Genomic DNA, 61,584 nt, shown 5'->3' on the forward strand with positions numbered 1-61,584 from the left:
TCATCCAAACTCCCATAGGACGACTCCAGTACGTCCCATAACCTGCTCTAATGATCAATCTGCATTTAACCCCTTCATCCGAATCATATGTAGCCATGACTCCCAGTGTTCACCATGTATGGCTGGCTGCACATACGTACATGCTTAGCTGCAGAGTTGAACAAGGGGAGTCAAGGTTCTGTGTATTTTACGTAAAGTATCAGAACCATATATCCTAATGCAGAGACAAATGCAAATACAAATACTTTATTGTCACTAAACAATTGATACTAGAGCGTACAATCATCACAGTGATATTTGTTTCTGCGCTTCGCACTTCCTGAAGTACAAATCGAAGTAAATATAATAAAAATTTAAATTATAAAACATAATTAGAAAATAGAAAAGGGAAAGTAAGGTAGTGCAAATCAGGTCCAGATATTTGGAAGGTACGGCCCAGATCCGGGTCAGGATCTGTTCAGCAGTCTTATCACAGTTCGAAAGAAGCTGTTCCCAAATCTGGCCGTACGTATCTTCATGGTCTGAACCTTCTCCTGGAGGGAAGAGGGACAAAAATTGTGTTGGCTGGGTGGGTCTTATCCTTGATTATCCTGGCAGCACTGCTCCGACAGCGTGTGGTGTAAAGTGAGTCCAAGAATGGAAGATTGGTTTGTGCAATGTGCTGGGCTATGTTCACGATCTTCTGCAGCTTCTTCCAGTCTTGGCCAGGACAACTTCCATACCAGGTTGTGATGCACCCTAGAAGAATGCTTTCTATGGTGCATCTATAAAAATTAGTGAGGGTTTTAGGGGACAGGCCAAATTTCTTCAGCTTTCTCAGGAAGTAAAGGCGCTGGTGGGCCTTCTTGGCAGTGGACTCTGCTTGGTTAGACCAAGTCAGGTCATTTGTGATATTCACCCCGAGGAACTTAAAGCTTTTGACCTGTTCCACCTGCGCACCACCGATGTAGATGGGGTCGTGCGGTCCGCTACTCCTTCTGAAGTCAACAACCAATTCCTTCGTCTTGCTGACAGTGAGGGATAGGTTATTGTCTTCGCACTGTTACGTATCCCGTAACTGGATCACTTACCAGCAAAAATAGAGAGGTCCGCTGAAGTCTGATGGTACCATTTTTAAACGATTTTATTTATAAAGGGGCACAAAAGTAAGGTTAATACAAACATTCAGATAACATACGTCGTCAATACTCAATCTAAAGCGCAGGTATAGTAATAACCAATAAGAAATAAACTCTATCGTTGTCTAGGGGTAATGTATATATTGTCCGCTGTATATCTAAAAGTCTCTTGCGGTCACTGCAGTTCCACCAGCTGCCGTCTTTTGGGGTGTCGCGGTGGTGCACTTTGTTGGAGAGAGAGAGATAGAGATTGAACGGAACAGTTACCCGGCGGGTTTTTCCAACCTTTATGAGTTCGATCCGTCGGTCTCATTGGGGAATGGCCGCTCACTTGTGGCCTCTCCTGTAGCTAAGCCGTTTTTCCGTGGTGAGGTCGCCAATCCCAGGCAAGGAAAAGACGCACACGAACCCCACCACCGGCTGTCGCTATTAAACGCTGTCACAGGATTTCTAGCGTGTCTTCTGGTGCGTCTGGGGGGCCGTCTTTACAACCCCTCTTTTATCTGAACTCACGGGGTCTCAGATGTCAATCAGGTTGGGATGATGCAATCTCTCTCCGTCTCTCCACCCACGTTGCCCTAAGGGTATACACGTAGTACAGTTCCCAATTCACAAAGGTGTCTCCACGAGACAATGACCACAGTCGCCAGCTTTTGCCTCGCCGTGAAACGAGGGACACCGCACGTATCTCTCTCTTCTCTTGGGTCATTGACCCCCCCTTCACTAGGGCTCTTGCGATTCTCACAAAGGAGGGGGCTGGGGTCATAACAGCACCATGCCATCAGGTTCTTAATTTCCTCTCTGTACTCTGACTCATCATTACCCAAGATACAGCCTACAATAGAGACAATAGAAACCACCCAGATAAAAAGATGAAAATTTTCTGAATTGTACCAACCATGAAAATATATTTTCCAATATCATACAATCTTGAAGAAACCAACTTAATGGCCAGCTAAATACAGACAGACCAACGCTGCACAGCTGATTAGACACTAATTGTGTGAACAACTTAATAATTAGAGCAGCAAACGTCAATGAGGTAGAGCGGTTGGACTCTGGGCTCCAACGAATACAGCAGCTGTAGTAGGAATCACTGTCAAACAGAGAAGTGCACAGTGATCGCCACAGTAAATCCCCATCAAATCTATGGATTAATGGACCAGGGTTCTCAGTGAAATATTACAAGCAAATCAAGATTAGGAGTATCTGCAAATGAGAAGAACAACAGACACTCCTTAATTAATAAATGCACAGCACAATGGGTGCAGTAGCAAAACAATTGATTAATGAAGCGCTGCACATTAATTAAAAATCAGAAGCTGTATTAATGACATAGTGGATTCTCCAATAAACTACTGAATGAAGCAGTGGGCATGAAGTTTTGAAAGCTCACTTCTTATATACAGTACCTCAGCATGATCTATTTTAGAATAGTCTCAGAATGTGAAAATAATCAAGATAAACTCTATCACACAGACTCGACACTCCATGCCCAACACAATTCAAAGCCACTAATGTACATTCTGTTTTACCCTGACCTACAGCACATCAAGCATCACACTAAATGTAACCATCATGTGAAGGGTTAAGAAGTATAATTGGACAAGGTATCGCTGACTTAATGCAGTTCTCTTATGGGAATTAGGGGGATCACGAATGTCACTCTCCGTTTTGGTTGCTAAGTAACCTGACAGTCTTCCATTTATATAGCACCATTCACAAGCTTGGCATTTTCAATGTCACTGGGGTAATTTGAAGTGTGCAATGCAGGAAGGTAGTCAAGAGAATGGGGGAGCGTCAGTTTCACCCAATTACTCTTTGAAAGCACACTGAAGATTGCTGATGCATTTTCTGTCCACAAAATTTTTTTTTAAAAATCCTGAATAAAACAGCTGTTTTGTATAGCAAGACACTAAACAATTAATCGTAAGATGCTAGGGTATCTGATGAACCTTCCAAGTGCTGAAGAAGGGGCTCAGCCAAAAAAAAAGTCTACTGTTCGTTCATTTTCATAGATGCTGCCTGACCTGCTGAGTTCTTCCAGCATGTTGCGTGTTGTTGCTCTGGATTTCCAGCATCTGCAGAATTTCTTGTGTTTATAAATTAAACATTTTCTTTTAACCAATGGAGATTGTTTCCAAGAAGATAACTCTATGAATCTTCCAGACATATTAAAATAATTGTTTCATTAATAACAAGCAGCCAGTATAACATAGTTTAAATTATGTGCAGTTACTGCTATTTATTTACTGCTGGATTGTTAAGAGATAAGAACAACAGTGGCAAGGAAAGCATTTACTATCGTGTCGAACTGCCCAGTAAAGGTGAGGCTGAGCTACTGACTGATCCACTGATGTTGAGATGACAGAATTATTCCCACAATGCTGCTATTTGGGAAATCCAAGAAAATGAACCCACTGCAGCTCAGCCACACACACAAAACACTGGGGGAACTCAGCAGGTCAGGCAGCATCTGTGGAAAAGAGTCAACAGTCGATGTTTCAGGCCGAGACCCTTCAACAGGACTGGAGAAGAAGAAAGTGAGGAGTCAGAGGAAGAATGTGGGGGAGGGAGGGAGAAACACAGGGTGAGAGGTGAAACTGGGAGGGTGAGTGGTGAAGTAACGAGCTGGGAATTTGATTGGTGAAAGAGATACAGGGCTGGAGGAGGGGGGATCTAATAGGAGAGGACAGAAGGCCATGGAAGAAAGAGAAGGGGGAGAAGCACCAGAGGGAGGTGATGGGCAGGCAAGGAGATAAGGAGAGAGAGGGAAATGGGAATGGGGAATGGTGAAGTTGGGTGGGGGGTGGAAGGGGGATCATTACCAGAAGTTCAAGAAATCAATATTCATGCATCAGATTGGAGGCTACCCAGACAAAATACAAGGTCCTGCTCCCCAACCTGAGTGTGGCCTCATCATGACAGTAGAGGCGGCCAGGGACTGACATATCGGAATGGGAATGGGAAGTGGAATTGAAATGGATGGCTACTGGGAGATCCCGCTTTTCCTGGTGCTCGGTGAAGTGCCCTCCGAATCTACGTCGGGTCTCCCCGATGTACAGGAGGCCACACCGGGAGCAATGGACACAGTGTATGACCCCAACAGACTCACACATTAAGTGTCGCCTCACCTGGAAGGAATGTTTGGGGCCCTGAGTGGTAGTGAGGGAGGAGGTGTAGAGGCAGGTGTAGCACTTGTTCTGCTTGAAAGGGTAAGTGCCAAGATGGAGATCAGTGGGAAGGGACGAATGGACAAGGGAGTCACATAGGGAGCAGAGAATAGGGGTGGGGCGGAGAAGGTGCGCTTGGTTGTGGAATCCTGTTGGAGATGGTGGAAGTTACGGTGAATTATGTGCTGGATGTGGAGGCTAGTGGGGAGGTAGGTGAGGACAAGGGGAACCCTATCCCTGGTGGGGTGGCGGGAGGGTCGGGTGAGGGCAGACGTGAGAAAGGGAAGAGAGCAGTTGAGGGCAACGTTGATGGTGGAGGAGGGGAAGCCCCTCACTTTGAAGGCAGACATCTCCCTAGTTCTGGAAGCGGATTTCCAGCAACGGCAGATTTTCCCTTGTTTGTGATTCCACTACAGCTCAGGATAGTTTATGATCAAGAGGGAGCCTAAAGGAATAATGATACTTCCTAAAAGACAATTCCACATATAATGAACCAGCAAATAAAATGAGCGCAGCATTGTAAAACTTCTCTAGTAGAGCTATTCGATTAGCAGTCTTCCCTACAGCTCTGCAATCTTATTTCTTAATTACATTTCCAATTTATTCCTTTTTGAAATTTAGAATTGAACCAGTTTCAATGGCACATTCCATATCATAGATAAGATTTCTTTTGGCTGTAAAGTAAATCACAAATTGTCCAATATATCCAATTGAGCCTGAATTCAGTACGCTCGAAATTCAATTTAAAATGAACCTTCTGAGTCTTTTTGCTGCTTGTCAGACAACAAAGTGTGCTGATATGCACAATCCCCAAATTTACACTTGCAACAAACAGCGCCTCGGATAATGCAGCAGCAGAGATCCCACAAACAGTTCTGTGTCTCCTGTAAACAAGTGCCAATGCGTGCCATTTTTCCACTGTGTTACAACAGGAAGATGAAGCAAACCGTAAATTACTTCCCGTAGACACATTAGATTAACCCAGTAGGGCAGATCCATCTCCTTCAGCACAAAGCGTAACTATTAACCAAGCTGATATATCGTTGTAAGAACACTGTATAAAAAGCATAAACCAGACGATTTACTGATACAGGGGAGGCTCACATCAATCTGGATGAGCAGCCCATAACTGTGCAAATATTTCACTGTCTACAGCGTAAGGTACATTTTAATACAATTCTGCTCAAAACAAAGAACCATTCTCGTTGAAAATCTGCTAAGTTTGGCGTTGTCAAATAATAACAACCTCTGCATATTTTATTTTTATTATTGTAATTTCATGCAAATTTGCTGGAGCTGCTTTGGGCCATGTTTTAATTAGCAGGCAAACGGACCAGGTTACTGGTCCTAAGTCTGCATGCTTGTAACTTATTGTTCGGATGGTAATAGCTGGCAAGTAGCTTGATTAATTAGCGATTTTGAACTTTGCATCTCACCTTATCATATTATCATATCTCAAAGCACTTCACACAATGAATTACTTCTGAAATGCAGTGACTTTTCTCTTGTAAACAAACTAGCAGCTTAACTCATTCACTGCTGGACGACGGCAAGATCGCTTCCACTCGATATGGCATTTTAGAGTCAAATAGTTGGGTGATGCATCTGACACTTGCCAATCGCTGTATGTTCCTTTCTTATACAGCATTAAAGAAACTTAATTATAAAAGCATCAATGAACAAAATATCAGATATCAACTCACATTTCAAGTTGATTCTTCTCTATTACTTCCCATCACTTACAAAATATACCCTGGGAGCAAGCAGAACAGACATGCACATGACAATTGTGTATGGATGGATTCACAACTAAGTGTAAAGGATGAAAGGGCAGTATGTTAGCTAATCGTCTGAACCCAGGGGTTACTCCTGACTGGCGCTATGGTGTAAGACAGAGCCAGTGCCAACTGGACTGTAAAATTAGCTCAGACTCAGTCAGACTAATATCTCATCGGCTGCAGAAAAGTAAAGGCAGTGCAACATCAGCCTCGCGACATGTTTGGAAGGTTGCTGTGTAGCCAGCCCCCAATGAAGCCACTGACTGGAGTGCAGTTTGTTACTGTACCTGAACATTGAGCTGTGATTTCATATACATCCGGCGTGGCAGAAGGCTGGTCTGATGAGCACAACAGACATGCTCAGAGAAACGGGCAACAGCAGTAAAGTGATATGGTCTGTCGAGTCTGCTCTGCCATTTCACCATGGCTGATCCATTTCCCTCTCAGCCCCATCCTCCTGCCTTCTCCCCGTACACCTTCATGTCCTGATCAATCAAGAATCTATCAACCTCTGGCTTAAACATACCCAATGACTTGGCCTCATAGCCACCTGTGGCAACGAATTTCACAGATTCACCACTCTCTGGCTAAAGAAATTCCTCCTTATCTCTGTTCTAAAAGAATACCCCTCTTTTCTGAAGCTGTGTCCTCTGACCCTAGACTCTCCTACCATAGGAAACATCTGCTCCTCAGCCACTCTATTGAAGTCTTTGAACGTTCAGTAGGTTTAATGAGGTCACCCCTCATTCGTCTGAATTCCAGTGAGTACAGGCCCAGATCCATCAAAAGCTCTTTGTATGACAAGCTGTTCAATCCTGGAATCATTTTCATAAACCTCCTTTGAACTCTCTCAAATGCCACCACATCCTTTCTAAAATAAGAGCCCCAAAACTGCTCGCAATACTCCAAGGGCAATCAAAATCATAATAAGGTGATGGAAATAAAGTTTGTCTAGAGAGTTTAAGATGATGATAATGTTTAAGGGCACACATATGCCAAATATCCTGGGTATATCAGAAGTCCAAAGAATTTCTACCTCATTAACTGGCCATTCTTTAGAGAATAATGACAACACATATTCAAATCAACATTCCTATTGAGAGTACAAAAATGCTACTTTATAATTCAGAAAATATTTTCTTCTAATTTACTGGACCAAGGTCCTTATTATGCATGTACACATTAGTAACAAGGCTAGAATTTGTTGCCCAAGTGTGCTATCAATGAACGTGCAGCAATTTAAATATGAGCGCTCCTGGATGGCACATGAAACAAATACACGTTGTACACAAACACTCTCGTTGTTAACATGCTTGCTCCAACCCTGTGAAGACTACAGCTTCATTTGGCTGAAGAAGCACCATGTCATCCCAGCCCAGCCCAATAATAGATCCAGGGACGAATATCCCTTTCACCTCAGCCCAGAGTTTCCTGCTCTCCTTTGTCAAAACTGAACTCTCAGGTCTGTTCACCTGACAGATGCAACTAGACCACTATTCAATAAATCTGCAAAAGAGCAATTTTACTTCAAAGTACATATCTGCATAATAGAAACCTTGGTGCAAACATCTTCCCTAGAACATCATCTTTAATGCATTAAAAACCAGAGACGTCACTGCTCAACTCTAAACTCTCCACTCTAAGTGGAGACTTACCAGCAGAAGAGCCTCCTGGTTAAATCCGGTTAATACATCGCATTGGTGCCTGCCGGGAAGTGTGGTAAGTATCTTCTGGTCAGCGGATTCACATCCAGGTCCCTCTCAGAGAAAGCAGCACGAAGATCCAGGTCGCCACTGCCACAGGCGCTATACTTGGATGAACAAAGATCTCTAGGACGACCATAAAAACCCCAAGCCAGTATTCTGAAGGATTGTCACCCCAGAGACATTACATACTTTTCATTCAATCTGGTCATTACCATATTCCTGTTCGGGGGCTTGGTTTGTGCAGCCAACCTGCTGATTTCCTACTAAAGTAGCTCATTGAAAAATTAGGATGTTTTAAAAAACGTGAGGAGTGTTATATAAACAAGTAAGCTTACTTTTGTAACTAATGTTGATAACAATGAAGTATCAAAGAATATTGCAGGTAAGACCAGGAACAATGTAGATGATTTATTCCCAGACTCAGCAAAGCAGCCTGACCTGCTGAGTTCCCTTAGCGCTTGGTGTGTGGTGCTTTGGATTTTAAGCATCTGCAGATTTCCTCGTGTTTATGAATTGCTGCCTCAACAGATCTGTTGTGAATCTAGTGTCAGGACAGAATGGGCAAGGGAGTGGCGATGGAGAAGAACACTATGATTCTGCATCTTTAACACCAAGATGGTATTAGGACCAGGAAGTTGGCTGAGGAAGGAGGCACAGTACAGTCCAAGAGCAGTGGTGTGCTGTGATCTGGTCTGTACGCATGAGAACAGTTCAAACAGCCCCAACTCAGTTTGTGAATTTCAAGTCTGTACTTCAAAAACGCAACATGCATAAGAATAGCTAAATGAATTTATTTATTTATTAGGACAGTGCAGAGTGGGCTCTTTGGCCTGCTGCACCCAGCAATCCCCCAATTTAATCCTAGCCTAATCAGACGATTTTACAAAGACCAATTGACCTACCAGTCAGTACTCCTTTGGACTGTGGGAGGAAACCAGAGCACCCAGAGGAAATCTACAGGTGAATGTACAGTCTGAGCTCCTTACAGGCAGTGTCGGGAATTGAACCCAGGCGGCCTGTGCTGCAAAACATTGTGCTAACACCATGATTATTGTAAAAAACCTGATCATGAAACCTTTCATCAAATGTTATTTAATGAAAGATAGTGTCCTTAACTAATGTACATCACCAATTCCACACCAGCAATGGTTAACTCTTTTATATACAAGATGAGCTGCATTTGTCACATGTACATTGAAACAGAGTGAAATGCACCATTTGCACCTCTCAATCTTCATCACTGCTGTCACTCGGCAACAGAGGATGTGCAATAAATGCTGCTCTTGCCAGCTACCACCGAACAGTGCTGCAGCTTGCTCTCCCAAGCCTGTTAGAACACGTTGAAAACATAGAAACGGAGCTAGCGGAGTGCTTTTTATATGTGGGGTGATTGGTATTGGTTTATTACAGTGAAAAGCTTATCTTGCATACTATTCACACAGGACAAATCATTACACAGAGCACTGAGGTAGTACAATAATAATTCAGAATAAGTGTAAAGGCTCCAGTGAAAGTGGAATGCTAGTAAATGATAAAATGCTAAATCATAGCGAGGTAGATTGAGAGGTCAAGAGACCGTCTTATCGTAGAAGTTCATTCAAGAGTCTGACCACAGCGAGATAGGTGATGCACGTTTTCCGGTGTTTTTATCCTCTGCCTGATGGGAGAGGGGAGAGGAGATGTTCAGGGTCTCTGATTATGCTGATTGCTTTACTGAGGCAGCGAGTAGTATGGTTAGAGTCAATGGAGGTGAAGGAGCTTTCTGCCATGTGCTGAGTGTGGCCACAACTCTCTGCAGTTGCTTGTGGTGATGTGTTGAGCAGTTGCTACACTAAGCCAATGGGCATCCAGATAGGATGCTTTCTATGGTGCATCGACACAAACTCATAAGGGTCACATGCCAAATTTATTTAGTATTTAGAGGTGGTGGCATATACAAGTTGGAACACAGGTCTTTGTAGAGTTCGTTCTCAAATAGGATAGGGGTTACATAACTGACTGAGCCTTTCCTAAATTAGGGAGATGGAAATCTGCAACATTTTCCCTTCCTGATTATGACACAAATTTGCCATCTAATGAGGTTCAATCAGCATTCTGCAATATAGTGGCCTCCTTATATCCATCATTTCAGCGAACACCAGACAGACAGACATCAGACAGACAGACTTTATTGATTGGGTTTCGTTACAGTCGCACCAACCAAGGATAGTGTAGAAATATAGCAATATAAAACCATAAATAATTAAATAATAATAAGTAAATTATTCCAAGTGGAAATAAGTCCGGGACCAGCCTATTGGCTCAGAGTGTCTGACACTCCGAGGGAGTTTGATGGCCACAGGCAGGAATGACTTCCTATGATGCTCAGTGTTACATCTCGGTGGAATGAGTCTCTGGCTGAACGTACTCCTATGCCTAACCAGTACATTATGGAGTGGATGGGAGTCATTGTCCAAGATGGCATGTAGCTTGGACAGCATCCTCTTTTCAGACACCACCATCAGAGAGTCCAGTTCCACCCCCACAACATCACTGGCCTTACGAATGAGTTTGTTGATTCTGTTGGTGTCTGCTACCCTCAGCCTGCTGCCCCAGCACACAACAGCAAACATGATAGCACTGGCCACCACAGCCTCGCAGAACATCCTCAGCATCGTCCGGCAGATGTTAAAGGACCTCAGTCTCTTCAGGAAATAGAGACGGCTCTGACCCTTCTTGTAGACAGATATTGAGTGAAATACAATGCGCAAATACCCATCCTTCACATTTCTGGTAAAGGAAACAAAACAGCTATTAAGCCATGAAGTTTTACCGCTGCACTTTAAACCATAGACTCAGCTAAATCTGGACCTTTCCAAAGTGTGCATGCGCCCTCTAGTGGCGGTTACTTGCATCTCAAAGATGTTGACTACACAATAAAAAAAACAGAAACCATTGGTAATATTAACAGTTTCTGGTATTTTACAAAAATCGCCCTGCATGGTCTAAAATATAAAAATTATAATGTCAGAATTACAAGGAATTGAGAAGAACAACAGTCAATTGAATTCAGTGTAGCTTTGCACCCAAAGCATATGCCACTCAGCAGAGATTCCAAATACCCATCAATAGACTCCACAATAAACAAAGCTGAAACAATACAAGAGATATCATAGCCTGATGACGTAAATCAGGAAGCTTGCGATCTCCAGGTGAGACCATAAGAGATAGGCCATTCAGCCCGTCTAGTGTGCCCTGTTTCATCATGGCTTTGTCCATCATACGACATAGGAGCAGAATTAGGCCATTCAGCCTGGAGTCTGCGCTGCCATTTTTATCATGGCTGACCCCAGATCCCACTCAACTTCCTTCTTGCCATATCGTTTGATGCCCTGACCAATCAGGAAACTATCAACTTCTGCTTTAAATATGCCCATGGATTTGTCGTTTCTCAATTCTGAGGCTGTGCCCTCTAGTTCAGGATACCCCCACCAAGGGAAACATTCTCTCCACATTCATTTATCTAGCCCTTTCAATATTCGATAGGTTTCAATGAGATCCCCCCACACTCCTCTAAATTCCAGTGAATACAGGCCCAAAATTGCCAAACACTCCTCACCAGTTAACCCCTTCATTCCCAAAATCATCCCTGTGAACCTCCTCTGGACCCTCAACAATGACAACACATCCTTTCCGAGATATGGGGCCCAAAACTGTTGACAATACTCCAAGTGTGGTCTGACTAGTGTCTTCTAAAGCCCCAGCATTATCTCCTTGCTTTTATATTCTATTCCCCTTGAAATAAATACCAACATGACATTTGCCTTCTTTACCACAGACTCAACCTGTAAATTAATCTTCTGGGAGTCTTCCACAAGGACTCCCAAGTCCCTCTGCACCTCTGATGTTTGAATTTTCTCTCCATTTAGATGATAGTCCGTACTATTGTTCCTTTTACCAAAATGCATTATCAGACACTTCCCAACATTGTATTCTATCTGCCAATTTTTTGCCCATTCTTCCAATTTGTCTAAGTCCTTCTGCAATCACATTGCTTCCTCGGCACCACCTATCCCTCCACCTATCTTCATATCATCCAACAAACGTTGCCACAAAGCCATTAATTCCATTATCCAAATCATTGAGAAACAATGTGAAAAGTCACAGTCCCAATACCGACCCCTGAAGAACACCACTAGTCACTGGCAGCCATCCAGAAAAGGCCCCCTTTATTCCCACTCACTGCCTCCTGCCTGTCAGCCATTCCTCTATCCATGCCAGTATCTTTCCTGTAACACCATAGGATTTTATCTTGTTAAGCAGCCTCATGTGTGGCACCTTATCAAATACCTTTTTGAAAATCCAAGTAAATTACATCCACTGCCTCTCCTTTGTCCACCCTGCTTGTTATTTCCTCAAAGAACTCCAACAGATTTGTCAGGCAAGATTTCCCTTTACAAAGTGCTGACTTTGACTTAATTTATCATTGGTCTCCAAGTACACGAAATGTCATCCGTAATAATAGACTCCAATACTTTCCCAACCACTGAGGTTAGGCTAACTGGCCTAAAATTTCCTTTCTTTTGCCTTCCTCCCTTCTTAAAGAGTGGAGTGACATTTGCAATTTTCCAGTCCTCCGGGACATGCCAGAATCAAGTGATATCATGACCAATGTATCCATGATCTCTTCAGCAGCCTCTCTCAGGACTCTGGGATGTAGTCCATCTGGTCCAGGTGACTTATCCACCTGTTTGCCAAGCACTTTAGCAATGGCACTCACAGCCCTCTGGCACACTGCTAGAGTCACAACCACAGACTCCACTGCAGGGTTTACGCACCCATGCAGGTGGGCTGCACAACAGGATCAGCAATTGTGCTCCTGAATATGCACGTCCCAGCTAATTACTGTTTCATTACGGCAGTATTTAACTCCCTTCTTTTCATTGTAGTCTTCTCAAGACTTGACCAAAAGCACAGCGACATTATGCTCACTGTCCAGGAAAGAAGACCACTGTTTCAACTGACTCTGTAAAGGAGCGGTATTCGTTTGGTATTTAGGTATGTCTTCCAGCCGTGGTGCTGGCATTTAACTTTCATTCTGAGTGTTTTCGTTAACAGCCCTGTTGGCCTAGTGCTTATTGTTTTCCTTTTCCTTCAAATTCTGCAACAGTTCTCATTAAAGTCAGTGAGCTATCAGCCCGCTTCAGTGTTTTTCTAGGACCACATCCGAACGTTTGACAGGCTGATCCATTTTCCCTCTCAACCCCGTTCTTCCGCCTTCTCCCAAGAACCTTTCACGCCCTGACTAATCCATCTGCACCTCCACCTTAAATACACCAAATGACCTGGTCTCCATAGCCGTCTGCGACAATGCCCCTCTATTCAGAGGCTGTGCCCTCTGGCCCTAGAGTCCCCCGTTATAGGAAGCACCCTCACTACATCCTATCTATCCAGACCTTTCAATATTCGATAGGTTTTAATGAGATTCCTGGAATTCTTCTAAATTCCAGTGAGTACAGGAGAAAAGCCATCAAACGCTCTTCGTACAATAACCTTTTCATTCATGGAATCATTTTCATGAACCTCCTCTGAGATCTCTCCAATACTAGCACATTCTTTCTTAGATAAGGGGCCCCAGACTGCTCACTATACTCCACATGCGGCCATACCAATGCTTTATAAAGCCATCCTTGTTTTGACATCCTAGTCCTCTGAAATGAATGCTAACATTGCATTTGCCTTCCTCACCACTGACTCAACCTGCAAGTTAGCATTTAGGGAATCCTGCCATTTAGAAAATGGTCTACACTTTCGTTCCTTCTGCCGAAGTTCATGACCATGCACTTCCCAACATCGTATTCCATCTGCCACTTCTTTGTGGGGTGATTGATATGTTCATGGCCTAAGGTAGACAGAGTCAATTTTAGAAAACCTACCACATTTATTTTTCAGCATAGTCCCCTCCCACATTTACACAATTAGTCCAGCGATTGTGGAGTATACGGATCTTGGACCTCCAGAAAGTGTCTACAGATGGGTGATTGATAAGTTTGTGGCCTAAGGTAGAAGGAGATGAGTTATACAGCTCTCGTTACATACACATGCAGGTCAACTCTGAGTGATTATGCAGAAAGTTTGAAGTTAATAACTCATCTCCTTCTACCTTAGGCCATGAACTTATCACTCATTAGTTAATAACTCATCAGGGGTGATTGATAAGCAACACAAGATTCATTTTCTTGCAGGCATACTCAATAAATCCAATAACCACAATAGAATCAATGAAAGGCCACGCTAATAGGGCAGACAATCTCTATGCAAAAGACAACAAACTGCAAACACAAAAGAAAATTAAAATAATAAATAAGCAATAAATATAGAAAATATGGGATGAAGTGTCCTTGAAAGTAAGTCCATAGGTTATGGGAACATTTCAATGCTGGGTCAAGTTAAGTGATATTACCCCTCTGGTTCAAGAGCCTGATGGTTGAGGGGTAATAACCATTCCTGAACTCGATGATTTGAGGCTCGAGGCTCCTGTACCGCCTTCCTGATGGCAGCAGTGACAAGAGAGCCTGACCTGGGTGGTAGAGGTTCCTGATGAAGGATGCTGCTTTCCTGTGACAACACTGTGTAGATGTGCTCAATGGTGGGAAGAGCTTTACCATGATGGACTGGGCCCCATCCACTACTTTTTGTAGGATTTCCTATTCAGGGGTGTTAATGTTTCCATACCAGGCTGTGATGCAGTCTCCACCACACATCTATAGAAGTTTGTTAAAGTTTTATACATTATGCCTAAACTTTTAAGGACGTCTAAGGAAGTAGAGGTGCTGCCATGCATTTCTTCATAATTGCAGTTATGCGCTGGGCCCAGGATTGGTCCCTTCGAGAAATTTGAAGTTGCTGACTTCAACTCTTCACCTCTGATCCTCCGATGAAGACTGGCTCATGGATCCCTGGTTTCCTCCTCCTGGTCAATAATTAGCTCTTCAGTCTTGCTTACATTGAGGAAGAGTTTGTTGTTCTTGTGGTGTCACCAGCAAACTTAAATACAACATTGGAGCACACAAGTGTAAAACAAGTAGAGCTGGGGCTAAACACACAGCCTTGTTGTGCACCAGTGGGCAGTGGAGATGTTGCCAATCCAACCTGACTGGGGTCTACAAGTGAGAAAGTTGAGGATCCAACTGCACAAGGTGGTATTGAGGCTAAGGCTTTGAAGCTTATTGATTAGTTTTGAGGGGATGATAGTATTGAATGCTAAGGTGTAGTCAATAAAGAGCATTCTGATGTTTGCACCTTTGTTGTCCAAATGTTCCAGGGTTGAGTGAAGAGCCTGCCAGTACGCAAACTGAAGCAGATTCAAGTTCCTTCTCAGGCGGGAATAGATGTGATCCATCACCAACCTCTCAAACTCTCACTGTGGATGTAAGTGCAACTGGGTGATAGCCATTGAGGTAGGTCAGCCATCTTCTTGGGCACCTCCAATTTGCCCCCCTCCGCCCCCACCTCAGCGAGTTCTGTGCCCGCCATGATGCTGAACTCTTCTTCTGCCGCCTACGTCTCCAAGCCTACTACTTCAACAAGGATTCTCCCCCCCCCCCCCCCCCCCAGTGATGACCCATTCTCCGGTCTTCTACGCTCCTCCTCCGCCAGGACACACCCATCGGGCCTTCTACCTGCTCTCAACCTTTTCATCTCTAACTGTGTTGTGATGGAAAATAACTGGTTCTTTGAGTCTCTGGACACACAGTTTTAATAATAAGGAATTTATTTACAAGGGGAAGTCGGGTCAACACAAGCAACTACAATATTCTAACAAAAAATGCTTAGGGTTAACATGTGTGGGGAAGGTCGGGTCAGCTGTACAATACACAGAAAGCAGTGTGGGGACAGGGTACAGTTACACATACAAAGAACAAGGGAAAAGCACTATGACAGCCATCCTCCTTGACCTTGGATAGCTGTGGCTCCCTTACCAAGGTAAACGATAAACCTTCCCAAACATAAATCAATGCACTTACCTTCAATGAGGTGGTCTGTAAGAGAGAGCGAGCCAGGCACATGTCTCACCTTTTATATCATGGGGCTGGGCGAGCTAATCCAATTTAGGTGACCAATAATTTGGGTGTGCATTGGTTAGTTGGGAGGGACCAAATGTTGATTGGCGTGTGGTGTGACCTCCGACCAGCCGGGTGGCAGAGCGTCTGTCACGTGGCCGGTATCTCTGGATACAAACTGTCGCCGAGACATCAACCGTCTCAACTTCACCACCCCTCTCTCCTATTCTAACCTAACTCCCTCGGAACGCACTGCCCTCCACTCTCTCCGCACTAATCCTAACCTCACCATCAAACCTGCAGACAAAGGTGGTGCCGTAGTAGTCTGGTGGACGGACCTCTACCTCACTGAGGCCAAACGGCAGCTCTCCGACACCTCCTCGTACTTACCCCTGCCACAGGACCCCACCAAAAAACATCAATCCACTGTCTCCCGCACCATCTCCACCCTCATCAACTCCGGACACCTCCCTCCCTCAGCCAAAAAACTCATAATTCCCACACCCCGCACAGCTCGGTTTTACCTCCTCCCCAAGATCCACAAGCCTGACTGTCCCGGCAGACCCATAGTTTCAGCCTGCTCCTGCCCACCGAACTTGAGTCTGCCTACCTGGACTCCATTTCATCCCCCATAATTCAGACTCTCCCCACCTACATCCAGGATACATCCCATGCCTTTCACCTCTTCAATAACTTCCAGTTCCCCAGCCCCGACCGCTTCATTTTTACCATGGATGTTCAATCCTTATACACCTCCATCCCCCATCAAGAAGGCCTCAAAGCCCTCTGCTACTTTTTGGATAACAGACCCCACCAGTTCCCCAGCACCACCACACTCCTCCGGTTGGCGGAGCTTGTTCTAACTCTCAATAACTTCTCCTTTGGTTCTTCCCACTTTCTCCAGATCAAGGGCGTAGCCATGGGCACTCGCATGGGCCCCAGCTATGCCTGCCACTTTGTGGGTTATGTGGAACAGTCTATGCTCCAAATCTGTACTGGCACCACTCCCCAACTTTTCCTCCGCTACATCGACGACTACATTGGTGCTGCTCCTGCACCCATGCTGAGCTCATCAATTTCATTGACTTTGCCTCTAACTTTCACCCAGCCCTTAAATTCATTTGGTCCGGCTCGGACACTTCTCTCCCCTTTCTTGATCTCTCAGTCCCCATCTCTGGAGACAGACTATCCACTGACATCTTCTACAAACCCACTGACTCCCATAACTATCTTGACTATACCTCTTCCCACCTTGCCCAATGCAAAAATGCCATTCCCTATTCCCAGTTCCTCCGTCTCCGCCTCATCTGCTCCCAGGATGAGGCTTTCCGTTCCAGGACTTCTCAAATGTCCTCTTTCTTTCCGGATCGTGGTTTCCCTTCTGGCATCATCAAAGATGCCCTCACCCGCATTTCAGCCCTTAACCCATCCTCCCGTCACCACAACAGGGACAGGGTTCCCCTTGAACTCACCTACCACCCCACCAGCCTCCGGATCCAGCACATTATCCTCCGCAACTTCCGCCACCTTCAACAGGACTCCACTACCAAGCACATCTTTCCCTCCCTACCCCTCTCAGCTTTTTGCAGGGATCGTTCCCTCCGCGACTACCTGGTGCACACGTCCCTCCCTACAGAACTCCCATCTAGCACTTTTCCCTACAAGTGCAAATGCTACACCTGTCCCCACACTTCCCCCCTTACCACCATTCCGGGCACCAGACAGTCCTTCCAGGTGAGGCAACACTTCACCTGCGAGTCAGCTGGAGTCATCTATTACATCCAGTGCTCCCGGTGCGGCCTCCTCTACATCGGCGAGACCCGACGCAGATTGGGGGACCGCTTCGTCGAGCACCTCCGCTCCGTCCGTCACAATAGACAGGACCTCCTGGTTGCCACCCACTTCAACTCTGCCTCTCATTCCCATCTAGATATGTCCATACATGGCCTCCTCTACTGCCATGATGAGGCCAAACTTAGGTTGGAGGAGCAACACCTCATCTACCGTCTGGGTAGCCTCCAGCCTGGTGGTATGAACATTGAATTCTCCAATTTCCGGTAATTCCCTCCCCCTCCCCTTCCCCTATCCCAGGTCCCTCTCTGCCTCTCTCCCCTTTCAACTTGCTGCTTCTTTATCTCTATAGTTCTTTCATGCTTATCCCCTCCCCTCTTTATCTTTCCTCTGATTGGTTTTTCACCTGGCACCTCTAGGCCTTCCCCCTCCCCGATCTCTATTACTGGACTCCGGCCCTCTCTCCCACCCCCCCCCCCCAATCCCTGATGAAGGGTCTCGGCCCGAAACGTTGGCTACTCTTTTCTCACAGATGCTGCCTTACCTGCTGAGTTCTTCCAGCGTTGTGTACGTATCCTTTGATCCACAGCATCTGCAGTTGTATTTTTGTGTTTTTACCCATGTAGTTTCTTTACTCACAAGCATTCTACACCTTCTGATCCTATGTCACCTCTTTCTAAGGATTTGATAATTTTTTTACTAACTGAACCACATCACCACTTCGTCCTTTCAATACAATGCATACCCATGGATATTAAGCTCCCAACTATGAACTTCTTTCAGTATTGACTCAGCGATGCCCATGTAATAGCTATCAATCTCTGACCGCACTACATGATTATCTACCTTATTCCACATACTGTGTGCATTCAAATTTAACACCTTCAATTCCATATTCATCACCCTTAATAGTTTTGTCCCCATGTTACACTGCAACTCATCCCACTGACTGCAATTTTGCCCTATTATCCATCTGTCCTTCCTGACAGTCTCACTACCAGCTGCAATTATGCACCCAGTTAACCAAGGTCAGTTTAGTCAGCAATTGTAAGCTACATTTAGCTTGGCTGATGCTGGAATGTAGAGGTACCTGTGAACAGTTAGAATGGCGATTTTCTGACTGACAAATGCCAGTTCAGTTTTAGTATACATTCCTCATCCACACTTCTTAAAAACCACCCAGTCCACTACACCAACCTCAAGTGAGAGGATATCACAGTAAAGACTAAGGTATTTCCTCAATATCCAAAGTTCAAAGCAAATTGTAACTACAGGTTACCCTGAGAGTCATTTACTTGTGAGCATTCACAGCGAATACAAAGAAGCACAATAGAATCAATGAAAAACCACCAGCAATCAATGTGCAAGAGACCACAAGCTGGAAATACGAAAAGAAAAAACAAACCGAACAATAATTAAATCAGCAATAAATATCAATGATGAGAGGAAGAATCCTTGAAAGCAAGTCCACAAGGTTGTAGGAACAGTCCAATGTTGGGATGAGTGAATTTATCCCTGCTGGTTCAGGGGTAATAACTGTTCCTGAACCTGGTCGTTTGGGTCCTATACCCTCTTCTAGTTGGCAGCAGTGAGAACAGAGCATGGCCTGGATGGTGGGAGTCCTTGATGATGAATGAGGCTTTTCTGCGACAACACCTCTTGTAGATGTGCTCAATGGTGGGGAGCGATTTACCAGAATGGGCTGTATCCACTGATTTTTGTACGTTTTTCTATTTGAGAGCATTGGTGTTTTTATACTAACTCATTACGCAGTCAGGTTACTCTCCAACACATATCTGAAGCAGCTGGTCAAAGTTATGGATGACATGCCAAATCTTAGCAATTTCTCAGAAAGCAGAGGCCTGCCTAGCCTTCTTTTTAATGGCATTTAAATGCTAGACCCAGTACAGATCCTCTGAAATAATAACACTGAGGAGTTTAAAATTGATGACACTCTCCATCTCTGATCCCTTGATGAGGACTGGTTCATGGATGACTCTACCTCCATTTATTCATTAAAAAATAGAACCAGTCTCTGTGACTCCTCTTCAACCTGTGACCATAGATCATGTTTGTCAGAGAAATATAAATAAATGCACAAAAAGCTTGGGGACAAGAGTATGATGAAGCAGATTTTGCTAATGTGTACACAGGACACAGAAAAATGAATCAGTTCTGAAAAAGAGGTAGCTAAACAGGTATTTTACACAAAATGAAATTTAGTAAATAGATAATGAAGTCACAAGCTGAATTTAGTACAAGAACTAACTTCTTGTATTTTGTGGAATAACTAGTACAACAATTGTATCTGAAACATTTATGAAGTTAAAATATATACACAGAATGGGAACACGTGAAGGAGGGAAAGATCTGTACTTCCATATCGACTGTGGTTGAAATTATTACCAATAATGTACAAACAATTGTAAAATCAAAATGCAAACACGAGGAAATCTGCAGATGCTGGAGATTCAAGCAACACACACAAAATGCTGGTGGAACGCAGAAGGCCAGGCAGCATCTATAGGAAGAAGTACAGTCGATGTTTAGGGCCGAGACCCTTCATCAGTTAGTCCTGACAAAGGGTCTCGGCCTGAAACGTCGACCGTACTTCTTCCTATAGAGGCTGCTTGTCCTACTGCGTTCTACCATCATTTTGTGTGTTGCCTGTAAAAATCACAATGCTGAAGTTGTTGAAATCTGAAAGAAGAAATGAACATATGGAGATACTCAAAGTACATTTATTATCAATGTATACAATATACAATCTTGAGATTCATTTCATTGCAGGCACCCATGGGAAGATAAATACACTAGAATCTATGAAAGACCATACGTAACAAAGGCAGAGTCCCTGAAATTGAGTCTACAGGCTGTGGGGTCAGTTCAGGGCTGAAATGAATGGAACTATCCACACAAGTCAAGGAGCCCAATGGTTGCAGGCAACAACTATTCCTGAACCTGGTGGCACAGGCACAAGACTCTTTCATCTCCTGACAGATGGTAGTAGTGAGAATAGAGGAAGACAGGTCAAACGTAGGCAAACAGGACAGGAACTTGGTAGGCACACTGATGGAGCTGCACACCGCCTTGTTTTCTGCTCTTGGGCCCATGCTTTAATCTGGCTTGAAATCTGCTCTGGTGCCCTCTCCTCCAGCAATGAGGGACTTCCATCCGCTTTAAGGTGCTAAACCTACATTCCCGAGAGTTATGTTCACCAAATCCTTCAGGTCATAAAAATAGCTAGTTCGTTTAGATGGTTCAAATGCACCCACTTTTAAAAGGAAAATTACAGTCCACAGATTGCATCAATTGCTGTTCAGAAGTACATCTAGTAAAATATCTAGCATGTTTATGAGCTGCCCACAAAATGTTAGTGTATATCACCAGTGTCATCTTGGTGGAGCAGCAATCAGAGAGGGAACAGCACAGAACAGGTTCTTTAACCCACCAAGCATGTACCAAACCAACCACTTATTTTTACAACCTTTATCACATCATTTTCTATTACCAGTTCTCCCCGGATTCTACCACTCATTTACAAACCCCATTTACAGAAAAGTTGGGATATTTTCCAAAATGCAATAAAAACAAAAATCTGTGATATGTTAATTCACGTGAACCTTTATTTAACTGACAAAAGTACAAAGAAAAGATTTCCAATAGTTTTACTGACCAACTTAATTGTATTTTGTAAATATACACAAGTTTAGAATTTGATGGCTGCAACACACTCAACAAAAGTTGGGACAGAGTTAAAATAAGATTGAAAAGTGCACAGAATATTCAAGTAACACCGGTTTGGAAGACTCCACATTAAGCAGGCTAATTGGTAGCAGGTGAGGTATCATGACTGGGTATAAAAGTAGCATCCATCAAAGGCTCAGTCTTTGCAAGCAAGGATGGGTTGTGGCTCACCCCTTCGTGCCAAAATTCGTGAGAGAATTGTTAGTCAGTTAAAAAGGAACATTTCCCAATGCAAGATTGCAGAGAATTTAGGTCTTTCAACATCTACAGTACATAATATTGTGAAAAGATTCAGAGAATTCGGAGACATCTCAGTGCGTAAAGGGCAAGGTCGGAAATCACTGTTGAATGCGCGTGATCTTCGAGCCCTCAGGCGGCACTGCCTAAGAAACCGTCATGCTACTGTGACAACTATAGCCACCTGGGCTCGGGAGTACTTCGGAAAACCATTGTCACTTAACACAGTCCGTCACTGCATCCAGAAATGCAACTTGAAACTGTATTACGCAAGGAGGAAGCCATACATCAACTCTATGCAGAAACGCTGGCGAGTTCTCTGGGTCCGAGCTAATCTCAGATGGACCGAAAGACTGTGGAACCGTGTGCTGTGGTCAGATGAGTCCACATTTCAGCTAGTTTTCGGAAAAAACGGGCATCAAGTTCTCCGTGCCAAAGATGAAAACGACCATCCTGATTGTTATCAGCCAAAGGTGCAAAAGCCAGCATTTGTGATCGTATGGGGGTGCATCAGTGCCCACGGCATGGGTGAGTTGCATGTATGTGAAGATACCATTGACTCTGAGGAGTATATTAGGATTTTAGAGAGACATATGTTGCCATCAAGGCGACGTCTCTTCCCGGGACGTCCATGCTTATTTCAGCAGGACAATGCCAGACCACATTCTGCACGGGCTACAACAGCGTGGCTTTGTAGACACAGAGTGCATGTGCTTGACTGGCCTGCTGCCAGTCCAGATCTATCTCCTATTGAAAATGTATGATGCATCATGAAGAGGAGAATCAGATAACGGAGTCCACGGACTGTTGAGCAGCTGAAGTCTTATATCAAGCAAGAATGGACAAAATTTCCAATTCCAAATCTACTACAATTAGTATCCTCAGTTCCAAAACGATTAAAAATTTATTAAAAGGAAAGGTGATGCAACACAATGGTAAACATCCCTCTGTCCCAACTTTTGTTGTGTTGCAGCCATCAAATTCTAAATTTGTGTATATTTACAAAATACAATTAAGTTGGTCAGTAAAACTATTGAAAATCTTTTCTTTGTACTTTTGTCAGTTAAATAAAGGTTCACGTGAATTAACATAGAGATTTTTGTTTTTATTGCATTTTGGAAAATATCCCAACTTTTCTGGAAATGGGGTTTGTACGAGGTAATTTACACTAGCTAATTGACCTACTGAATCACATCTTTGTGTTGTGGTAGAAAACCAGAACATACAGAAGAAACCAATGCTGTCATAAGGAGAGATTGCGAACACCACAAAGATAGCACCAGAAGTCATGATTGAACTCATGTCTTTCATACAGTGAATCAACACTAGCTGTGCCACTGTGCTGCCCAGCACAGGTTTTGAGAATGGCTTATTCTTCTATCCACCTTGCCATTGTGGAAAGAAAAAGAGAGTTCATGTTTCAGATCAGAGACTTTCCTTCAGCACAATGCTTGTTCATCATGTATTTTCCTGTTTGCTCAAAGGCTTCAATATAAAATATTCTATATAATATGCAGCTGCTGGACTACAGAATTAGAGACAAATTTAAATCCCCTTTATATAGCTGGGTATTACAGATTCAAGTAATTAAATATTTAAAAATGCTTTTATCAAAAAATACGATCATGAAACTAATCAAACTGGTCATTAGTATTTTTCAGAGAAGGAAATCAGCTGTTGAAAACAAAGTTTAAAAAAGGGTAAACACGAGGAACTCTGCAGATGCTGGAAATTCAAACAACACACACAAAATGCTGGTGGAACACAGCAGACCAGGCAGCATCTATAGGGAGAAGCGCTGTCGACGTTTCGGGCTGAGACCCTACATCAGGACTAACTGAAAAGAAAGATAGTAAGAGATTTGAAAATAGTGGGGGGGGGGGGGGGAGAGGAAATGCCAAATGATAGGAGAAGACCGGAGGGGGTGGGATGAAGCTAAGAGCTGGAAAGGTGATTGGCGAAAGTGATACAGAGCTGGAGAAGGGAAAGGATCATGGGACGAGAGGCCTCAGGAGAAAGAATGGGGGGGGGGGGGGAGCACCAGAGGGAGATGGCGAACAGGCAAACAACTAAATATGTCAGGGATGGGGTAAGAAGGGGAGGAGGGGCATTAACAGAAGTTAGAGAAGTCAATGTTCATGCTATCAGGTTGGAGGCTACCCAGCCGGTATATAAGGTGTTGTTCCTCCAACCCGAGTTTGGATTCATTTAAAAAAGGGTTACAGCAAGGACAGACTCTTGATTCACCTGTCCTCCAAACTACAGTACTCAGTTTCCAGCATCCACATTCTTGTAAAAACTAATCAAAAATATCTTGGCATTGCTTTTAATTGCAATATTAATGTAAGGCTCACTGTACACAGAAGAGACAAGTATCAAGATACAAAGGAAAAATAAGACATTTAATTCCAAAAGAGAAAAAAAATGGAGAAATTTACAGCAATCACATCTTTGATGATTGAAATAAGATAGCACAAAATGGAAGGTTCGTGCCTCAAATGCACACACAGGAAAGTAGGAAAACATTTCCCCTGATCCAAATATGATATCTCAGAAGTGTCTTATACTTGTGCATTGAGTCAACTGCTAAACTATTTATTTGCCACAGCTGAAAGCTGATCCCGTATCCGACCAAGTCCATCCAACATTGTGTCCAATTTTTCTTTACTTAGTTCAAGAGAGACCGTGGAAATAGTGGACTTATGTTGACAAACAGTGGCATCGTCCTGAATCTGAGAGAAAATGAACATCATTATAAATATGCAAATACAGCTCTTTGTTAATGCAAATTCTATAAAATCATAAGCAATTAAATGTTATTTTCAGCTCCATTTTATCCACACATAGTGCAGAATGAGTAGAGATTAATTAGAATTGAGGGACCTTTCTGCAGTACAGCTGAATCCTTACCAGGCTGTAACTCAAGTTTCAAGAGACTACACACAGATCAACTGATCAATTTGAACACACTGATTTAATTTACACCCAAAATCAGTTATATTAACCAACTTGTAACAAATAAGCACATGGAGGAAATTATACTTAAATTGCAATTTAAACCATTAGAAATTGGGAGTTGTATCAAATTCAGCTCACTGGAAAGATATTGGAAGTAATTTATTTCATTGGGATTCAGCTACAGCTGTTTAGCATTTACTATAACTGACTCAATGACAGGCAGATATTCCTGTCATATATTGCATCCTTAAAAACATAGTTTTGGGAAGCTTATTCTATAACCGTGTTATAACTTTAATCCTGAGGTAACATTAACTGGCGGTTTAAGCTGTCTAGTACGAGTACTGAATTTCATTATACCTAGAAACATTTTGTATGCCTCATGTAGAAACTTGGAAAACATGCTGGGTACAAGATTTCCCAGTAAACAATTACTATTCAATAGGTTGACAGTAGTTGGCTCAAAGTACTTTATTCTGAATAATGCAACGATAAAGAGTCCTTTCTAAAACAGCCAAAATAAAAAGTACACACACCAACAACTGAATTGCCTACTCACTCCTATTTTAAAACGTTCACTGACCTTGAACATTCTAACTCTTTTCATTACAAAGTATATTTTCTCCTCAGAATCTGTTAATCACATCAAACAGGTCAAAACCAGGAATATTTTCATAATGTATTACATATTTTCATAAATGTCAACAACTCCTGCCTTCTCCCAAGAATTTATGTCACTAACAGTTCAAGGACAGCTCTTTTATATTTCTCCGTTCTCTTTATCAAATATTCAATCCATTGGGTCTTTAATAGATTCACTTGCAAGACAAGGCTGAGAGTAACAAGGATAGTGGGCCGTGGGAAATGCAGACCCAGACCTTTTGCAGCATAATGCCAAAACTCTGAGCTTCTCGGGATATCAAGGAGAGAATTTATGACTAATGTGTATTTCCCTGGCCCAAAATAAGATAAGCAATTTTCTAGAAACTCTGTTCAGACCAGGTATTAAACCTATTACAGGTTGAGTACCTCTTATCTGAACTTCCAAAATCCAAACTCTGAAATCCTAAATATTTTTTTAAGTGCTGACATGACATCACAAATGGAAAATTCCGCCAGACACTGTGAAGTTTCCCCAGGTGATGTACAGGTCTCTGCACACCACAGACAGATCTGAGAAGTGACCTCCCATATGTAATGAACAGAAGTTAACGAAAAATAGAAAAACACTGCATAAAGCAAAAAGTAAAGATCATGAATTGCAAGAATAGATCCATCAGAGTGAACATATAGTATGCCACTTAACAGTATACTGATCATGAAACAAAGATCTATCCCAAACAGAAGGAAATTGTGAATACTCAGCTGGCTAGTTGCAGAAATTTAAGAAAAGGCGCGGCATAAATTTTTTAAGATTTGTGGTGATAAAGCAGGGAAATTCATTGAGTTTGCCGTGACGGTCGCTGATAAAAATCTAACACTGAACTGCTGCATCAGTACACATGCACGATGAACAAGTCTAAAACAAAGACTGCTTACTGGCAGCTCGTAAATTCAGAGTCAGAAATAATGGCCATCCCAAGCTATGATATATATCCCAAGCTATATTCCAAAAACCCAAAAAATCTGAAATCCAAAATACTTCTGGCCATAAACATTTCAGATAAGGAAGTAGGGGAAGATCCTGAATGAATACTTTTCTTGAGTATACACCGACCTTAAGAAAGAGGATGTGATGGAACTTTTGAAGAAGGTTAGGACAGATAAGTTTCCGGGGCCGGGTAGTATGTACTTCAGGTTACTTACTATGGGAAGTGAGGGAAGAGAGTGCTGCACCTTTGGCAATGATCTTTGCGTCCTCACTGGATGCAGGAGTAGTATACCAGAAGGTTCAGGGTGGAAAATATTATTCCTTTGTTCAAGAAAGGCAATAGGGATAACCCTGGGACCTACAGACCAGTGAGTCTTGTGTCAGTGGTGGGCAAATTATTAGACAGGATTCTTAGAGACAGGGTTTACAAATCATTTGGAGAAGCATAGTGTGATTAGGGATTGTCAGCGTGACTTTGTGAGGGGCAGGCCACGTCTCAGGAGTCCAACTGAATTCAACAATCAGATAAGGCTCCCCATTGTAGGCTCTTTCAGAAAATCAGGAGGCATGGGATCCAGGGAAACTTGGCTGTGTGGATTTGGAATTGGCTTGCCCACAGAAGGCAGAGAGTGGTTGCAGATCGAACATATTCTGCCTGGAGGTAGGCAAACAGTGCTGTTCTGCAGAAAGATTTGCTCTGGCACATCGTAAACTAAAGGGCCTGCACTGTGCTTTACAGTTTTATGTTCGAGTTGCAGTCCTGCAGCACCCAGGTATAATGGTCCAGTGATACTCCGGGGAGAAAGGCTGTAATTTCCAGTCCCGAAAAGATCACAATTTATTTTTGTACAAATAGGGCCCCAAACAATATGATAGAGGTGAGCAAATTTGGTATGAAATACAGATTATAATACAAAGATTGCAGGTTAAAGTCCATTGTGCTGACAATCCTAAACAGAAGTAACATTTAAGCCATTTCCCATAGGAAGGCCGTTGGCCATTTGGCTCAATTGTGACTTGAAAGTTATATTCCAAAAATATTCAATAAAAGATGCAAATAACTCTGCATTTGCAAAATGCTATCATTCAGTAATACCTTCATTTGGAGTAGGCACGTAGGCACTGCCATTCTGTTGATGTTATCAGAGGAGGTTTTGATATCCACTCTCCAATCCATGTTGATGAGGCGAGGCAAGGAAACTAGGACAGAGAAAGAACAAAGTGTACTACCACACAATGAGGAGCCAGCATTATGAACTAATGTCTTAAGAATCTAACTGCATGCAGTGGATCCACCTCATACAATGACAATATGGATTAAAGCAAACAATTTCCCTTACTTTGATTTGCAAGTGCCTCATTCCTCCAGCTGGCTCTGAAATAGATATCAAGAAATAATTTTCAGTGAATAAGTCCCTTATGCTAGTACATTACCCGTGAGCAGCATTTCAAGTCATTCTGGCACACGAGAAAACAGTCACGGCACTGCATCATCCTTTATGGCTCAATTTCTTTCAGCTGGGCAGTGTGACAGGGAGACCAAACCTTGTGATCCTGCGCACATCAATACTGAATCAACTCTTACTAATGCCCACAATGGGAGGTGTTCAATTAACTTACGGTAGTAAAATATCCCAAAGCTTTTGCAGTCCTGTTAAACAAAATTTGAGACCAAATTTGGAACTATGCATGTTTTCTTTTGTATTCTGTGTTGCCCATTTATTATGTTTCTTATGGTAACTAGTCTCATGAGTGGGAGGTGAGGCAAAGGGGATTAAGTTACATATTTTTGCTCATTTCGTGGCAGCTTGTAGCTTGGGACTGTCGGAGGTTGTATCTTTTGCTGACTTCTGAGATAATGCTTAATATCGCTGAATAGGGCTTAGCTTACACTTGGGTATGCTTAGGTTTCATCACTTCAAGATTGTATGTCTGCTAATTGCTAATAAAGGACCGAATAAAGGACTTGATTTTTGGACTAATCATTGAGCTGAGGGTGTGTCACACAAGTATAACAAATCCGTAGGGTTGCAGGCTAGCGGCAGTTGTTTTGTTTGGTGCTACAAGTGATATTAGGTGACTAAAGAACACAGACTAGTACAGCACAGGAATATGCTTATTGTCCTATGATGCTTGAGCCAAAAACAAGGTCAAATTAAACTAAATCACTTCTGCCCGCACGTCATTCACATTCCACTATTCCCTCCATAATTCTGATTACCTAAAAGCCACTTAAACACCAAAAGAATGTTTCAAAGACAGTCTTAGACAGACAGCAAAGCACAGAGAGTTCTACAGCTTGAAGTCACTAAGTGTGAACAGTGTACATGGGCAAAAAGGTCAGCATGTGCTGGGCCAAAGGGACTTCTTCTGTGCATTATGACGGCAAAACTACAACAGTCGACAGCAAAGGCGAGGGTTCACCCACAGAGTAATCAAGAGATGACCAAGATGTCAGAGGTGTCCAATAATCTCACTACAGAAGTTGAAGGTCTCAGAGAACCAGTACTGCAAGGTCCAGAAAGGATCTGAACTGAGGATGAGAATTTTAAAATCTAGAAAGCACTTAATGTGTTAGGTTGGAATACAAACTCAAGTTTTCAGGAGGCAGAATGGGAGAGTTAAAGGAGTGCAGGAAAAGCAAAATCAAGAAGCAATAAATAGAGTTAATTGTAAGATACGTTATAACAAGAGAAAATTGCATTTATACCAGCTGGATTATTAAGTAGAAACTCACTTGCCAGTTTGAAGTCCCAACATCCCTAAACAATCCTTACTTAAATAGATTAATGACTTCTTCAGTCTTCATTTGCTAACCAATCACGTTAATTTAACAGCTCATTATTCAAGCTGAATCACAAATTTCAAAGACTTTCACAAGGGATCTGACATTCTGTTCAGACAATACAAGGAAGAATAGAGCCTTCAAGACATTAGTTTTAGTTTGTTTTAATTCAGAACATGTTCATTAAGCTTTTTAAATATTTTTAACCTAAAAAAAAACACACTGCACACACAGCTACTTCCAAGTTCCTTCTACAAGATAAATATATTGATTTGAGAAAAAACACAAAACTCAAGGAAGCTAACGCAGAATTTGAATTATCAGTTTCAATAAATATACATCTTTCAACTTAAGTGTTCCGACTGTTCTCAATCACAGCAAAACCAACAGCAATGCCCTCCCCCAAGCAAAGAGAATAAAGGACTTACACATTTTCAAGAATTATTTTAGTTAACAGATTTTTCAGGTTCTGATGGAAATTATCTGGAAAGAGTGGGAAAATCTCTTCGGCTGAAGTTAGTCCTTGGAACACAACTTGCCGTGTGAAATGGTGAAGGGAAGAGATCAGCTATGGAGAGAAAGGATAAATAAAAGCAGTGGTTTTCTGCTTTGATTCTTTTTCTTCACTCTACAGAAAACTTAAGCCAGATATTCTTCACATCAGATATGAGCAAAGTTATTTGTATTTCACTTGAACAAAACTAACAACCATTCTTCCTACCAGATTTTTCTATTCTACAGACCACCCAATCTTGCCATCAGATGGTGATCAATCTTGTGAAGGGGCTATACTTGGCTATGGATCTCGCAAACAGACCAAACATGCAATGCAATGCAATACACAGAAATAGAAACCTACTCCACCTTCCAGCAGGATTCCAACATTGCCTTCTCTCCTGATCATCATCTCTCTCAATTCACATGAGTAATCACAAGTCTATCACTGCTGAATATATTTAATTACTGAGCATTCACATCTCTCAGTTTGACAGAGGGGAAAGTGAACTTCAAAGATGCACAATCTTTTTCAGCAAATGGAAGTTTTAATTTTAGTCCTAAATGGCCGACCTACTGAGAGTGAGACTTCAGTCAGGGAAAACATCCTCCCAGCATTCATTCATAAATGTGGTGATTAAAGAATTTAGTATATGATCATCTTTCATTTGTCTGTACTCCAGGTAAATAAACCTAATCACATGAAAATCCCTTCACATCAGAAGTCAGTTCAGTGAAGACAATAACTGGACATAGAACTCTTAGTGTGGTCTCACAAAGACCCTCTAAGCACATAAAACTCCTTCAGCACTTAAACTCCAATGTCTCCACAATTAACTTCTTGCTTTTCTAATCACTCAAAAATGGGTGGTGTCCACTTTAATGTCCATAATTATTATTTTTTTAAAGACATAGTAAAGGACATTCAAGTCCTTCAGAATACAAACACTTACCCAGTTACCCTTTTCCTAAAAATAATCATTTTCCTTTCTACCTTCATAACTGGGTAAACTGGACTGGCTGATATGCTGTCACCTTAAAAGGACACAATTATTTGCTACTGTGTCTGGACACCTAGAAGAGGCACATCCTAGACAAGCAACCTCAAGTGTTTCATTTCCCTAGTACTACCTTGTAGAACTAAAGGGCTAGGTGGAATCAGCTACCAGAGGATGCAGTTGCAGCAGGTACAATAACGAATTTGAAAAATGCCTGGACACTGTTAGAATCAGTTGCTTTTTTGTGTTTTTAATTAGTTGAATTAATAAGGTTAACATTTTTAGCAAGACTAAAATTGTAGTTAATAACATTTTAACTTGTACATGTTCACAATGTGGTGCTTGTCTCCACCTACTGGTGACAAAGCAATATAGCATTACATAACAGTTGAATTTGGAGAAGGAAGTCGGAGGATCAGAACAGGAGTGCGGCAGGAGCCATTTTGATTTTTTCTTCTTCTCATTGGAGTTGAGAGAGGCGGGACTGCGCAGGCGTGTGACGTCGGGTAGTGAAGCGGGGAAGATTTAATAAGAACACAGCCTTAAACAGCGGGCAGCATTGTTTTGCAGGCAGCGGGGTGAGCCAGGAGCAGAGTGAAGGCTTAAGAGCTTTGGCTCAACGGGCTTAGGCGGAAGTGGACGAGGCAAGGTAGGTTTAGGTTTCAGTTTTTCCTGTTACTTGAAGAAAGGGGACGTATGAGTGTGAGGGCAGCTTGTTGTTCTCAGTGTCGGATGTGGGAGGTCCTGGAGTCTCCGAGCCTCCCGGACGTCCACATCTGCACCAGGTGCGCCGAGCTGCAGCTCCTAAGGGACCGTGTTAGGAAACTGGAGCTGCAGCTCGATGACCTTCGCCTGGTCAGGGAGAGTGAGGAGTTGATAGAGAGGAGTTACAGGCAGGTGGTCACAACGGGGCCACGGGAGGGAGACAGGTGGGTCACAATTAGGAGGGGGAAGGGGAAGAGTCAGGTACTAGAGAGTACCCCAGTGGCTGTACCCCTTGACAATAAGTACTCCTGTTTGAGTACTGTTGGGGGGTACAGACTACCTGGCAGAAGCAACAGTGGCCGTGCCTCTGGCACAGAGTCCGGCCCTGTGGCTCAGAAGGGTAGGGAAAGGAAGAGGAAGGCAGTAGTGATAGGGGACTCTATAGTTAGGGGGTCAGATAGGCGATTCTGTGGACGCAGTCAGGAGACTTGGATGGTAGTTTGCCTCCCTGGTGCCAGGGTCCAGGATGTTTCTGATCGTGTCCAAGATATCCTGAAGTGGGAGGGTGAGGAGCCAGAGGTCATGGTACATATAGGTACCAATGACATAGGTAGGAAAAGGGAAGAGGTCCTGAAAGGAGAATATAGGGAATTAGGAAGGCAGTTGAGAAGAAGGACCACAAAGGTAGTAATCTCAGGATTACTGCCTGTCCCACGCGACAGTGAGAGTAGGAATGGAATGAGGTGGAGGATAAATGCGTGGCTGAGGGATTGGAGCAGGGGGCAGGGATTCAAGTTTCTTGATCATTGGGACCTCTTTTGGGGCAGGTGAGACCTGTACAAAAAGGACGGGTTACACTTGAATCCTAGGGGGAACCAATATCCTGGTGGGGAGATTTGCTAAGGCTACTGGGGAGACTTTAAACTAGAATGGTTGGGGGGTGGGAATCAATTTGAAGAGACTAGGGGAGAGGAGGTTACTTCAAAAATAGAGAAAACTAGTAGACAGTGTGTGAGGGAGGACAGGCAGGTGATAGAGAAGGGGGGGCGCTCAGACCAAAGATGTAGGGGAGAAGGAAGAAAAAGATAATAAAGTTGTTTGTACCGTTAGGGATAAACAGAGAGGAAGAGGTGGAGAGTTTCTTAAATGTATCTATTTTAATGCTAGGAGCATTGTAAGAAAGGTGGATGAGCTTAGAGCATGGATTGATACCTGGAAATATGATGTTGTAGCTATTAGTGAAACATGGTTGCAGGAGGGGTGTGATTGGCAACTAAATATTCCTGGATTTTGTTGCTTCGGGTGTGATAGAATCGGAGGGGCAAGAGGGGGAGGTGTTGCATTGCTTGTCAGAGAAAATATTACAGCAGTGCTTTGGCAGGATAGATTAGAGGGCTCGTCTAGGGAGACTATTTGGGTGGAATTGAGAAATGGGAAAGGTGTAGTAGTACTTATAGAGGTGTATTATAGACCATCTAATGGGGAGCGAGAATTGGAGGAGCAAATTTGTAAGGAGATAGCAGATATTTGTAGTAAGCACAAGGTTGTGATTGTGGGAGATTTTAATTTTCCACACATAGACTGGGAAGCCCATACTGTAAAAGGGCTGGATGGTTTGGAGTTTGTAAAAATGTGTGCAGGATAGTTTTTTGCAGCAATACATAGAGGCACCAACTAGAGAAGGGGCAGTGTTGGATCTCCTATTAGGGAATGAGATAGGTCAGGTGACGGAGGTATGTGTTGGGGAGCACTTCGGGTCCAGTGATCACAATGCCATTAGTTTCAATATAATTACAGAGAAGGATAGGACTGGACCCAGGGTTGAGATTTTTGATTGGAGGAAGGCTAACTTTGAGGAAATACGAAAGGATTTAGAAGGAGCGGATTGGGACAATTTGTTTTATGGGAAGGATGTAATAGAGAAATGGAGGTCATTTAAAGGTGAAATTTTGAGGGTACAGAATCTTTATGTACCTGTTAGGTTGAAAGGTTAAAAGTTTGAGAAAGCCATGGTTTTCAAGGGATATTGGAAACTTGTTTTGGAAAAAGAGAGAGATCTACAATAAATATAGGCAGCATGGAGTAAATGAGGTGCTCAAGGAATATAAAGAATGTAAAAAGGATCTTAAGAAAAAAATTAAAGCTAAAAGAAGATGGTTGCTTTGGCAAGTAAGGTGAAAATAAATCCAAAGGGTTTCTACAGTTATATTAACAGCAAAAGGATAGTGAGGGATAAAACTGGTCCCTTAGAGAATCAGAGGAGCCAAAAGAGATGGGGGAGATTTTGAACAATTTCTTTTCATCAGTATTCACTAAGGAGAAGGATATTGAATTGTGTATGGTAAGTGAAACAAGTAGGGTAGTTATGGAAACTATGATGATTAAAGAAGAGGAAGTACTAGGGCTTTTAAAGAATATAAAAGTGGATAAGTCTCTGGGTTGTGATAGGATATTCTCTAGGACCTTGAGAGAAGTTAGTGTAGAAATAGCAGGGGCTCTGACAGAAATATTTCAAATGTCATTAGCTACAGGAATGGTGCTGGAGGATTGGTGTATTGCTCATATGGTTCCATTGTTTAAAAAAGGTTCTAAGAGTAAACCTAGCAATTATCGGCCTGTAAGTTTGACATCAGTGGTGGGTAAATTATTGGAAAGTATTCTTAGAGATGGTATATATAATTATCTGGATAGACAGGGTCTGATTAGGAGCAGTCGACATGGATTTGTGCGTGGAAGGTCACGTTTGACAAATCTTATTGAATTTTTTGAAGAGGTTACTAGGAAAGTTGATGAGGATAAAGCAGTGGATGTTGTCTATATGGACTTCATTAAGGCCTTTGACAAGGTTCCACATGAAAGGTTAGTAAGAAAGGTTCAATCGTTAGGTATTAATATTGAAGTAGTGAAATGGATTCAACAGTGGCTGGATGGGAGATGCCAAAGAGTAGTGATGGATAACTGTTTGTCAGGTTGGAGGCCGGTGACTAGTGGTGTGCCTCATGGATCTGTACTGGGTCCAATGTTGTTTGTCATATACATTAATGATCTGGGTGATGGGGTGGTAAATTGGACTAGCAAGTATGCAGATGATACTAAGACAGGTGGCGTTGTGGATAATGAAGTATGTTTTCAAAGCTTGCAGAGATTTAGTCCAGTTAGAAGAGTGGGCTGAAAGATGGCAGATGGAGTTTAATACTGGTAAGTGTGAGGTGCTACATTTTGGTAGTATTAATCAAAATAGGACATACATGGTAAATGGTAGGGCATTGAGGAATGCAGTAGAACAGAGTGATCTAGGAATAATGGTGCATAGTTCCCTGAAGGTGGAATCTCACGTGGATAGGGTGGTGAAGAAAGCTTTTGGTATGCTGGCCTTTATAAAACAGAGCATTGAGTATAGGAGGTGGGATGTGATGTTAAAATTGTATAAGGCATGGTAAGGCCGAATTTGGAGTACTGCATACAGTTCTGGTCACCGAATTATAGGGAAGATGTCAACAAATTAGAGAAAGTAGAGAGGAGATTTACTAGAATGTTATCTGGGTTTCAGCACCTAAGTTACAGAGAAAGGTTGAACAAGCTAGGTCTTTATTCTTTGGAGCGTAGAAGGTTGAGGGGGGACTTGATAGAGGTATTTAAAATTATGAGGGGGATAGATAGAGTTGACGTGGATAGGCTTTTTCCATTAAGAGTAGGGGAGATTCAAACAAGAGGACATGAGTTGAGAGTTAGGGGGCAAAAGTTTAGGCGTAACATGAGGGGGAACTTCTTTACTCAGAGAGTAGTAGCTGTGTGGAACGAGCTTCCAGTAGAAGTGGTAGAGGCAGGTTCAATTTTGTCATTTAAAAAACATTGGCTAGGTATATGGACAGGAAAGGAATGGAGGGTTATGGGCTGAGTGCAGGTAGTTGGGACTAGGTGAGAATAAGCATTCGGCACAGACTAGAAGGGCTGAGATGGCCTATTTCCGTGCTGTAATTGTTATATGGTTACATGGTTTATCTCCTTTTCACTGGCCAAGTGTGAGCACATGACAAACATGCTGTGACTGTATCTTTTAATTGGCCCTTTGCTTATCTCAGGAATTTGCCTTCTCTCAGTATAAAAGTGTCAGTCTCTGCAAAAATCATCTTCTTGTCTTAGGTTTCTTCTTAGTTTCATATACTCTGTATCTGTTCCTTTTAGACTTTAAAATAAACAACCATCAACAAGTTTTCACTCATTCGCAGACTTCTAAAAGAACCTGTGAATCAGAAAATCACCAGATTCCACAACAGTTATGAAATGCTTTGAGAGGTTGGTCATGACTAGACTGAACTCCTGCTTCACCTGGACCCACTGCAATTTGCCTATCATCACAATAGGTCAACTGCAGACACAATCTCAATGGCTCTTCACACGGCCTTAGACCACCTGGACAACACAAACACTTATGTCAGGGTGTTGTTCCTCGACTACAGCTCAGCATTTAACACCATCATTCCCACAATCCTGATTGAGAAGTTACAGAGCCTGGGCCTCTGTACCTCCCTCTGCAATTGGATCCTCGACTTCCTAGCCAGAAGATCACAATCTGAGAGGATTGGTGTTAACATACCCCCCAAGCTGACGATCAACACTGGCACGCCTTAGGGGTGTGTGCTTAGCCCACTGCTCTATTCTCTGTATACACTTGACTGTGTGGCTGGGCATAGCTCAAATACCATCTATAAATTTGCTGATGATACAACCATTGTTGGTAGAATCTCAGGTGGTGACGGGAGGGCCTACAGGAGTGAGATATGCCAACTAGTGGAATAGTGTCACAGCAACAACCTGTCAATCAACGTCAGTAAGACAAAAGAGCTGTTTGTGGACTTCAGGAAGGATAAGGCGAAGGAACACATACCAATACTCACAGAGAGATCAGAAGTGGAGAGAGTGAGCAGTTTCAAGTTCCTGGGTGCCAGGATCTCTGAGGAGCTAGCCTGGTCCCAACACACCAATGCAGGTATAAAGAAGGCAAGACAGTGTCTATACTTCATTAGGAGTTTGAAGAGATTTGGTACATCGACAAAAAACACTCAAAAACTTCTACAGATGTACCACAGAGAACATTCTGACAGGCTGCATCACTGTCTGGTATGGGGCGGGGGGGGGGGGGGGGGTGCTGCTGCTCAGGACCAAAAGAAGCTGCAGAAGATTGTAAATTTAGTCAGCTCCATCTTGGGTACTAGCCTACAAAGTACTCAGGACATCTTCAAGGAGCGGTGTCTCAGAAAGACAGCGTCCATTATTAAGGACCTCCAGCACCCGGGCATGCCCTTTTCTCACTGTTACCATCAGGTAGGAGGTACAGAAGCCTGAAGGCACACACTCAGCGATTCAGGAACAGATTCTTCCCCTCTGCCATCTGATTCCTAAATGGACATTGAACTCATGAACACTACCTCACTTTTTAAAAATATACATTTGTTTTTGAATGATTTTTAATCTATTCAAAAATATGCATACTGTAATTGATTTACTTATGTTTTTATTATTATTTCTTCTTTTTCTATATTATGTATTACATTGTATTGCTGCTGCTAAGTTAACAAATTTTACGACATATGCTGGTGATAATAAATCTGATTCTGGATTATGAAGGTTTAAAAGGATATAGTCCAAACACTGGAAAAAGGGACAAAACCCCCTGTCGAAAACCCTTCCAAATACTTCCACCACTTCAGTAGGCAGTCAGCTGTAGATCGCGATTACTTACTGCATAAAGGTTCATCCCTAGATCTTCTTTGTAGTTTTTATCCCAACTTGGAAATGTGCCCCTTGGTCAGTGAGCTATCTACAAATGGGAACAGCTTCCTTCTACCTGAACCAATCAATGAGGTTGCACAACATCATGAAGTCTCCTCTAAATTTTTTCCCCACGAGGAACACTCCCAGCTTCTTCAATCTAAAATTATAGCTGGAATCCCTTACTCAGGGGCCATCCCAATAATCTTTTCTGCATCCTCTCTAGGACCATCATAATCGTTCTTAAAATTCGGTGACTAGGATCAGGCACAATATCCCAATGTTGTATATTATAAGAGGTTCAGCAAAACTCTCCAATTTTTGTACTCTTTTCCTCTACAAATGAATCCAAAGATCCCATATGATCTACTAACCATTCTCTCAACATGACATCACTCTGAATGATTTTTTTTTAAAACACATGCGCTGCCCCTCTGCCCCTGTAGACCCTTGAGAAGCATGCCATTTAGCTTGTATTTGTCTCATTCTTTCTGACAAAGTATATCCATACATCTTAATATTAACTTTCAAGTGCCACTTGTCTGCCCAGTCAGCCATCCTATTTCCCAATAATGTTATCCTCCTTTCTGTCTGCAACACTTCAAAGTTCTCCATCATCCATAAATTGTAAAACTTTGCCTTGCAAACTAATGTTTAAGTTATTAATGCCCAATGAAAGTAGTGATCTCAGCACCAATCCACAGGGAACACCTTCCAGTCTGAAAAAACATCCATTTACTATTACTCTGCTTTCTAACTTTAGGACACTTTGTGTTGCTACCAACCCCTTAATTTCATGATGTTAATTTAGCTGACCAGCCTCCTGTGCGACTCTAGCAACTGCCTTCTGAAAAAAAAAATGTAGGCAACATCAACTTCCACAAGATAGATAGATTAGTTGAACAAATAGAAATAAGTGGGCATTACCGAGATATAGCAAAGTAACCAAGAATAGGAATTAAATATCCTGGTTACTTAAGCTTAGAACAGAGATAAAATAGGGGAAAAAAGGATAGCCCTGATAATAAAGTACAAGAAAAAGGAAGCATAGTGAGAAAGGATCTCAATTCAGGAAATCTAGTAGAATAGAATAAAATTTGGGTGCAGTAGTTGTTTGGTAACCTGTAGACAATAATGGTAATGTAGTGAAAAGTACAAATCAACAAATTAAAGCGGATACAATAATCACAGAAAGTTTTAAACTACAAATAGACTTGAAAAACCAATTCAGCAGGAATAGTGTGGAGAACAAATTCACAAGTGTATCAAAGATGGTTTCAAGATTATAAAGCCAGTGAGGTGACAGGCTCATTTAGATTTTGTAATGAGAATTAATTAATTATCTCAAGAGTTAAGTTGTCTTTAGAGTACACAGTCCATAAGATAACTCAATAGAAAAAAAATATTGAAAAGTGACTTCGCTCAATTTACAACAAATATGTATTATCTTCAGGCAAAAAGCAGGAAGCGTGATCCAGCCGTGACTAATAAAGGGATTAACCCCAAATGTAAAGGCAAATGATGTTGTTAAGGTAGCAAGCCTGACGGTTGTCAAAATTTCAGAATTCAAGAGCAGACAAAGGAATTGTAAAGGTAATGTAGAATAGGAAATTAATCTAGTGAGAAATAAAAACATTGTAAAGCATCTGTAGACATTCAAAAAGAAAAGGTAACATTACTGTGGCTCCCTAACAGACTGAGACAGGCAAGAAAAATTATATTAGGAAATGGCAGCAACAAGTGCTGTGTCAGTTTCCATAGAAGACATTCACAAACAAACCCTGAAAATACAGGAGCACTACATACAGGAGCACTAGATAGAAATACAGGAGCACTACAGAGAATACCTGAGTTGAAAAGAGATTGACATTAGTTTAAAAAAAGTTTAGTGAAATTAAATTAAATCAAAAGTTGATTTAATCTTAAAGAACAGACTTCCTACGTGTCAAGGTTTTGAAAGCGTTTTGGAGACAGTAGACACACTGGTTATTAACTTCCAAGGTTCTATAGATATTTTTCATGGAATGAAATCAGTTTTATTATCACAGTTATATGACATGAAAATTGTTGTTTTCAACAGCAAGAGTGTAAAGATAAAATTACTATAAAATATAATTTAAAAAAAGTAGGACGAAAGGAATAATCTAGTAGTGTTCATAGACCGCTCAGAAATCTGATGTTGGAAACCACTTTTTTTATACTTACTTTTATAAAATATTAGATAAATTAATGTAAAACAACCTTGTAGCTTAATCATTTGTACTTTTACTAAAGTTGTAGTGCAAGTACTTTATAACAACCTCATGTATTTTTCCATAGTGTGGTGGTGGTTCATTCCCACTTACTGGCAGAAAGTCGTATAGCAGTTAAACTGATGTTTTATCACCTTTCCCACCTTTCTCATTTTTCATAGGCTAAGTATTAATTCATTAGCCATGTGATGTAATTATGCAATCATTGATTGGTCTAGTTCAAGGAATTTCTCTCATCTCGATTATAGAAGTGATTGGATTTTTCCAGAGGCACCATCTTTTAGAACATAGAATAGTACAGCACAGTACAGGCCTTTCGGCCCACAATGTTGTGCTGACCCTTAAACCCTGCCTCCCATATATGCCCCCCCCACCACGTTAAATTCCTCCATATACCTGTCTAGTAGTCTCTTAAACTTCACTAGTGTATCTGCCTTTACCACAGACTCAGGCAGTGCATTCCACGCACCAACCACTCTGAGTAAAAAACCTTCCTCTAATATCCCCCTTGAACTTCCCACCCCTTACCTTAAAGCCATGTCCTTTTGTATTGAGCAGTGGTGCCCTGGGGAAGAGGTACTATCTATTCCTCTTAATATCTTGTACACCTCTATCATGTCTCCTCTCATCCTCCTTCTCTCCAGAGAGTAAAGCCCTAGCTCCCTTAATCTCTGATCATAATGCACACTCTCTAAACCAGGCAGCATCCTGGTAAATCTCCTCTGTACCCTTTCCAATGTTTCCACATCCTTCCTATAGTGAGGGACCAGAACTGGACACAGTACTCCAAGTGTGGCCTAACCAGAGTTTTATAGAGCTGCATCATTACCTCGCGACTCTTAAACTCTATCCCTCGACTTGTGAAAGCTAACACACCATAAGCTTTTTAACTACCCTATCTACCTGTGACACAACTTTCAGGGATCTGTGGACATGTACCCCCAGATCCCTCTGCTCCTCCACACCACTAAGAATCCTGCCAGTTACTTTGTACTCTGCCTTGGAGTTTGTCCTTCAACACTTCTCTGGGTTGAACTCCATCTGCCACTTCTCAGTCCACTTCTGCATCCTATCAATGTCTCTCTGCAATCTTCAACAAACCTCAACACTATCCACACCATCACCAACCTTTGTGTTGTCTGCAAACTTGCCAACCCACCCTTCTACCTTCATATCCAGGTCGTTAATAAAAATCACGAAAAGTAGGGGTCCCAGAACCGATCCTTCTGGGACATCACCAGTCACAACCCTCCAATCCGAATGTACTCCCTCCACCATGACCCTCTGCTTTCTGCAGGCAAGCCAATTCTGAATCCACCTGGCCAAACTTCCCCGGATCCCATGTCTTCTGTCTTTCTGAATAAGTCAACCATGTGGAACCTTATCTTCACCATCTTAGCTTTTCATTCACCTCAGCTTCATTTCTCAGTTCTTTATTTCCTTTACTTAGTATTTGTGTGTTTATACTTTAAAATAAACAATCATTAAGAAGACAGCTCTCCATTCTTGACTCGATGTCAATGGGCTGAATGGCCTACTTCTGCTCCTTTGTCTTGTGATCTTGTGACTCCTGGCAGAACCTGAGGGTCAGATATTAAACAGAGGTCCAATACTGATGGCAGAGGGGCAGAAGCTGTTGCTGAATCGTCTTCAGGCACCTGTACCTCCTCCCTGATGGTAGTAATGAGAGAACATATCGCAGATGGTGAGGGTTCTTCATGATAGATGCTGCCTTTTTGAGGGGCTGGCTCATAAATAACTAATTTATTGAGTGGTCAAGGACTGGACAGAGAGTAGGAATAAATAGATATATTTTAGGACAGATGGCTATGACAAATTATTGGTACTGGAGTCTGAGTTGCTCACTGTAAAAGTCATATGGAATAATCGATGCAGGTTTGTTGTGGATATGGAGTAGGATGCCAATATGAACTGGAAAGAGAATGTAGAGAAGCTTCAGGAGAATAAATACAGGGCAAATGAAGGTGTAAATGGAAGTACATGTGAAAAAAGATTACTCATATTGTGGAATTTTTTTTTAAAAACGAAAGCACTGACATTGAGTGGAACTGTGTCCTTGTACATGCCATTGCTCCGAGAGCAGGTGTAGACTTGGATCACTTCCTAGATCATTAGAAATACAGCAGCAGGAGCAAATGTAGTAAATCTATTAAGTTACTGATAGTAGGATACCAAAAGGAATGGATAGCCCACTAAGAATCAATGTGATTAATCTTGGTTGTGCAATTATCTCCTTTCTTGGGTAGAGAGATCAGATTAGTACATACTATTAAAAGATAATCTCACCATGGGCATTTATGAAAAAGCAAGATAACTCTGCTTGTGCACTCAACCCCTTTTATAATTTAACATGCCAATACTTTCCTAATTGATAGCAGGACATATTCAAGTATGTTCATTCACCTCTGCTAAAACTGGGCACAACTTTGGAATTATTCTAGAGCACAAAAATCACCTTTTTTCTATGACCAAATAACTTCTTTAACATATCTTTGCTATACTAATATCATCCTCAATTTACACTATAAATGGGGGGGGGGAGGGGGAAGGACAGTTTGAACACAGAGACCAACATTTCATCTGCTTACCCCCCCCCCAACCAAATTATAATTTCTAATCAACCTCCATTTCCTGTATCCTTAACCTTTTTTTTGTTTCTCTAATCCTCCATCATCTCAGAGTGGTACAGCCATAAAATGGGTCCTTCTGCTCACCACATCCATGCTGTGCTGTCTTTTTTGCTCATCTACACTAATTATTCGTCATCAGAACCAATTCATGTTACCTTCCCCCAATTCCAGTGACCAACAACTAACAACTCTTGGCTCCAGCACTCCCTCATTCCCCCAACTCGTGAACTTTGTTTAAAATTATCACACCACTCTCTCTGTTGGGAAACTCACTGATCTATAATCCTGTTGAGCTCCAAACACTCTGGCTCACTGTGATTACATTCTCAATTTACATTACTCTCTAAGACTTACATTTTTAAATACAGACGATGATGTAGGTATATTAAACATACAAGTAAAACATACTGTGCTCAACCAAGTTTTCTCTTACCTGCTGGGCCTCCTCAGGAATCACTGATAAACTACTGACGGTGTTGTCAACCAACCTGGATGAATTAGTGGCCACCGAGGAAAAACTTTCCTGACATAAATGCCTCACCACATCCTTTGAGGGAGCCTGAAAGACAGCAATTCAGTCACCAAGAATCTTCATTTATATCAAATGCCATGAACACAGGGTTCAGGGGTAACATTGGACAATTTTCATGGTTAAACACAGATTTTACACTCTTACAGACTGCAGTCAAAGGGAAAAAGAAATTTGCTAAACTAATGGGCAAGCTGTGATCAGAAATCACTAGAAACCCGAATCTAGGTAAATTAACAATATATTTGCTTCAGCAGGAGTGGGAAATTGCAAAATGCTCCAATTGGAAAAAAAACTTCTTTTCGTCACATGTCATACAGTTCAGAACCCAACTCCAGGTCAAACAGGTTTCGACTGAGTTTACATCTGAGCAAGCAGATTTAAGGTGAAGGCACAGATTATCAAGGCAGAAAGCAGGTTGCAAGGATGTGGCAAGAGTGAGTGACGCCTCTGTCAGTCCGAGTTGACCATGGATATCGCATTCTGGCTTTTTAGATATGAAAGCCTGGGCAGTACGATATGGAGAGCAAGCTGTTGTCCGTGTAGAAAGCTTCCCCTCTCCATGCATCCGATAAACCAAAAGGAACAGTATAGAAGGATACAGTTTGGTACTAGCAGCATCGTAGGAGATGCAACTCTGCATTGAACTCAATGTAGACTGCCTCAGGGACCCCAGCTCCAGATTTTTCCCTTGGGGTTTACACTTGAAGCCTTCTCCATGAGTGGGTTAGCCACAAGGCAGCGGAGGTTTGAGATCAGAGTTTTCCTTCTCCTAGATGAGCTGCCAACCATGGCCCCATCTGCCCAAAGTGACTAGTTTTAAGGTGCCAGTAACCTGTCTTTGCTCTTTGCCTGTCAGTAGAAACAGTTCCGCTGGGCTTAGTAGCTAAGCCACACGTGAAGCTGGATTTGGCTGTTAGAGGCTATTTGAGGCGCACATCACTGGGACCATTTAATAGGTAGTGGGAGCTTGTCCCCATTACCATCACCAGCAATAATAAACTTAAGCAACCTTAAGCAAGAGTGGAGCTGTAATTTTGCACAAGAAGTGGGTTAGATGCAAGTTTGTGGCTGAAGAGTGAAGATGGTTCGAGGGAGAACAAACATCCAAATGGATCCACTATATACGAGATGCTACACAACTTCTCACTGAAAAAATGTCCCATCATGCTCTAGGAACTCCACTTTATACTACATTCCAAAAGAAAACAATAAAGAGTAAACCAAACCTGAAATAATAGCTTTTTTCCCCTTTTATTTAGCAAACAAGGCTCCTAGATGTTTACTGAGAAGCAAAAGATCAAATTATTTGAGTTCATGGTTAAAGAACATGTAACAGCAGAAGTTCCTTGAAAGTGGAACGTATGTGACTTAAATGCAATTGTCAAGAGCTAACAAAGTGACGCACAAAATAATTTCTAAGGTAGGGACATGTTCGGCACAACTTTGTGGGCCGAAGGGCCTGTATTGTGCTGTAGGTTTTCTATGTTTTCTAAAACCAGAGATCTCTCAAGGAATGAACACGTCCGGAGAGACAGCATCTTTTATTTCACTAGGTACCATTGCATTCAGGATTACTACTGTTTGTTGGGGGCTATGCCTTTGAAAAGATTTTTGTGTTTCTGTAAATCCTTTAATGTGAATCGTTGATTTCAAAGCATAAATTAGGCAAAGTAAGAGAGTTCTCAACAGTACAAGTTTAAAGTCTTTAAATTAGCATAAAACACTGGGCCACCTTTCAATATAAAGCCACGGAGACAAAAATCCTGGAATTATTAAAGGAATGACAAGGAGGAAAAGAACTTGAATTTATGCACCTTTCCCATTATCATGATACATAAGTGCTTATAACACTCACCAAGTGGTAGATATTGTAATGTAAAGAATGTGCAATATCCTTAGACGCTGAAAAAGCCTTCGATCGGGCTGAATGGAATTACTTATTTAAAACCTTAGAAAAATTTAATTTTGGGCCCGATTTTATTCAAAGGATTAAATTAATTTATCTCCTTCTGCTCAGGTTCTTACTAACTCTCAGAATTCCAAACCATTAAAACTTCAACGTGGAACTAGACAAGGCTGTCTCTTTGAGCCCTTTGCTTTTTCATCTGGCTTTAGAACCCTTAGCTATTGCTTTCCAGGAATCTGATGATATCACTGGTATTTTAAGGAGAGGTACAACTCACAAAGTTTCGCTTTATGCTGATGACCTTTTCCTTTATATTTCTAATGTTGAGACTTCATTACCTTTCGTACTTTCTTTACTCTCTTGTTTTAGTCAGTTTACAGGATATAAACTAAATTTTCATAAAGTTAACTTTTTCCTTTGAATAATTTGGTATGAATTAATACTTACCTTCCTTTTAAAAGTGTAAGAAATCAATTTGCTTATTTAGGTGTAACAATTACTAATTATAAATACTTAAATTTTTTTACCTTGCTGAATTATGTAAAAAGGGCACTATCAAAATGGTCGCCCTTTTCATCATCGTTGATGGGCCGAATTCATTCTATTAAAATGAATATTTTGCCTAAATTTTTATACCATTTTTAGGCCTTACCTGTTTTGATTCTCTTGAGTCTATCATATCTTCATATATACAGAATAAACATTCTTGACTAAATAAAGTTTATCTTCAAAAACCTAAAAAAAATGGAGTTTTAGCTTTGCCAAATTTTAGGTTTTATTACTGGGCAGTCAATATACAGAATCTTACGTTTTGGTTATATTATATTAACGGGTGGACTGCCCGGTTTGGATTTCTTGAGAAGCTGTTATGAGTGATGAACAGACCTGATGGACAATGGGGTTCAGAGTTAACCATCCCCCCCCCCCCCACCCCGAGAACCATGAACTATTACTGTTGCTATGCTGCTCATGAGAGAGAGAGACGAAACAGGCTACGGGGGGGAGGGGGAGTGGGAGGGGGAGGGGGAGAGGGAGAGGGAGAGGGAGAGGGAGAGGGAGACACACACACACACGCAGGCCGAAACGTCGACAGCACTTCTCCCTATGGATGCTGCCTAGCCTGCTGTGTTCTACCAGCATTTTGTGTGTGTTGCTGTGTTATATGTATATTTGCATTATTGGTATTGTTTTGCTTATTTTACTAATAAACACTTTTGAATATAGTACCACCAGACTCCAACAGATACTTCTCTCTCTGCTGGTCTGACACACAGTTACGGGGTATGTAACGTGTTGGGGCCTCGTCTTGGGATGTGATTACCAAATTGTGGGGCCAGTGAATCAGGATAGAAGTTCCTTACTTGATCTGGTTGTGTGGATAACCAGACGGGAAACCAGCAGAGATGGAAATTGACAAATTTTTAAAAGAACCAACTACGGGGACATTAGAGGATGCCAGAAAGTTGGAATTGGTGAGTGTTGCGAGACGATTGAATCTCTCGGCGGTGAAACCGGCGATGAGAAAGTTGGAAATACAGAGAGCAATAGCTGCGTATTATGTATCCCAGGGTGTGTTTCCGTCGGGGGCATTGGAACTGTTCCCTGACAGGAAACCAGTCGAGGGGGAGGTTCAGTTACAGATAGAAAGATTAAGGTTGGCTGCGGAGAAGGAGAAAAGGGAGCATGAGTTCCAGATAAAGGAGTTGGAGGCTGCAAGACAGAGGGAGGAAAGAGAGAAAGAGAGGCAGCATGAGCTGGAAATAGAGAAGTTAAAGGCATCGCAGGGAAGAGACCGGGCAGCAGACCCAAATGAGGGGTTCAAGATTGGTCAGGAGATCCAGTTGGCACCTCCATTCGAGGAGATGGATGTCAATAAGTTCTTCCTCCATTTTGAGAAAGTGGCTGTGAACCAGAACTGGCCTAAGGAGAAATGGGCTGTTCTGTTACAGAGCGTACTTAGGGGGAAGGCTCAGCAAGCGTATTCGGCATTGTCCATGGATGAGTCTAGGGATTATGATGAAGTAAAAAGGACTATATTGAGGAGTTACGAGTTGGTGCCAGAGGCATACCAGCAGAAGTTCCGGAACTTGAGAAAGCCGTGGAACCACACGTATTTAGAATTTGCCCGTGAGATGCAAATATATTGTGAGCATTGGTGCACCTCAAAAGGGGTCGTTGGAGATTATGATAAATTGTTACAGTTAATGCTGATTGAGCAGTTCAAAGGTTGTATCCCTGAAGGTATGAAGATGTACTTGGACGAGAAGGAGACAGTGACTCTGTCTGCGACTGCCAAGTTAGCAGACGAGTATGCCTTAACCCACAAGACAAAAGTTTCCTCAAATAAGAGCTACCAGAGAGGCAGTAGGGACGGCAGAGAAAGCCCACCGTCTAAGGCAGAGAATAAGCCACGGAGCTAGTGGTAAGGGTAAGGAGGAGGAAAAACAGGCTGGCAGGAAGGTTCCTAGCTTCACGTGTTACAATTGTGGGAAAGCTGGTCATATCGCATCTAAGTGTTTTGCTCCGAAGGAGGAGACAGGAAAAGGGAAAACAGCAATCCCGACTGGTTGCATTGAGCCTGTCGACAGATCGATGAGGAAGGCGAAGTTAGATAGAGCGCAAGACGAGTGTGAGAAGTTTATCTCGGAAGGGACGGTGTCTGTGAAGGAGGGCGAAACCCCAGTTCCGGTGCGGATCTGGAGAGATACTGGGGCTGATCAGTCATTGATTCTAAAGAAGGTGTTAGGTCCTGAGATTGAGACCGGGGAGGTTGTGCTAAGAGGTATCGGGAAAGGGACTGAGGCCGTACCTTTGCACAGGATGTTTCTGAAATGTGACCTGGTATCTGGACCAGTCGAAATAGGGGTGCGTTCGAAACTACCGATGGACAGCGTGGACGTCCTACTTAGTAACGATCTGGCAGGTGGTGATGTGTATTCAGCAGTGAAGCTGACAAGTAAGCCTGTGAGTGCTGAGGACCCGCCCATAGATTCCAAGATTTATCCCACATGCGCAGTCACTTGCAGCATGTCTAGAAAGGCGGCTGAAACAGGAACACGTTTAAATGAGTCCAGTGTTGATTTGGCCGAGACGTTTTTACCGACCCTGTACCAAGAGGGGTTAGAGGATGATAAAACGGAGGATAATGGGGTTAAGGAGAGTAAAGGAGAGGAGGTGATCTATCATTAGCAAGGAGGGAATTTATAAGGGAGCAGAGACGTAATGAGGAGCTTGTGGCGTTGAGAGAGTCAGCTCTTCCTGAGGCAGAAATTGATAAAGAACCAGAGGGCTACTACCTGAAGGAGGGAGTGTTAATGAGGAAGTGGAGGCCGACCACGGTGCCAGTCGATGAGGATTGGGCGGTGGTACACCAGGTGATGTTTCCGAAGGTTTATCGGGACAAAATTTTGAATTTGGCTCATAAGGGACCCCTAGGTGGACATTTGGGAGTAAGGAAGACAGTAGATAGGGTTATGAAAGATTTTTACTGGCCAAGTATGAGGAAGGATATTGTTGACTATTGTAAAAGGTGCCATACTTGTCAGGTGGTAGGAAAGCCAAATCAGGTTATCCCCAAGGCACCTCTCAGACCGATACCCGCCTATGAGGAGCCTTTTTCCCGAATGATCGTGGATTTTATGGGTCCTTTGCCTAGAACTGCGAGTGGGTGACAGTACGTCATGACCATGATGTGTGCTGCTACTCGATTCCCGGAGGCTGTGTCCCTGGGAAACATTAGGACTCCTGCGGTGATAAAGGCACTCATTAAATTTTTCACCACGGTAGGGTTACCTAGAGAGATACAGTCAGATCAGGGGAGTACCTTTACATCCCGTGCATTTCAGCAAATGTTGACACAGATGGGAGTTAAACAAATTTTAGCCTCTGCATAACATCCGGAATCGCAAGGAGCGTTGGAAAGATTCCACGCGACTTTAAAGACCATGATCAAAACTTACTGTCAGGAAAACACTCGTGACTGGGATGATGCATTACCGCTTCTGTTATTTGCAGTGAGGGACACGGTTCAGGAATCTCTGGGGTTCAGTCCATTTGAGCTCGTTTTTGGTCACAGGCCCAGAGGACCTTTAACCTTACTTAAAGAAAAATGGTCTGGTCCGAACGTGCAAGTCAATGTGATTGACTATGTTTTAAAGTTCCGTGAAAGGCTCCACAAAGTATGCGACCTGGCAAAGCAAAATCTTAAAGACTCCCAGACTAAAATGAAACAATGGTATGATAAACGAGCCCGGGAGCAAGAATTTCAAGTGGGCGATAAGGTTTTGGTCCTGTTCCCTGTAGTTACCAACCCCCTACAGGCAAGATTTCAAGGGCCGTACAAAGTGATCAAGAAAATAGACTCTCTAAATTATGTGATCGAAACACCTGATAGACGAAAGCCGAGCCAGTTGGTTCACGTTAAAATGCTAAAGGGCTATCATGACGCGACCCCCACGGTGGTCAGTGCTGTCACGAAAACCGATGAGGCAGAAAGGATTGATAAGGAGGGGCCTGAGCATTTTGAAAAGATAAGCATAGTACCCACCAGACTAGAGAACTCGGTTATTCTGGCCAATTTTGCTGATAAAGTCAGTCATTTAGAACCTGAACAAAGAGAGCAGCTGACACAGCTAATTCACCGGCATGCAGATTTATGCCCAGATGTTCCAAGGAGGTGTAAAGGAACAGAGCATGATGTTATTGTTACCTCAACCCAGCCGATTAAACAATCCCCTTATCGGATGAATTTGGAAAAGAGCAAGCTAGTGGAAAAAGAAATTGAGCATATGCTAGCTGCTGGTATTATTCGTGAATCTTCCTCTGCATGGGCATCTCCATGCGTGGTTGTACCGAAGCCAGACGGTAGTATAAGATTCTGTACAGATTACAGAAAGGTGAATGCTATCACACAAACAGATGCTTACCCTTTCCCCAGGGTGGATGATTGTATTGATAAAGTGGGTAAAGCTAGATATATCACCAAGATTGACTTACTCAAAGGATACTGGTGTGTTCCTTTAACGGACAGAGCTCAAGAAATTTCAGCATTTGTCACACCTTAAGGGTTCTGTTAATACAATGTTTTGCCACTTGGGATGAAAAACGCTCCAGGGACATTTCAGAGAATGATTGATGCAGTGATTAGAGAGTTAACAAACACAAAAGCTTATATTGACGATGTAGTGGTCTGGAGTGATACATGGGATGAGCACCTTGAAGCTGTGGAGAAACTGTTTAAACGAATGTCTGCAGCCCATCTCACAGTGAACCTCGCAAAGAGTGAGTTTGGCCATGCCACAATCACATACCTGGGGTATGTGGTAGGACAGGGGCAGTTGGCTCCTGTGCAGACTAAAGTACAGGCTATTTCCGAGGTTCCTGTCCCAACAAATAAGTGGGCATTGAGAAGGTTTTTGGGCATGGTGGGGTACTATCGAAAATTTTGTAAGAACTTTGCGGATATCGCCCTCCCACTTACAAAGCTCCTACAGAAGGATGAAAAGGTTGTGTGGAGCAATTCTTGCCAGGAAGCTTTTGAGAAGTTGAAAATCATACTGTGCCACCACGCTGTGTTAAAAGCACCTGATCTCCCGAAACCTTTCTCCCTGGTGACGGATGCAAGTGATGAGGCTGCAGGGGCAGTCCTATTGCAGAAAGCAGGGGATGGAGTGGAACACCCAGTAGCGCATTTCTCTCGAAAGTTCAATGTGCATCAGAGAAATTACTCCACTATGGAAAAAGAATTGTTGGCAATTATCCTAGTGATACAGCATTTTGAGGTCTACATTTGTTCAGCACAGAGACCATTAATTGTTTATACTGATCACAACCCCTTGGTATTTTTGGCTAACATGAAAAATAAAAATAGATTATTAAGTTGGAGTCTGTTGTTACAGGAATTCGATATTAAAATACAACATGTAAAGGGGAGTGACAATGTAATTGCTGATTGTTTATCCAGATGTTAATTTGAATGTGTATCTGTATTATTTTTCTGTATTTTGTTAAACTCCGTAATTCTGTAATATGCTTTATTAGTTAATTTTCACCTTGGTGAAATGTCTGGCTTGACAGAGCTGTTTGCAGTTGAAGAATTTAAATGTGTTCCCAACGATGTAAGGGCTGTCCTAGATGAAAAGGATGCCGCTACCTTGAGGGAGTCTGCTGGGTTAGCAGACGAGGTTACTTTAACCCGCAAGGTTGAGTTTACTCCGGATGGGAGTTGCCCAGAGAGTAACTGGGAGGATCAGGGGAACTTCGAATTTGAAAAAGGGACTGGTATTGAAAGCCTAGGAGAGCAGATGTCCCGTTTGCTTGTGTTCAGGTTGTGAAGGATGTGGTTGCACAGGGTACTGAGCCTAGTGTTGAAGCTCAGGAAAAGTCTGAGGTATCTGATTTAGTTGAAAAGGAATGCAATCCTTTTGGGTCAGATAGACTTGGTTCAGTGAAGAAAGGGTTAACCTTGGCACCAGTGGAAAGCGAGAATTCTCAGTTGTTTGTGTTAGGTGTGTTAAAAGTTAGTGAGGAGATGAAAGCTGGTAATGTGAATATTATTGAAGGAAAAGGAAAAAGTATTGCTCCTAAACTTTTGGATAAGGAAAATTTAAAGTCTGGATTAGTTTTAGAAGCATTGACCATGCTGAAGGAACAATGGTTTGTTAACAAGGTGCCTGCTAGTCAATTATAGTTTGTTTTGGAATTTAAGGATAAACAACTCGGTGATGTTGTTTAAGTATGTGATTTGGAGAGGCAAAACTTGAAGTGTTGTTTTGACCAACAGAGATCACCTGCAGATGGTAAACTGGAAACTAACAGAATAAAAGATCCTGAAGATAAAATTAATGACTTGCTTAAAATTAATGAGTGGTGTGGAAGTTCAGAAAATGGGCTTAGTTTGGAAAACATTGATGATAAGGTAGCACATGTAAAAGGAGTCTGTGAAGGCCTTACCCAAACTGGTGAGCAAGCTAACCACGTGAGAGTTAAATGGAAAAGAGGCAAAGGTTGACCAAATGCCACTTGGAATGCGCTGAAATTTGACTCTTTTTTTTAAACAAAGCATGTGCAAAATAAAAACACCATGGAAGATTGACTGTTTGAATGTTAAGTTTAAAAGTAAAATGGAGATTAGTATTTGCACAAACTTCTGTAATGTACTACATTATAATCACACATGTATTGGTTCACACTTTGTAATATACATCTAAGCTAAGAACGCAACCCATTAGTATTTTTGGCTAATATGAAGAATAAAAATAGGCGGTTATTAAGTTGGAGTCTGTTGTTACAGGAATTCGATATTAAAATACAACATGTAAAGGGGAGTGAGAATGTAATTGCTGATTGTTTATCCAGATGTTAATTTGAACGTGTATCTGTATTATTCTTGTAGTTAAGACTACTTCTGTATTTTGTTAAGCTCTGTAATTCTGTAATATGCTTTATTAGTTAATTTTCACCTTGGTGAAAATTCTTGGAGGGATGGGGGTGTTATGAGTGATGAACAGACCTGATGGACAATGGGGTGCAGAGTTAACCATCCCCCCCCCCCCCGAGAACCATGAACTATTGCTGTTGCTATGCTGCTCATGAGAGAGAGAGAGAGACGAAACACAGGCACGAACATTTGCTACAGATAAGAGAGAGCGAGACTGTTGATTTATTGTGACTCTTCTTGGATTATTTACCTTTTTGCTACAAGGACATTATTTTGCTCGTTAACATTCCTCGGGAGACTGCAGGAGTGGCCTGATTTGATGGACACAATCATTCAGAATTGATTGATAGCCGAGACCCTGTTAGTAGGGACAAAAGACAGGTCTGGAGAGACACCCTTCAGACACACCAGTGGACCCTGACTGAGGGTTGTGAACCCACAAGGAAGGTGGGGGCTTCGGATACCGAACAAGGAGATCGGTCAGTAAAGCTCTCAGTGTAACAGCAGGGCTGGTGGGGACTTGTGTGTGTGTCCACTCATGCCAGAGTGACGAGTCCACCACAGAAGAACGGTCTGGCTGAAGGACGGAGGGGTCATAGCCGAATGACCACAACGGTGTAACGGAATCAAAAGGCAACAGGAAGGTTTGCTGACTGCAGCGGCTCAATCTCTCGCTCTCTCTAACGATTACCACACAACAACTACTTATACTTTTCTATGACAATTCATTTACCCCTAGACATCGATAGAGCTTGTTTATTATTGCTTATTATTATTCCTACACTTTTAGGTTTATTATTGCTAACCTGTGTTATATGTATATTTGCATTATTGGTATTGTTTTGCTTATTTTACTAATGAACACTTTTGAATATAGTACCACCAGACTCCAACGGATACTTCTCGCTCTGCTTGTCTGACACCCAGTTACGGGGTACGTAACAAAGCTAACTGTTAATGAATTTTCTATCATCTCTCTTCTCGGATCCTCAATTCTTTTATTTTTAAGTAAACTGATAGTTTTGTAGTTAAACATACATAGAGGATTTGGGTACAATTTAGAAAATATTTTGGTTTATTGAGATTCTCTCTTTCAAGTCCTATTTTTTCTAACTATTTTTTTTAAACCTTCTATGACTGTTGTAATTTTTAAAGATTGGGATAGACTGGGTATTAAAAGCTTCCAGGATATATTTGTTGGAGGAAGTCTTTTTTCGTTTGAGCAGTTGTCAACTAAATATAGCTTACCAAAAATCCACTTTTTCGATATTTACAAACTAGAGACTTTTTGCGGTCTCAAGTACATACATTTCCTAAAAGACCTGATAAGAATTTATTAGATGTAATTTTTATTTTGAAACCTTTTCATAATGGATCAATATCTAATGTTTACAGTATGTTGTTGGGAATGAGAAACATTCCTTTAGACAAAATTAAAAATCTCTGGGAACAAGATTTATAGACTTCAATTTCTGAGGAAACTTGGAATAAAATTTTTTAATTGATTAATACCTCATCGTTGTGTGCCAATCACTCCCTCCTACAATTTAAAGTGGTCCATAGGGCCCACATGACTAAAGATGAGCTGTCTCATTTTTATTCAGATATATCTCCCTATTGTGACAAATATAACAATGGAGAGGCTTCATTAATTCATATGTTCTGGACATGCCCGAGTCTTGAAAAATACTGGAAGGAAGTATTTCAAACTTTTTCTGTGCTTTTTAAAGTAAATTTTAAACCAAACCCTTTGACTGCCTTATTAGGTATTGTTAGAGGAAAAGATATTATCTCTGCACATTTTGGCTTTTACTTCTCTTATAGTTAGGAGGCCATTGTTGCTTAGGTGGAAGGGTGTTGCTCCGCCTACTCATGCTCAATGGCTAAGCGATGTTATGTCATGCTTAAATTTAGAGAAGATTCGTTGTTCAATTTCTGAATCAAGACAAGACTTTCTAACATTGTGGGGATCTTTTTTGAATTACTTTCAAAATCTTTGATTTGTTATCAAGTACAGATGTTGGCTAATAATGTTTTTGCTATATAATAAGGATTTTTTTTCTTTTTCTTTCTTTACCAATAGCTTTTCTCAGTAATGGGTTTAGATTTTTTTTGAATAATAATAAAATTATTACTTTTCAATATTATGATTCGATTTAATTTACATGAATATGGGGTAATGAAACTATAAGTGTGATTCACATATATTGTAATTGATATATGATACACATCCTCCTGTACCCTGTATTCTTTTTTGTAAATCAATAAAAATATTGAAAAAGAAAAAAGAAATACAAACCAATATATACACTGATGTGCCACAGACAAAATGTAGATTTTTTATTATTTGCCTAAGAAGTTACGGTGTTTCAACTTTGGAGACTCACAAGTACTGACAGTAATAATTATTCCCTAGCAATTTCTTAGCTTGGAACACAAGTAAGATCAGAAGTGGATCAATCAGAGCCTCAAGCCTACCCCATCAAACAATATCATGGCTGGTCTTCTACCTTAACAGCATTTTCCTGCCTTTTCCCCTTATTCCATGGTTCCACTAACAACCTCAGATGAGATGGCTGCACCCTTGACCAATATCTTTGTGTGTTCTCCAACCAGAGATACTTGCCAGGAGGACTGGCAAGTAGCAGCTGATGCTATTCCATTATTCAAGAGGGGAAATAACAATTATTCTGGAAATTATAGACCACGGGTCTCAAATCAGAGGTAAGAAAGCTACTGGAGAAGATTCTTAGAGATAGGATACATCAGAATTTGGAAAACCATAGCCTAATTAGACATTGTACCATACTAATTTGATTTGATCTTGAGTAGGTGGCAAGGGTAGAGCTATGGATATCATCTACTTGGATTTTATTAAGGTGTTTGACTAAGTTCCTCTTGGGAAACATCCAGATTTAGGTGTGTGGGATCCTCAGCGAATTAGCTTGCCCAGATGGAAGATGGAGGATAGTGCTGAATAGGAGTTATTCTGGCTCATATGCATGACCTGGATGAAAATATGGATGGATAAGTTTGGAGACCATACAAAGATTGGTGCTTTATGGAAGACCAAAGGATAATTTAAGATGTAGATCAGTTGCAGAAATGAGAAATGGCAAATGGGGTTTAATCCGATCAAATGTGAAGTGTTGATATACAGAGGGATCTTGGGATCCCAGTTCATCACTTTTGGAAAATGGCTACACAGGTTGATAAGGTGGTAATGAAGGGATGTGGCATACTTGCCTCAGTTAGAGAAGACAATGAGTTCAAAGATTGGGAGGACATCTTGCAGCTTTACAAAACTCTTTTCAGCCACACCTGGAACATTGCATTAAGTTCGGACGCTGCATTAGAAAATTGATGCCAAGGCTTTGGAGAGATTGCAGAAATAATTTACCTTGATGTTACAATAAGGGCATTTGTTATAAGGAGAGGTTGGGCAAACTTGGGTTGTTTTCTCTGAAGCGACATGGATATCTGACTGAGGCTTACAAGATCATGCAAGGCATAGAGTTGATAGGTTGAAATGTCTAATACCAGAGGGCATGTGTTTAAGGTAAAAGTTCAAAGATGACATCCAAGGCAAGTTTTTGTTTTACACAGAGAATGGTGGGTACACTGCCAAGGGCGGTGGTGGAGCCAAGTATGACTGAGGTGTTCCAGAGGCTCTTGGATAGACACATGAATGTGCAGGAAATGGAGATTGGGACATTGTGTAGACAGAAAGAATTAGTTTAGTTAGGCTTTTGATTACTACATTAATTAACGTGGTATAACACAATGGGTTAAAGAGCCTAATCCTGAGTTGTTCTGTTCTATGCTTGATCCAAGTTTAAAGAACAGCATTTCAAGTTCCATCTAGGCACATTGCATTTCTCAATAATTAATTTCAGACAGATGATGTTATTTATCCCTCTTTTTCTCTCCCCGTCATGCAAATTATTACCATGACAACGTTGGTCTTCATCCACCTCCTCATCGATATCCCCTCTCTTCACTCCACCCTCACGTCCTCAAAAGAAACCACCAGCTGGTCCTGTTGGAGGCTCTTGGACCACTCTTGTTCCCTCCCCACCGGGGAGCCGTACACAATTTTGAGTTTGCTCCGGCATAAACACAGTCAATAGCAGTTCTCCCTCCTGCCATACCTGCACCGATAGTAAAGGGCACAAACCCTTCGTACATTACCTTCAATAACAGCTGTAGCGATTCGAAACCGACCTCCTCCATCTTCCCTACCTCACGTGATCTTTGTGCGCAGGCGCCATGCCGTACAGTGCACGCTGGGATTTGTAGTTCAACTTGGAGGGAAGGCGTTGAAGCTTCTTGTTTTAAACGAGTTTCCCTTGTCCCACAGACACTTTACTTCCGCCTCAGTTACGTTTTCACTTGAATGTCTCTCGCCACAGTAGTGTCCTTATCCACTATATTTTAACCCAAGAAATATAGAAAAAAACATGCTGGAAATTCTCAACAGATCATTGGGGAGAGAGAACAGGAACCGGCGTCTCGAGCGAAGAATTCACCAGAACGGGGAAAATGAAAAAAAAAGCCTGTTTAAAGTCGTAGAGAGGGGAATATTAAGAGATTCATAGGGAATGCCTGTAACAAATTGCTTCAAAATCCCGCAGTTAGAACAAAATGAACTGGAAACAAAAATGAGGGAGTGGGCCTGAAACATGGACAAAGAGCCAGGCAATGCATAGGTTTCATAGCGACATATGTAGCAGAAAAATGAGTGACGATGAAAGAGAAGTTGTTCATTATAAAATCAGTTTCATCTTGGCTACGAAGAACAGTGGTGAAAATTACTGGTAAATTACACTTAGTGATGTGATTACCCCACAATTATTGCCCGCACAGGCAAGAAAAAAGGTAATGGGTGACCACCAGGTGGATCAGTAAGTGTAGACAGGTGTTCAGGAGTCAATCATCTCAGTTAATTCTTCTCAAATGTAGATAGATAGATAGATACTTTATTCATCCCCATGGGGAAATTCAACATTTTTTCCAATGTCCCATACACTTATTGTAGCAAAACTAATTACATACAATACTTAACTCAGTAAAAATATGATATGCATCTAAAATCACCCTCTCAAAAAGCATTAATAATAGCTTTTAAAAAGTTCTTAAGTAGTTTACTTAAATACATTGAGTCCTAACCCCGGCACTTTAACATATCTTACTCCTGGCAGTTGAATTATAAAGCCGAATGGCATTGGGGAGTATTGATCTCTTCATCCTGTCTGAGGAGCATTGCATCGATAGCAACCTGTCACTGAAACTGCTTCTCTGTCTCTGGATGGTGCTATGTAGAGGATGTTCAGGGTTTTCCATGATTGACCGTAGCCTACTCAACGCCCTTCGCTCTGCTTTGTATGCAGTTTATTTATTTATTGATTGAGATACAAGGCAGAGTAGGCCTTTCCAGCCCTTCAAGCTACACTGCTCAGCAATTCACCTTTTTAAGCCCAGCCTTATCACAGGAAAATTTACAATGACCAATTAACCTAATAACTGATATTGATTTCTTGAACTTCTGGTAATCAACCCCTTCCCCTTTACCATTCCCATTTCCCTATTGCACCTCAGCTCTTTACCTGCACCTCCTTTTGGTGCTTTTCCCCCTTCTCTTTCTTCTATGGTCATCCTCCCTCTCCTATCAGATTTCCCCCTTCAACCCTTTATCCCTTTCACCTATCAACTTCACAGCTCTTCACCCCTCTCCGGTTTCACCTACCTTGTACTTCTTCCCCACTTCACCTTCTTGCACTAACTTCTCACCTTTTTTTTTCCCAGGGTCTAGGCCCAAAATGATCTCTGTTTATTATTTTCAGTAGATGCTGCCTGGGCTGCTGATTTCCTGCAGTATTTTGTGCATGTTGCTTGGATTTACAGCACCTGCAGTTTTTCTCTCGTTAACCTACCAACTGGTACTTCTTTGAGGAAACCCAGGCGGTCACGGGGAGAACTCCTTACAAACAGCATTGGGAATTGAACCTGAGTCACTGGCACTCTAAAGCGTGGTGCTAACCAATACACTGCCACATTGTGTGGCAGGGACGAAGGTCTGGAAGTCTTTTCTGTCGTGTGTCATAGCAAATGTAAGAGGCCGAGAAAGTGGCCACCGTAATGAGAATTTTACGTGCAGCAGAGGCTTATTGGATATTTTTGTAGGGTGTGGGGGTGGTTCCTTAAGGTTGTTGTAGTTGGGGGTGGTAATGAGGACAAGCTCCCACTACTTATTAAGTGATCCCGATGGCGTGCATCTCAAATAGCCTCTGACAACCAAGTCCAGTTCTTGGCCTCCACATGTGGCTTTGCTACTAAGCCTGACGGAAGGAACCATTTCTACTGATAGGAGAAGGGTCAAAGACGAGTTACTGGTGCCTTAAAACCAGTTGTTTCAGGCAGATGAGGTTTGTCTGCCCTGTTCAGCTGCTCATCTGGGAGAAGGAAAACTCTGATCTCAAACCTCTGCTGCCCCACTCATGGAGTAAACCCCGAAGCTGCAGTCTTTAAGGCAGTCCTACATTGAGTTCAATGCTGACTGGCAACTCCTGTGACACTGCTGGTGCCAAATTGTATCGGTCTCTCCTGTTCCTTTGAGTTCATCAGATATGTGGAGAGGGGAAGCTTGCTACATGGGCAACAGCTTGCTCTCCATATCGTACTGCCCTGGCTTGCATATCTAGACAGCTAGGATGTCATATCCATGGTCAACTCTGAGCATCAAAGTGCTCACCTTGGGGATGGTGATGGCCTCCCAGGAGAAAGAGATAACACACACAAAATGCTGGAGGAGCTCAGCAAGTCAGGCAGCAACTATGGAAATGAATAGATAGTCAACGTTTCGGGCTGAGACCCTTCTTAAGAGAGGAGGGTGGACCATAGGACAAAGGGAAAGCTGGTGGGGGGGGGAACCTAGAGGGAAGTCATAGGCAAGGGAGAAGAAGAAAAAGGTCAGAGTGGGAAATAGAGGTGGGAGGTGTGGAATTTGTTTACCGGAAGGAGAAATCGATATTCATGCCATCAGGTTGGAGGATACCCAGACAGATATAAGGTGTTGGGTGTTGCTCCGCCACCCTGAGGGTGGCATCATCTTGGCACAAGAGGAGGCCATGAACCAACAGTTCGGAACAGGAATGGGAATTAAAATGTTTGGCCACCAGCAAGTCCCGCTCATGGCGGGTGGCGTAGAGGTACTCAACAAAGGCAACAGTCTGCATTGCTGCACAGGATGGAGAGTTCTACTGATAGGAAATTCAGCCGGAAAGGGAGTAGATGACTTATGTGGCCACATGCAAAATTCTGGAATAGTATGTTGCTTCTCTAATGCCAGAATCAGTGATGTCACGGTTATTCTAGAAGAGACGCTAAACATTCAGAGATTGTGGTCCACATTGGTACTAATGACATCAGTAGAAAGAGGAATACTAGTAGGGATTTCTGCTTTCCTGGTATTAGTGTGAAAGGCTCAGAGTGGGAGAAAATTTTAGATCGCACTCTTACTGTTTGTCATATATTTTAACAAATATGCATATGATTATAGAAGGTCTGATTAGTATGTTTGCAGATGACTCAGAAGTGAGTGGTGTTGACAGTGAGGTGAATATTCTGGGGTTACAGAGCATTATTGATCATCTAGTAAATTGAACAGAGCAATTATGAAATTGAATGACACAATATTAGGGGGTATACTTTGGGAAGGTTAGTAAGTGTAGGACAAACACCATGAATTTTAGAGTGCTTGGGAGTGTGAAGGCATGGAAGGACCTGGGTTTACAAGCCCAAGGATATCTAAAGATGGCAGTACAGGTGGATGGGATGATGAAGAAGGTATATGGTATATGGAGTACTGATCTTCATTAGTCATGATATAGATATGGGTATCATGGTACAACTTTTATAAAACTTTGCTTAGGCCATACTATTAAAAAGGACATGATTACAGTGGAGGAAACTGAGGGGGTATCATAATGTTATATAGAATAATGGGGGCTCTAGATGGTTGTATAGTGAGAAACCTCTCCCCTCAATAGAGAGAGACTAGTTCAAAGTGAATTTATTATCAAAGTATATATACAGCTCATTTTCTTACAGGCATTCACAGAACAAAGAAGTACAGTAGAATCAATGAAAAACTACACACAAAGACTGGCAACCACTGGCAATACATACATACATAACTAAATGAAAGCAGAGGATACAGATGACAGGTGAGGAGCAACAAGATCAGACAAGCTCTAAAGCAATCTTTATTCACCTCAAAGGTAGTTGCATTTTGGAATGCATTGCTTGAGAACACAGCAAGGGAAGTATCAGAGTCTTAATATCACAGAGAAGTACAACACTGAAACAGGCCTTCTGGCCCATCTAACCTGTGCCAAACCATTTAAACTGTCTAGTCCCAGCGACCTACATAGAGATCAAAGCCCTCCATACCACTACCACCCATGTACCTATCCAAACTTCTCTTAAACATCGAAATTGAGCTTAAATGCACTACTTACACTGGCAGGTCATTCTAGTTGTAAACCCTCCCAACCTCAGTGGAGAAAGCCTGCTTGCATTTACCCTATCTATACCCCTCATAATTTTGTATGCCTCTATCAAATCTCCCCTCAATCTTCTACACTCCTCGCCTGTTCAGTGGTTCCTTATAACTCAGGTCCTCAGACCCAACAAAATCCTTATAAATTTTCTCTGTATTCTTTCAACCTTATTTACATCTTTCCTGTAGATAGGTCACCAAAACTGCACACAATACTTACAAATTAGGCCTTGCCAACATTCTCACAACATTCAAAATACAATATATGATTCTCACTTGAATCATCAAGGCATAGAATGGCTGGTAATAGGAGCGGGTATAGATGGCTGAAGTTCCTAAACTCTGGCCTTGTTATCGATGCAAGTGGGAAGAGGTTAAAAACAACAGAGGAAAGGAAAATTAAAGGAGAAATGTGTAGACTGGAACAATTGGACTCGGTATTAACCAGAGAGTAAAATCTGAGGATAAATGCAGGCATCTTCCTTACCTATTCCCTGCCCTCTCTGCACAACCCTCAGTGTCCTCAAACTTCTCAACATCCTACGTTCACTCTGGAGGGTAAAAATATCCATAAACCCCTTTCCAGCATAGACTTCCCACTTTAAAATTCCACTTCAGATGAAATCAAAGGGCATGTGGTAAGTCTCTGTGAATTATGGATGGGAAGACAAAGAGGAGTAAATAGAGAAAGGGTGAAATGTTATGGTCCATCTTTCAGGTATCCAGGGAACGATTTCAAGGCTTGTATCCGGCTTTATGAGGTTATCTCCTTAGCTCCCTCTACTCAGTTCTCTGGTCATCAAGGGAGACTCGAAATGATAAGTGCACCAACAAACCAAAATGGAGGAGTGGGCGGGAAGTGAAGACCAGACAATGTACAAGTGGGCCTTGTGTTGGGCCCTCCCATGGTGGTTTTAAAGCACAAGGTTTGGTTGCAAAGGTTGAAACTTGCTTCAGCCTATGGATTCTCATATAACAACAGACAACAATGGAAATACTCAGCAGGTTAGGCCACATTTGTGGGAAGAGAAACAATGCTAATGCTTCAGAAGCTTGTTTAACTGTAGTGAGTAGAGGCAGTGGTTGTTGGTGACCATCAGGATAAACAGCAAACAAGTTTATCTGGTCCATGGATCTGAATGGAAACAAAGATATTACCCCTTTCCCACACTTCCTGCTGCTTAAGCACCTTTCATTCTTCCCAATTCTGATGAAGTGTTATCAACCTGCCACTTACTCTCTGTCTTCCTACTGATATGGCCTGACCTGCTCAGTATTTCCAGCTTCATTTTTTTTTAAAAATCTTGGATTTTCAGCATCTGCAGTGTTTTTTTTCCCCCAAGCACCCT

At 42.1% G+C, this 61,584-nt stretch overlaps 1 protein-coding gene across 1 annotated transcript; it reads right to left on the reverse strand.

Annotated features, from left to right (window-relative positions):
- Positions 1 to 23,902: 23,902 nt before the first annotated feature.
- Positions 23,903 to 55,974, reverse strand: commd9 (COMM domain containing 9). Its single transcript, XM_073049150.1, has 6 exons — positions 55,867 to 55,974; positions 42,233 to 42,358; positions 29,355 to 29,494; positions 27,482 to 27,516; positions 27,238 to 27,341; positions 23,903 to 24,324 (listed from the first exon to the last, which is right to left on the reverse strand). The coding sequence occupies exons 1-6, from the start codon at positions 55,906 to 55,908 to the stop codon at positions 24,184 to 24,186; spliced, it is 588 nt and encodes a 195-aa protein (XP_072905251.1). The 5' UTR covers positions 55,909 to 55,974; the 3' UTR covers positions 23,903 to 24,183.
- Between the last annotated feature and the right edge of the window lie 5,610 nt (positions 55,975 to 61,584).

This window comes from Hemitrygon akajei, chromosome 6 (genome assembly GCF_048418815.1).
Source record: "Hemitrygon akajei chromosome 6, sHemAka1.3, whole genome shotgun sequence".
NCBI lineage: Eukaryota > Metazoa > Chordata > Chondrichthyes > Myliobatiformes > Dasyatidae > Hemitrygon > Hemitrygon akajei.

Coding starts and splice junctions, on each gene's coding strand:
- commd9 (XM_073049150.1), bottom strand. CDS start 55,908: ATGGAGGAGGTCGGTTTCGAATCGCTACAGCTGTTATTGAAG. Junction 42,359..55,866: donor CGCTACAGCTGTTATTGAAG/GTAATGTACGAA, acceptor GCTGTCTTTCAG/GCTCCCTCAAAGGATGTGGT. Junction 29,495..42,232: donor TTCCTGAGGAGGCCCAGCAG/GTAAGAGAAAAC, acceptor TTCTCTCCATAG/CTGATCTCTTCCCTTCACCA.